This window comes from Cygnus olor, chromosome 3, assembly GCF_009769625.2.
Source record: "Cygnus olor isolate bCygOlo1 chromosome 3, bCygOlo1.pri.v2, whole genome shotgun sequence".
NCBI classification, from domain to species: Eukaryota; Metazoa; Chordata; class Aves; order Anseriformes; family Anatidae; genus Cygnus; species Cygnus olor.
Genome location: NC_049171.1, coordinates 35,257,908 through 35,323,707, shown reverse-complemented (window position 1 = coordinate 35,323,707; position 65,800 = coordinate 35,257,908). Strand labels below are relative to the sequence as shown.

The window sequence follows — 65,800 nt, the reverse complement described above, 5'->3', positions numbered from 1 at the left end:
ACATCAAAGTGAGCTCATGTTTGGAAGAAGAAAGAGGAGCAGAAATAGGTGAAGGAGGAGGAAACACCTTGGGTACAGGTGTAAGATCGGTGAATCATTATTGTAGGTCACTGTAATATTCCTATTCAGGAATATTTTCTAGGCAGTCGCTACCCTGCCATTTTCCCTAGCCTCCCCTCCTATGGTCAAAATATTTTTCCTGCAAGCAACTCAGAGTATTTTGAAACTGTCAATATCAGACTAGTGAATAAGATATTTTTACCCAAATCTGTGTTGCAAGTTCTTTATAGCAAGGGCTGTGCCCTTGCCATAGGTGTGATCTCTAGCATACAAGTTCCAGAGTTTCTGGTTACTATGGCATTATAGATAAACTATTATTATTTGGAATTAATAAAATATTTTTAAACCCTCCTATAACCCTAGTTGTAATATATTGGATTATAGTCCACTCAGGAATCAAATTCTATTCATACATGTACTCAACATTACTGACTACTCACATTTTAGGAATACTGAATGAAACTCTGTAATTTCACTATTGTCGTGCAAGAAAAAAAAAAAAAAACAACTATACATCATGGGGAATCTGAACTAAAGTGGCAATAAGAGTTGCTTTATATGCTATATATGGTCCAGTGTTTGATTCTCTGAGTGATGCAGTCTTGCCGACATTCTGCATGATCATGAGGAATATCCTGGCTGTATTTTTACTACGGCTATTTTTACTTTCAGTACTGTAATTCCCATGACATTAGTGTATTTGTGATTATTATCACACCTGAAGGAATCAGATTTATTCCTTCACTGTAGGAATCTATAAATTCAAAAACGTGAGCAAATGTGGAGTTATTAATATTAAGAGATCTAAATACTGCTGGAGATACTATGAGATAGCATGTATGTCATATACTGGGAGTACATCTCAGGACATTGTAACCTGTATTCTAGGATATTTTTCTCCTACCAGAAAAAAAAAATATATATATATTATATATAGTTAATACAACTATGAATGGATTTCAGTTTTACTTACTATACAAAATCTTCACTGTCATTTCTGACACATTAAATGCAATACACATGGAACAGAATGCAACTTGCATCCTGTCTGGCCACACTTCACAAGCTGATAAGTGAAGCTCTCACACTTGAAACACTGGAAGTAATATTATAATTAACTGTGCAAGATCTTTAATTATATTGGTATATTAAAAAAGCAAATAAACATAGGAATGGAGTAACACTCTCGAAGAGCATTAAGTATTAAAATAGTTGGTCAAAGAACTCTCTGAAAATAGAGTTGATTTTCTCTAATCTTGAAAAGCTCATAAATTTCAAGTTCTTTAGAAAAAAAATAAAATGTCCAAATGTACACTAGTTGATTTCAGAAATTTGTAACTCATTAACATGACACATATTCAAGACTCAGTTTAAAAAGGCAGACAAAGGATGCTATCAGAAAGAAAATACAATACATAAGCAATTTAACGTCCATCAGCCTAGTATTATGAAATACAGATTTCCTCAGATAGGTTTCTTATTTGAAGATCAGAAGTTTGACTGACAAAGGTAGTGGCACTAATGTATAAAATAAAGCTACTGTAGATGTTTGAATTGCCACAAGTTTATGAAAGAAATAGAGATTTAAAAAGTAATTAATTTAAATTATATGGATTAACAACTAGTTGTGACAGAAGTGAAGGGGTAACTGCAAATGGAGAGGCCATTTGGGTGTAAGTTAAGACTATTTCTAAAGCACTGTAGCCAGACTTGACAATCACGTTTCTAAAAAAAAAAAAAAAAGTACTGAAAACATGCAAAAAATTTGGCGAGTGATAAACATCCGGAATATATGCCTGACAATAACAGTTTAACTAAGATTAATTCTTTTTTAATCCAAAAAGTGAAGACATTACAAATGAAAACATATGAATACCTGCATAAAGAGGTTACTGACAGTAAAGTGATCTGTAGCATAACAGGTAGTTAAAAGTTGTCACTAGGCATTCAGACAAGAAAAATATGATGAGTAACAGTGCGAGTAATTATTGACAGAACTCGTAAGTATTTCATTCAAAATATTAAAGAAATGAAGACGGTCGTATGGGCACAGAGATAAAAGATATCACTCTTTCCTTTAGCTTTGCTGCAGAAAGTTAAATGGAAGTTATTTGTTCATTCTTTTTTTTTTTATTTTTTATTTTTATTCAGAAACATTCAGAAGTATGATTTTCTTATGTAGTTAAATAGCCTCTGTGAACTTTGAATACATCCCTGGGCCCTCCACCTAAAGATACCCTTGCTAGAGCATGCTGGTACCATATACCTTATGTACTTCTATTAACTTTTGGCTATATGGTGGCTATTTTCATGGGCAGAGTTAACTGTTCATTTTTTTTTCTCACTCAGTGTCTGATGCATGTTGTTATTTCACATTACAGCAACTTTTTTTTTTTCTTCTTTAACAACCGATCTCTTCAAGGGCTTTTGGAAAATAGAGACAGATTGAGTCATCCATAGCTTCCCTGACATGCTAAAAGATTTCTTAAAACAGCAAAGAAATTTTCTTTCCCCAGAAAGTTGTGCTACCAAGTAGCTACAGCCTTGACATATTCCTTGCTTCTTTTTTTTAAATTTCTTCAGACAGTTTCAGACAGGGCTCTTTGGTGCTGAAATAAGGCTTATTGACCTGTTGTTGTTCAAGGATACCCATAAAACTCATTTCAAAGATGGGTCAAATAGTTACCAATTGCTAGCAGCTGGGAAATTCTAATGCAGAATTACTGTTGATTAGCTTCTTCTGTTGTTACTTTCTATTCTGCTGCTGGTTTCCACCAGACACAGCCTACCTTTGCTTTAATGTTTTACATTCTTACAAGAAGTACAACATTTACAATTGTTCTAGGAGTTACAGCTTCCAATCCCTTTGTTAGCTGTTGACTTAAATGGCATGTACAGACAGTTTGTTATCAATTCCTTCTGAACCATCCAGCATGAACAGTCCCATGCTTGTGACTGTATCAGATGCTGCCATGTGGAAACTCAGAAATTTAAAGTGAAATAAATGAGGTACAGATAAAAGGAATAAAATGAAGCTATCGTGCTGGCAAGGGTACACTTACATTTACTTCAGAGCAGCGTTGTCATACATTACCTAGCACTTCCTTAGGCTATATTCTTAAAAACAAGTTTAAAAATATTAACAATACATACAGAAAGTTGTACAAACGTACACAAGGGATGATGTGAGAAATAGCAACAACCTTAGCTCACCCTTGCTCTGCTCAGATTGGAGCACCGAAGTTTACTAAACTTGATTAAATTAGCATCTGGAGTTAAAGAAGAGAAGATGTAACTTGTGGAGTTGAAGGTGAATCACAGAAGAATTTATATTGGAAGGGATGCCGTAAGACTGTTTAGTCCAAACTTCTGCTCAAAGCTGGGATGACTTTGACACAGATTGCTCAGGCTCTTGTCTGGTTGGGTTCACAATAACTTTTTTCCCAGCTGCAACTTCTGCCCATTGCCTTTAATGTTTTTTTCTGTGCATCTCTGAAGGGACTCCGGCTCTGACTTCTTTGCACTTTCCCAGGAGGTACCTGTAGACAGTGATAAGTTCTTCCCAAAGCTGTCTCTTCTCTGGGATAAGCAAACACAGCTCCTTCTGTCCTTCTACATCACATGCTCCAGTCCCTGGCCATCTTGGTGGTCCTCCTACGGTGGTCACACCAGTATGTCCACGTGTTTCTTGTACGGGGAGCCCAACACTGGACACCGCACTGCAGGTGCTGTGTCACAAGAGTCAAACAGGAGGAAAGAAGAACCTCCCTTGTCCTGCTGGCTTCACTCTTGCTATTGCAGCCCAGGATGTGGCTGACCTTCTTCACTGAAGACTCATGTTCAGCTTGCTGTCCAGAAGGGCCCACAGGTCTGTTTCTGCAGAGGTGCTTTCTGGCCCAGTCCCCACCCTGTGCTGTTGCAAGGCATTATTTCATCCCAGATGCAGGACTGCCTTTTCCCTTGTTGAATTTCATACAGTTTTTGCCAGCCCATTTGTCCAGCATGTCAAGGTGCCTCTAACAGCCCTAACATCCAGTACAATGACTGCTCCCCCCCAGCTGGATATCCTCTGTGAAACTGTGAAGGTTGCACGTTGCTCCACTGTCAAAGCCATTAATGTAGATGTTAAACAGTACTGTCCCAATGTTAATGCCCAAGGAGTACCACTCATAAACAGCCACCGTGACATTTTCAGCCTGTTGCTCCACAGTTTTTTAAAACTTTCTTCGTAATTCACCCAGCCAGTCCATATTGCTGCAATTTAGCTACAAAGATGCTGCCGGAGACCAAAAGCTTGCCAAATTGAAGGCGAATTAAATCCACAGTTCTGCATTCATCCACAAATCCAGTCATTGTACTGTAGAGAGCAATTAGGTTGGTCATACACAATTTGTACTTGGCAAATCTGTGCTGGTTTTTCACAATCACCTTCTCCTTCCTCATGTGCCTGGACCTGGCTTACAGAAGGATTTGCTCCATAATCTTCCCAAGGAATGAAGTAGAGCCAGCTGGCCTGTATTTCCCCAGCTTTTACTCCTTGGCTTTCTGGGTGTGACATGAGGGGTGTAACTAGATGATCTTTAAGGCTCCTTCCAACCCAAACTATTCTATGATTTTGCGATTTGCTTCTGTGGCCACAGGAACTTCCAATCATTGCAAGCGTCTGAAGAGACAAAGAAAAGTCTTGCATTTGTGGCGATAAAGTTATCAATATTTAAGATTTGAGAGGTCCATCTAAAATGTGTATCCTAATTAAAAGAACATTCCTTTCAACTAAAAGCTGGCAGTCCGTGGTTGTTTCCAATCCCCCACTTCTGGGCTAAGATAATGGTGGGTGTGCTGCTCCTACAGGCTCCACCAGGAACCATCTCTCCCTATTGTCACACATTCACTGGTTGGTTCCTTCTCAGAAACGCGGCATTTAACAAGCTACTTAAGGAGTCCAGCCCTCCCAGGGATGGGTACCTGGCTTTGTTAACTTCAGAATGATTGCATTTCCTCACCACTTCCTCTTCTCTGAAACGCCTCTGCAGTCACTTGGCAGAGGATGGAGGAGCAGAAGAGGGAGATGCTGTCTGAAAGGTTCTCTCACCACGATCACAGTTAGATGACATGTCTTAAATTGTGCTTGTGTTATTACACACTTGGAGTCCCTGTATTCTCTGACACAGTGCTGTGTCATGGTGCATGATATCAGCCGTGCATGCTGCTTGGCTTTGTGTTCAGGTTGCTTAAGGGATACCCAGCTCGCTCTTCCTCAAATATTGGTTGTACTCCACCAAACACATGGGAAGCGTGGGAACAGACTGCCAGTAAAGGCTGGGTCACCTGTCTAGCCTCAGTCTTCCTCTGCTTCTTCCAAATGAGCATCCAGACCAGTGGATGTTTCCTGAGCTTTGAGGAGGTTGCCTGTGAATATCAAGCAGCTCTCCTGGGCTCCTGTGTCTTTCAGAGCACCAGCCCCTGGGAACTAACCCACCAGAAATTATTATAGAGTTATTATTCTGCTACTTGCCTCTTTTGCTTCCCATCTCCAGATCCTATGACTTACTTAGGAATAGACCAGGTGAGCCCAATTCTCTCACTATTAGAATCAGCCAGGAAGAAATAACAAATTTATATTATTCAACACGTTTATTTATTTATTTATTTTGACATGTATTAATAAACTGCTCCTCAGAGTATGTTAATACAATTATAACCATTTTATTGTGCTCTTTACTGCAGCATCTTTGGCTTCCCTCACATCTTCAGTTGCCACTTTCTTAATGAAAAGGCAAGTATTTTATTTCTGTTGGTGCTTCTGTCTGCATATGACATAAAATACGTATCCACAAACACTCTACCAAAGTCCACACAGTCATATTCATGTATACAAGCTGAGCATCTGGTACAACTGTTGCTTTGTGAATTCTTGAGGTAGTTGTCCCTCCCTAGAGATCTCCAAAAGCCACCTGGACATGGCCCTGGGCAGCCTGCTCTGGGTGGCCCTGCTTGAGCAGGGGTTGGAGCAGGTGGCCTCCAGCGGGCCCTGCCAACCTCAAATGATCTGTGATTTTGTGGTTCTGTGAATACAAATTCAGAAGTATTCTTCTGTGTCCACGATTGCATCTGTTCTATTTTTGGGCAGTTATCTGGTTGATCTTTGTCATTTGGGCATGCTTTAATATTAGATCCTCTTCCAGTGTCAGGCTTTCCAGGTTTTGTTTTTAAGTATCCTGCTCTGGTACACAGATACAACCTAAAACTTTGAGACAAGACTTAAGGCAAAATAAAGGTTTGTGACTAGACAGAGGGTTGACTGGAGATCACCACAGTCCACAGCAAATAAAGTAAGCATATCATGTGCCTCTGTCCATGTGTAATAGCTGCCTTTTTGTAATCTCAACAGTTTAGGGTGTTACCTTACCTTCTGGAAGTCTATTTAGCTACCGGGTAGAGCCGTGACTCCTACCTCGCGGACAAGTGACTTCATTCCCACCAGGGCTTTACAACCTTCGTAAAATCTTCCTGGATATTAATTGCCTCTTGCAGTGAGAATGGATGGCTCACAGGCTAGCACCAAGCCCAGCACCGCAACACCCTGGGACGGGCACTACAAACCCAAGCAAGGAAGCACGGCACACTTGCACAGCAGCCCTTGCTGGGATTTCCCTGCCTGTCCCCAGGCCAGATAGATGGCTGTGTGGCAACTTGGGCTTGGCGTGGAGAGGGGGCTGTAGAAGATAATTTCAAGCTCTTTTACAAGATAACAGCTGTTTTTTTCTGTTTTCTTTCCAATATACAACAACTGAATATTCTCCTGTTGTTAATATTAGCTTTTTCTGCTTGTTTCATACAAAAATGTTCATTTTATTTTATTTTATTTTATTCTTACAAAAGTGTTCCCAATGTTGTTATGCACACATCCATCTACTACAAACATTTTCTGATGAGAACCCTGCCAACTAAAATGCTTTAATGCAGAGCTGCCACTGCTTGAAAAATGTTCAAGAAAACTCTTGAACTTTTATGGGAAATTTGTGATTTCACTATACAGTGGAGGAAATGTAATGTTTTACATGTGTCTGGCTTGTCTAGAACTACCTCGTGGGTCTTCAGGTTCTTTTGAAATAGGGTACTGGGACTGAAGCCACAGCTGATCATACCTGAATAAGGCACTTGAAAGGCCCGTGAGTTTATATGAGTGACCGAACAACATTGAGCTAACGTCAGGGAGATCCCAACATTTTTTTTTTAATTCCATTCCAAAGAGCTGGCATTGCTTTTCTCGAGGCTTGATTGCACTATACATAAACTGAAGTTAATAATAATCCCCACTTATCTCACTAGGGTGTTATATGACTAAACTATTGTTTATAAAATTTATAACCCTGTGGCGAATACTTCCACATGATCTTCTGGGGATAGGGCACAGCAAGCCTCTAATGAGGACTGGCAGTCGGGCTCTCCATCAAGATCATACGGATCTGCGGAATATCCCAGTGGCAGAGTGAAAGGTTGAATGTGCGCCAGGTTGCACAGGTTCAGAGGCCCAGAGGCTGACACATCCTTTATGTAACTCCTTTACCACAGCTTTGTTCCCCTCGCATCACACAGATAATGGTATGCCCAGCACCCTCGCTGCCACCTATGCTCACATAGTTACAGCAGAGGCCATGAAATAGCGCACAGCTTGAGTAACCAGCACCCCTCCACCTAACGACATCGCTGTAAGCGGCTTCTGCAGGGGACTATGCCCTACATTTCAGGCCATTACTAGCACAGAAGCAAAGATGCAAAATCATCCCTACAAACAGCTACACGCCTTCAGGTGGCTGACACACCCAGTGAAGTGGGTGCAGCAGCAGTGACACACACCTATGGAAAAGGTTGGATTTGGTAGTTAGCAAGGTGCTGCAGATCTGACTATACATGTTGGTGTCGTTTCAACACCGTGCCCTCAAAACATCAGCTGATAGTTTGGCATTGCCACTCTCCGGCATGTACACATATGAATCCCTCATTGCAAAAGCGTGCTTGCCACACCTCACAAATGATAGATGCTGTGACAGATATCACTGCAGATAAAAATCTTAGCTGTGTAAAAGTATGAGAAACCATGTATGAAAAGTATCAGTAGGGTGAATAGGAGATGGTACGCATACAGGTTTTTATCATCCTTGTGCCCGTGGAACACTTACTTTTAAAAGGAAGCTGAAATGCAGATAAAGCTATGAACTTGCACCTGCCAAGTATACAGCAAATCTGATACACTGTGCATTACACATTAGCTTTGGTTAGGGTGAAATCTCCCACAAAGGAAATCATTATAAATAAATCTTTCAGAATGGGAAACACTGGGCTCTTGGCTCCTTTTCGGGACCAGTAGGAACAGCAGCAGCTGGTGTTGAATGCAGCTCAGCACTGCGGGCCGATACTTCTGCTCACTGACCAGACTTGCAGAAAACAGGGTTAGCTCTACAATTTAAAACCTGTAAACATGATGATCTGGAATTGAGCTGTAGCTATGTTTACTTGGGGACACAACCTGATGTAACTTGGGAGGAAGCTGTCTACTGCTTCCCTGGTTTCCTCCTCTCTGTGCAGAAAGGTGGAGAAGAAATGTCCATATGTAAATAAAATCCTCTGGAAACAAAAGTTGTATTTACATCACTAGGAATTCCCTCTGTTGGATCTGGCCCTTCAGTATTTAAGCCATGATATTAAATATATTTAAATTCTGAGTTTAGATAGAGCCCCAGCAAAAATGGTTGAGGTTTAAAACTTGCAGTTGGTACGGACTGGAAATAAAATGCAACACTGCTGCAGGTATATTCAAGTTAGGTCAAACCTAGTGGGAACTTACATTAAAGGTTCATTTTGGCCACAGTCCTCACTGAGGACTGACATCTCTGGATACTTTCTGATACTTCGCTCCAAAATACTTGTTTTGGAAAAATCTGTTTTGATGCAGTAAAATGTATGGGAGGACAGATGGCATCTAGCAAACTGTTCAGAAGACAAAGAGCTGGATCTGTTTCAGGTCCTACTGAAGACTCTCTGTGTCAAAGCTATGTAATCCCTTAGTTACCCCACCTCAAATTACAGATGTAACAATACGTTACGTAATAAAAAAAATTAATTAGTGCTGAAAGACACATTGTTGGTATTAATGCTTTTTAAAAAAAATTGTGGTTGTTTGAAAACAGCCTCTTTTAAGGTTGTATAGCATAAAAGTGCATTAAACCAGCCTCTGCACTGAAGCAGGTAGCAGTTGTACTATTGCATATGCACATACTTAAGCCTGTACTTGTTGATTCAAAGATCAGACAAGCTTTTTTGGCACAACTAGCCATCTTCATAATGCGTATCAGCTAGAAAGCTTTGATGCAAGGACCATACAAATTTGATGGGCTATGTAAAGAAATTTCATATGCTACAAACTAATTTGCTGATTTATTTCAGCATTTTCCCTCTTAAAGCATTTATGAAATCAAAGGAAAAATATAGTTCAGTATCTAAAGTATTTAAAACGCATACATTTTCTAAAATTAAGGTCTTCTGAACAATTTTAATTTGGTCATGCTTAACACATACAATATCTTGTACCTCTTCTTTATTAATAAGTGAATTGGTTGTCTCTTACCACATGGCCTAATACGTAGATCTATCAAAATCGATTCAAATCCTCTAATGGCTTCCCCACCAGGAAAGTTCTTGGTTGTCATAATGCTCTTTGTAGGTGAGCAAAGTTCCTTTACTCCTATATATATCTTTTGATGAGCTGTCCGGAGGAGATCACTAGTGGCAATATACAAAGCTCCAGCTGCTTTCTCCCTAATACACCTCACAAATGTTATTCCGCATACCCTAAATGTCACTTTCCCCTCACAACAGTCTCATTACTAGCCTGAAGCAAACCCCAAGTGTTTTCAGTAATTGCAGAAGCATTGTCTCATTCATCAAATATTATAGTAGAACACACTTTACTGAAATTCATGAGTAAATGCTTTTCACGTGCATTGCTAACTGCACTGATAACCTGGACTTTGTAACAGAATCCCAGAATGGCTGGGGTTGGCAGGGCCCTCTGGAGGCCACCTGCTCCAGCCCCTGCTCAAGCAGGGACACCCAGAGCAGGCTGCCCAGGACTACATCCAGGTGGCTTCTGAACATCTCCAAGGCAGGAGGCACCACAGGCTCTCTGGGCAACCTGTGCCAGTGCTCCATCATCTGCACAGCACAGAAGTGCTTCCTGATGTCCAGAGGGAACCTCTCGTGTTTCAGGCTGTGCCCACTGCCTCTTTCCCTGGCACTGGGCAACGCTGAAAAGATCCTGGCTCCATCCTCTTTACAGCTTCCCTTCAGGTATGTATGTCCCCCCTGAGCCTCCTCTTCTCCAGGCTGAACAGTCCCAGCTCTCAGCCTCTCCTCACAGCAGAGGTGCTCCAGTCCCTTCATCATCTTCGTGGCCCTTTGCTGGACTGCCTCCAGTCTGTCCATGTTTCTTCCATGGTATTCTCTCATACTGGGGAGCCCAGAACTGGACCCAGCACTGCAGGTCTGGCCTTACCAATGATGAGTAGAGAGTAAGTAGCACCTCCTTTGACCTGCAGGAAATACTTTCCCTAATGCAGCCCAGGATGCCATTAGCTTTCTTTGTGGCAAGGGCACATAGCTGGCTCATGTTCAACTTGGTGTCCACCAGGACTCCCAGGTCCTTTTCTGCAGAGCTGCTTTCCAGCTGGGTGGCCCCCAGCATGAACTGCTGTCTGGGGTTGTTCCTCCTCAGATGTTCTTGGTGTTTCTCCCCAGGGAACATTTATACTGCTATTTATTTTGATCATGAAGAATGAGAAAATGGCTTGAAAGTTCTGAGATGAGATACCACATTGTTTTTTTACAAACAGCTCTGGAAGGAAGACAAATTGTTTGTGTCGTGGGGTATAAGCAAACCTCTAATAGGAGCTGGGAGGAGACCTTCCTTGGGGCTAGATATCCCACAACTTCCTGTTACCTTTTGCACCCTTCCTGAAGCACTCTGGCTCACCCGCTGCCAGCACAAGCACCCTGCAGCACTGGACAAGTGGCCAGAGCTTAGCTGGGATTTCCTGCATTCCTCTGGGGTTACCTGCAACAGGCCTGCCTTTTCTGAGAATAAATTTGCCCATCTGAGATGTCAGGATTTAGGAGCATGTGGATTACCTAGGTTAAAAAGTAGAAGATGTCAGATCTTGGTAATTAATGATATTAAAACGTCATCTTTTTCTGACTACCTTTTTGCAGATTTCCTTGGATGCTTTTGGATGTTTTTACTTTGGATGCCTTCCTCCTTCTCCTCTCTTTAAGTAGAAGACTTGGTTCTCAATTTTCTTAGAGCCAGCACATCCTGCTGGGTGCACAAAGACAGGAAACTAGCTGGGATGTGTTTGGAAGCCCGTAGACCTACACCTAATTTAAAAACCATTTCTGTTTGTTTGCAGGTTGAAAGTTAAATTAATAATAGTTTATCATAAATTTAATCACATTTTTAAGACAATGTCAATTCTTCAAGAACAAGAGAAGTTGCTCTTAGACTGCTCATCTCCTCTCTGTTGTCCATACTCTGCAACTCTGCTGCTCTTTTCAAGGCTTTTCAAGGCTTGATTGCTCTGTAAAGTTATGTATGTACAATCACATTACCAATATAAAGGAATTTATTGAGGTCAAAGAAAAGGTATTTAAACTGAAATAGATGAAACACTAAAATGGATCATATAGATATTTCATATACAATAATTATTATTGGTGTTAACTGTGCAAAAAAGTCTTCCATGGAATAAGTATATAATCATTCTAATAAAGAATTAAGCATATCTATGCTATAGTATAAATAATAATTATTATGAATACGTATTAGTATTGCTTATCTCATTTGGCTTATTTATATTGCTGTTTTATTCCTTTTTGTTCCTTGTTAGGCTGTGGATCTTTATTCTGTGTTAGTGGTGCTCTGCTTATTCCACATCTTGCCTGACATCAGGGATGGTAAGGGACCGTGATCTTTTGTCATGTTCAGTCAAGCCTGTCTGGATTTGGCTAAGACAAATGGCTATACACCAATCGGAAGCGTATAGCTTGTTTTTCTGGTTTCCTTTCAATTTAAGAGATAACATTAACAAAAATCAAAATCCTTGCTTTAGATGATGCCAAACACACACATGAAGTTTCTAACTGCACAATGATACGCTGCAGTGGTTTCACCTGAAGGAGGCACAGGAACCACAGCTAACACTGCGCTGTCTGCCTGCAACTCGGGAAGCAGGTTGGTGTTCACTGTGCCCTACTTGGTGACAAATCCACTGCAGGGCTCTCACCAGACCTTCTGCAATGATCAGCGTCATCAGAACAGAATGCAATCGAAGTCAGTACGATTGATGCAGAGTTTTGATTGACTCTTCCCACATGAGAGAACAAGTACCCATCCATCCATTAGCATATGGCAACCTTGCTTTGGCTCCAACTTTCATGCAGCATTGGGATAAACTGGACAACCCTCTCCATCCAGACCTCCAGAGGATGAGGTGGCTCCTCCTTCTTTTCCTGGTGTTGGTGATACCTGCTCCCAAACTGCTGGTACAGCGGCTCTGCTCGCTGTAGAGCAACCAGCAATGGCCAGTGTGCCTCTTGTCTGTAGGGCTGGGATCAGAGCTGCCAAGGCAGTCCAGGAGCCAAGTGGCAAGTGGCTCATCCAGCAGGAGGAGTGCTAGCCATGCTCATGAGGACCAAGTGACAACTAACGCATGGTACCAGTATGCTGGGGGAGGGAGAGGTGCATACATCTCATCTGCTGTATGCCAGAAGGAAAGGTCGCGACATGGGCAGACAGGCTCCCCTCCTGTCCCTCAGTGAGGAAACCATCCCCAAATGTGTATTTCAGCTATCCACACTATGTGGATCATAGGGGAGAAAGAAGCAAGCTAGGAGGAGGAGAAAAGAAGCAAAGGGTGTCAGGAACAGCTGGCACACCCACATCAGGCAGAGGGCTTGTTTGGGTTGATCCTGATGAAGCAGGATTTCACCCACAGCACATGCAGCCTCACCTATTGCTGCCTTTGCCATGGAGGCTCCTTCTCCTGCAGCCTTCAGCGACAGCCTGGGTGGGGAAACCCCTCTGTGCCATGAAATTACCATAAAAACTCTTGAGGTGATGGAGGAGGGCATGCAGGTGCGAGATACACGTTATTGGTGGATGGAGAAGAGTGGGTGCACTGCTGGTCAGGGAAAGACTGCCAGCAGCGGGAGAGGAAGGCAGAGAGGTCTGCTTTTATCAGTGCTGGGAGGGGAGGCAGCGGAAGATGAGGTTCCTTGGGGAAGACAGCCGAAGGGCTGCCGCCTCAGTATAAACGACCTGAGGTGAAGCGAATACGTGAGTGCCTCAGCCCGTCTGTGGGCACCGTGCGACAAGGGAAAGCCACGAGAGAGAAAATAAAAGGAGACTGAATATTTATTCCCCATTATGTTATTTTTTTTTTATTATTTATATGGTAAAATAAAAGGCAAAAGGAGGAATTCGGGCGCTTCTTCTCGACCCGTACACAGCCTGCACCTGCTCCCGTCAGCGGGAGGCCGCCGCTGCCGGCCCCGCGCCTGCGCCCGCGCGCCGCGAGCCCCCCCCGCCCGCCGCCCGCCTCCTCGCCCTCCTCCCTGCCCGCGGGGCGCGGGAGCCGCTGACGGTAGCGAGGCGGAGTCTGGAGGGAAGATACCGAGAGATAGAGATTTAAATCACATCCCCGGCTCTACAAGGGCAGCGGCCGCAGCAGCCCCGGCGCAAAGCCACGGACGCACGCAACCGAGAGAGGTTCTGCCGGCTCCGCTGCTCGCCATGGGTGCCGCCGCCGCCGAGCCCCCCCGCGCCGCCGGCCTGGTGTCCAGCGTGCTGAACGACACGCTCGAGTTCTACCGCTGGACCTGGAGCATCCGAGGTAACGCCACCGGGCGGCCCCGGGCACCGGCCGCCCCCCCGAGCCCCGCCGCCATCACCGTGCCCGGCGCCCCCCGGCCGCGGGGGCAGTGGTGCCGCGCTCAAAATGGCTCCGTTGCCAGGGCGACGCCGGGCGGGCGGGCCGGGGGGGACCCCTCCTCGCTGTGTGGGGGGCACCGGGGGACCCCCGGGGTGCAGGGTGCCGCTTCTCCCCCCTGCACAGCCGTGTTCCCGAAGCGTCACCCGGCTCCCCTCGGTCGCCACAGCCGGTTGGGAGCCGGCTGGTAGGGGCGAGCCGGGCCCTGAGCCCGCTGGCAGCGGCGTGGCGTTTGGCAAATGGTGGAGTTCGGCGAGCTGCGCGAGGAGATGGCTGCTAGCGGCGATGCGGATGGGTTAATGTTAAATATTAAGTGCGCCGGGGCTCGGTCCGATGTCTGCCGATCTCGATACGCTCGGGTTTTGCGCTGACACCCGACACGGAGGATGCTGAAGGAAGAGAAAATGGTCTCGGGATGTGGAGTGGTGTGAGAAGCAGCTGGTGGTGCTGGGACAGCAAATGCGATGGTAATCTGCTGCATTGACCAGTAGCCCTGGAAGTATCGGTGTGTGCCAACAGCTATCCTAGTTGGCCAAATAAAACGAGTGGGGTAGAGCCTCTGCTTTCACAGTCACAGCTGTGAGCAGGCCTGGGCAGCTGACAGAAGAACAATAGCGCATCTCCGGATGTTTCCATCGTTTTCTAGCTGGCTATGCAGTGATGAGGGCTATTTCGTTTAAACCTAGGCATACGTGGAGCACTCTGGAGTGAATGCAGCTATGGACGTGTCTTGTGGCAGTCTGATAACTGAAAACGTGGGGCCTAGATTCAGGCTGGAAGCTCGCTACTGCACCGGCAGTCCTTGCTTTTCCGCCCCCCCTCTGTTCTGCCATCTGTCAGATAAGAAATTAGTCTTATGTTATAGATGGAGAGGCTCACTTTTTTTTCTTTTTTTTTTTTCCATGAAAAGCCTTCCCAGCTATCCTCTGAGTTTTGCTGTATTTTAAAAATTATTAAGCCTACGTGCATCTATCTATCTCCTTCTCAGTGTGCAGCCTGCCGGGCTGTAAGATCAAATGAAAATGCTTGCAGCAGCAGTATGCCGTAATCTGCCAGTGCCTGCTCTCTCTCTTTGCCTCATGTTGCATACAACTGCTTGGAGGTTCCCAGGTAACGCAGGAAAGATGCTGCTCAGCCAGGCAGTAGCAGTTTTTGATGGGTATAGAAATAGATGTCGGTACAAAGTTGACATCCTTATAGATTACTTGCTTTGTCTGAAAAAGATGTCAAGTTTTGTTGTGTTTTCTGAACTTCAAGTGTGTTATTTAAGTTCAGCTACAGACTACATTTGTTGTCAACAAAAACACCCCCCCCCCAAAAAAAAAATCCAAGAAGGAGGGATGAAAAAGGAAATTTATGTAAGGAATGTAAAGATAAGTAACTTACATTTATACTATACACCGAGTGAACTTCTGTTTCGTCTTCCGCTGCTTTGGAGAGCCTTAAGCCAATAGGATGCCATTGTGATGGTATCTATCTAGAATATGCTCAAGTCCTTGCTAATCCTGTGCTAAACTATTGCTCCAAGTTCAGTGGTGTTGCTGTTAATGTAGGGTTCCGCTATGAAGTGCATCAATCACCTTTTGCGTAAGGTGTTGAGAGTTTCAGGTTCCGAATTTCAGTGACTCCCTGCAAGGACAGTTTTGAACAGAGGCTAAGTCACATCATACTCGTGTTACCATTCTTGTTTATGCCCAGCCTTGTGTAGAAACAAGGTCCTCCTGTAGTTCTTTTGGTCAGGTATGGATATATGAAAGGCAATATCCACACAATGTAGTTACAATGTAGCTCCAGATAAGAAAGTGCCATTCTGAGGCAATGCTGCATTACTGTGTAATAAAATCATATTTTAATGCCCAAAGTTTGGCTTCAATACTTGCTCAGGTTGCTGCTTTTCTGCATGTGTCTTCATTCAGAACAAGACATTGTCTCTATTTGTCATCTTTGAGTGAATATATGTTAAAACCATGAATTCGTCACTGTTGTGTGAATTCATGCAATTCACCTTTGTGTCAAGAACAGCAGTGATGTTGCTCAACAGACAACACAAATTATGGCATGCAAGACCATTGCCTAACTTTCAATATCATTAAATAAAAAACTATACCACGCAGCAAAGTTGCTCAACAAATGATGCCATGCAATACCATTACACAATAAATCATACTGAAACACTACTACACAGCAAAATTACACAATAAAATGTGAAGAAATTTTATTCCCACTACTACTCCTACACAAAAACTTCCCATTCATATAAAACAGAAGTTATGTATTCTCCAGTTTTTGCTTCCATTTCTGTTGGATGCCCAGGTTTGTCTTCAGCCCTGTTGTCAATGTGCAGCTGGATTGTCCTGCCAGCAGGTGTTTTCTTCTGTTATCCCAGACTTCCTGTGATGGGACTGCATGCAACTGTGCCAGAGTGTCCCACCCAGTCTTGTGCCACTTTATTTTTATGCATTAAAGGCTTGGTCTTTTCCCCCCTGCTTTATGACATTTAGAAAGCAACCAACCCTTTCTGAGGTCAAAAAGTACCCCAAAAGGCTAGATATTTGATAAGCCTAACTGGATTTTTTTTGAATGATGTCACAACTTTTAATACTAAGCATGCTGTCCAAAGAAGATGCTGTTTGTTTGTTTTTTCTGTGGTCAGGTTTTCAGTCTTGCATTTGGAAACGGTAACGATATTCTTTTTTTCCCCATATATATATTATTAATATATATTTTCAGCCTTAGCAATGCTTAATATGTGTTTTTCCCTGTTAATTTATTTGAAATACTTTTTTTTCCCCTCTCCTCTCCTTCCTTGACTGTCTTTTTAGACCCCCGTCATGAAAGCCTAAAATCCATCGTCACTGTATATTTGCCTGAGAAGGCTGAAGATGGGTTGGGAAGCCATAAACTTCAGAGAGGTCGAAAGGGCAAAAACATGGTTTTGGCAGTTACCAAGAGGCAAAAAGGTGGTTGGGGGAACAATTATTATCAGGAAAGATGATCTAGGAAATTCCATACCATTATAGGTAAGGGCATGGGACCAGCAACGTGTAAAGGATAGGGCAGGGCATCTTCTTCTTTTGGCTCAGCTCGCTGGTTGGGGTTAGACCTGGGCAGGAAGGATTAAGGGTATGATTAGATGAGTGAGCAAATGACTTAGAGGGAGGTTCCAGGCTGAGTCCAAGAGAACTATTAAGGTGAATAACTCAGGACAAAGTCCAGAATGTGGACATCTTCAAAACGTGGGTGAAGAGACCACTGACATTTAGGGAGGGAGAGTAGGAGACTGCCTGAAAGGGGAGATGCGTGAAACCCTTTATCAAGAAGACAGAAGAACTACTGTGAACGGATTGAGCTGAAGAACAGAATTTACAGACTCCGGGCAAGAATGATCGTTCTCGGAGCTCAAAGTTAAAAGGAGGCAGGGCTGGTCCCTGGCCGTGTGGCACTGCTTTGGAACAGCACCTATTTACAGCTGCTGCAGTCAGTAAGATTACGGGCTTTTTCCATCAAGAAGGAGAGGCAGAAGATGCAAACTTTCACTTCAGTGGTTAAATAGTCCTCTAAGTAGTATCTTGTGCAGAAACAATGTCAAGTTGGGTCTGAAGTGCAAGGCAATGAGGATGGGAAATGGGGGAAACTTACAGCTGCTTGCATTAATGATGATCAGGTGGAGCAGCTTCCATGGGAACTCAAATTGCCATAACAGCCTTTGTCAGGAAGATCTTGGGACTACCCCTTTACATTAGGAATGCTAAGGCTTAGTTTCTTTTTTCAGTCCAGGGAACAGAACTGGAAGAAAACACATTTCTTCATCTTCCCTCATTTCTTTTCATTGTGGAGAAACTGAACATGGCCAAAGGATCCTGAATTTTTATACTTGGAGAAAAGTGATTGGTGTGGTTGGCAGACAGTGGGATTATGTTAGCGCAAGCACTGCCTTGTAGCGTTGGAAGATTTGTGCTAAAGCTGGAAGCAAAAGTATCCCAATGAAAATCTTCAGAAGCCGAAGATGGAGAGAGAGAATAAAGGGTGAGATGAAGACTCTTGAAGTCTGTTTGTAAAGCAGAATGCACTCTTAAGTTTTTGGAGTGCTGGCTGAGCATCAGACTCAGTGATTTGGGGCAATACTTGATTTGCAGATATGGTTTTCTTTTCAAGGGAATAAATTTTTTTCATTCAATCTGTGAATGTGTAAAAGGTAAGGATTAGACAGGAAGACCCACACCAGAAACTGGAGAGGCTGGTGTAATTGGGTTTGGCTGTCTTGTGGCAGAAGCAGCACTTGGAGAAATTGATTGCAGAAGTAAAGAATGTTAAGGCTAGAACATGTGAGTATACTGCCAACCAAACCAAGGAATAGGAGCATCCCGATTTGCTTAGCGTATTTCATTAAGCATCCTACTTCCCTGCCTCTCATAGGAGGGACTTTCTTGGTGTAGAAAAAACAGCTATTGGTATCAAAGATAATTTGCTGGGTGTTTGAAGGAAGTTCTATCAACGTTTCATCATCAGAAGATATCAGATTGCAGAACTCAAAAGACAGCTAATGGAAATGTATTTCAGGAAAGTGCATTCCTGAGTGGAAGTCTCTGTTTAGAGATCTTGGATCACCAAGCTTCAAGAGCTGGAGCCTGAGGACATAGCCAGAAGCAAAGCTGACACTGTGAAAGCCACAGCAAAGCTGAGGTGCAGGTGACAGACATCCCTTTCCTAAACGAGGAAGGAAGAGTTGTAGGTAACCTGCAACTCTCAGCTCCAGCAAAGGGGTGAAACAAGAAAAAAGCCTTCAGCACCAGCAAGAGTGATACAAACTTCTGTTTGAACATTCATTAGCATATTCTTGAAGCAAACAGAAAGGCAAGGACAAAATGGAAAAAGGCAGGGATGATCCATATCGTGAAAACTGGGTAGGAGAAGATCCATTTCATGTGTAGATATCATGTCTCGAATCTCTAAAGGAAGTAGATGTTAATGGATACTGTTAAAGGAGTTTCCTTGAAAAAGGTTGGGGAAACTGCTTTCTACATAATTTAAACCAAGCGATTGCATAACTGGAAGCAACCCTGCAGCTGATCCAAATGACTGGTATATTTAAAATTGCAGCACACCTAAGTACTGTTTGGAGTTCTTGGCAGATCACATTACCCAGCTGAAGCTACGTGCCATTAGTGAGGAGGCAAATCAGCAGGTGGTCTAGGAGCCCATACTGCAACAGGAGGGGAAAAACTCTTGAGCAGTTGCAATATCTGTGGCATGAGTACAGCCATTCATCAACGGGTAACTCAACTGGTCGAGCCTGGTAATCAAACTGTTGTTTGCAGGTGGCTGTCTCTAGCTGGAGAAACTCGAGCAGGAGTCAATCGTGGCAGTTGTTCGTGGGTTTATGCTGTGCTCAGGGCTGAAGGGATGTATCAGGGGTATGGGTTAAGCTGTGGCAGTCCAGAAGAGGTTGTACTGAATGCAGATAAACTGTCCTGTGTAACCACAAAAGGCTGGCAAAGGAAACTTAAGGACAACCAGTAGAGGAAGAGGTGGGAAATGTGGTTTGTAAGATTCCTTTTAAGGGCTTGTAGACTAGAGCCATGAGACCATGGGTGAGGCAAGGCCTCCACTTTTTGCCAGTCCAGGCATGTTTTTGGAGGTTTACTAGATTCACATGGAAAGGATTAAGGAAGCACTTAGATGAAGGTGGATGACTGAAAAGGCTGCAAGCAGGCATGAGAAAACTTTGGCAAGCAACTTGCTAGGATGCAAGAATAAGGGGGGAAAGGTTGTGTGTGTGCTGAAGAGCTTTTGGGCTGGGTAAGGGGGTTAAATGTGAGTGGTATGAGAAAAGGGGGCTAAATAACAGTTCATTTAGCTAAAAGGAACTGGCTATAGAAAAAATCAGAGGCGTGATTTTTAAAGGGGTCTTGGTGTGTGCAGAGTGTAGCCTGGAGCGCCGAATTTGGGACAGTGTGCTTGCAAGGGCTCTACAGCAAGCCAGGGCTTTGGGCTGTATTTTAAATCAAAAGTCGAATGCTACCACAGCACTTCATAAGGACTTGCTTCTGCTTTGTGTGTGAGGCTGGCTGACTTCTTTAGGAAGATGTGGGTGAGGGGTACATAGTTTCTGGATCTGTAGGTGTGAACCACAGGTACAACTGGTGCTCGACTTTGTCAAGACTGGAGTTCTTCTGAGCATAGGCCTTCGAGGTCATGTGGCATTTTAAGGATGTAAATGAAGGCAGGTGTGGAAGTTCAGGCCTGCTGAGGGCTTGCGGCAGCCCTGTGGGGTTTTGAGGACTGCAGCCAGGGCAGCAGGTAAAGCAATAAGCGTCTGCAGGGCAAGCCCAGAGGTAGACTGAGTGCACCATGTGCTTCATATTAGCTCCTGTTTAGTGTGCTTGGATTTCAAGATAAATGTGAGGTAGTTTACCTTCCTTTTATGGAAGGCGAGGGGGATTAAGCTGCCTCAATTCGGCTTGCGTTTGTTGCAAGATAACGGTATGCCTGGGGCATTAACTGCTCCTGGTTTTGTCAGATTAACTCACTTGTGGGCCTACCACTCAGCTCCTTTCTCCATGTACTTGCCTTCAGTGGCTGGATCCTTAACTCCTGCCCCGGAGAGTTCTGTGCTTTGTGGCGTTGTCTGCTTGTGCCGTGAGACTCTTACTGGTTCCTCTCCATCCATCCACCTCCCACACGCACTTCTCCATGTCAGCATCCCCTTGTGTTCTGACGACTTGGTTTATTTCCATCTCATGTTCCTTTTCCTCTCACCTCTTTCTGCAGTCACTCAAAAGTCTTTTACTCTCTCTTGTATATATTTCGCTTCAGATGTCGTGATTGACCATGGTATTTTCTTATCTTTTTTTTTTTTTCCACATGACAAAACCATTTGCCTCTGCTAGTTTTAGCAAATATGGGAGATTGCTCTATTACTTTCTAAATGCTCATAGAATAATGCTGGAAGAGGGTGCTTATAGCCTGTTCCTTTCACCTGTCAGTTGAGCCAGTAAGTCTTATTCCTTTACACACAATTTGATGTCCTTCTATTCCTGTATTAGTATTGTAATACCTTCTTTTTAAATGGTTTAAGATACCACTCTAGAGGGGAGAAAAAAAAAGGAAATACAGGTACGAAGTTGAATAGCTGGGCTGCAAACAGGAGGCTGCATAACCGTATTTCCTGGGTTTGCATTCTGCATTTAGTAGTTTACTGGAACAGATGTGTTCAATAGAAATACTTACATGTAGAGTGCCCCAAAGTGCTTTGCTACCAAGTCCAGATTTTCTTTTACTTTGTCTAATCACAGTATGTCATTTATGAGTTTTCGACCAAGAGTGAGAAACTATTTCAGAAACCATTAGGGAAGCTTAGGTTTGGGGGCCGTATGCTGCCATGAAAGGTAACACGACTGTAGAAGCAGAGGCTTAGTTGCGGCGGTTGTTTGGATATGGCGTTATCTAGCAGCCAAGTTGATTTTGTTCCTGGTATTTTTGGTGCAAGATTCAGATGTTTGTGATTGTTCTGGCCATCTTTGGATATGAGAGCACTTCTTTGTTCCGTTTGTGTTTTGAAAAACAACATCTGAAGGCTTTTTTTCCTAGATTTGCCATTCTTGCTGATACCAAAGGCATGTTGAGGAAGCAAATTCTAAATGGTTTGCAGTGTTATTTTTCTTGGAGGCTGATGTACTTTTCTTAGCCTAACAGAAGACCTAATGTACCTTGCTACTGTAAACTTTGCTTCTGCCCCTCAACTTGGAAGATAAGAGCTATTACATTTCAATAACTCCTCTTGTAGGTTTATTCAAAACAAGCTTTTGACCATCCTGCTGTAAAACAAAGTTGGTGAGCAGCATCCTCATGGTGGTGCAAACGGGGAAAAAAAAGCAAGGAGTTTATCAGAGGGATTTATGTGCAGCTCATTTCAAATGTTTTCTGGTATCTTTCTGGTATTATTTTTTAGGTAGATTTAGTTTGCCATTGTTGATTTTTTGTACCTGTCCGGTCACTGCATCTAGGTGTCTCTAAATATTCATCTGCAGTCCCAAATCATTCTGTATTTTGAGAACAATGTCACTGGTTGTTTACACCCGCTGTGTAGTTAAGCACTGGTATCCTTCTGCTGTGTTAGCACCTTAGCAAGGTATTTCAGTGCTGCGCTCCATGTCCTCTGAGTGTGTAACATCTCTCTACAGTGGATAAGGCCTTGCAGAGATTTTAATAAACGGCTATTAATAATCCTTTACATTTCACGAGGATGCTAGCTTCTAGCTGAGGGAATTTGATAAAAATCTGTGTGTGGATAAAACCAATTCTGTGATCGTCCCCTTTGGCATTAAAAGCCCTGAATCGTACTAGAAGGGCCAGTACTCTAATTTGTTGTTGTGACGTTGAACCTGCATGTGTCTTGTGTTTGTATTGCTGCTTAGTATTACTCCTAAAGGTATACTCGTGGTACCAAAAGACACCATTTTCTTGTGAATGAATGACATCTTCAGTCTGAGCTCTTCAGAAATACAGTCCTGGCTAAGACTTCAAGCTTGTGTAGAAGCTTCAATGAAGGAAAACTTCTCCAAGTGTGTTTTACACAGCACATTTATTTCCGTAGGAATATGGAGACATTGTGTGTTTTTTTGTTGTTTTTTTTTCTTTCTCTTTGCATCTGTTCGCTCTGTAACTTGTAACCTTTAAGAAAAGGCATGCAGGTATCTCTCTGTTGGGCACCCATCTGGCTTTTGTGATGTTTGGAAAAGTCAGATTTGATAAACAAAAGAATACACCATGCCTTGAGGTCATAATCTTGCACATCTTGTGTAAGCTTCAGCAAGGTTTGTGTTTCTATTATTCCTTGAAGCAGAGTGTTTGCGCTGTCCCCACAAATAATCGTAATCAGCAGAGGAGGTAAGTCAAAAGTAGTTTGAACAAGGCAGTCTCTTAGAGTTGAAAATCCTGGGAGTTGATAGTAAATTGATATTTCTGAGCTTGATTTCATTACTATCCTTGTCTTGAGACAAGTGTATCCTGTAATTGCTGTGTATAGACTTGAAAGATAATATGATATTAGTGGCTGAATTATGGGAGTCCCAAGAAGGCTGAAATGCTTGTTACAATGCACCTGACCTTTTAACAACAAATTGGGATTAGGCATCCGTGTTACTTTAATGGGAGTTTATGAAATACACGCATATTACACAGCTGTTTAATAGCTGCAGGAGACGTTCTTCATAACTGTGTGGTATTTTGATTTTATGTTAGGTTCCCATGTTGCTGTATATAGCTTTATGTAAGGCTAAATAGTCAATTACAAAGCCACGAAAGTAAAGGCAAAGCCACAGCTGGTTGTAGGCAGTACCTGTCAGTCCTGTCTGTAGCCCTTCTGGTTTGGGGCAGGCACCTCTCGTTTCTGGATGGGCCAGGATTTGTACAGCTTTGTCTGCAAACTTTTTTTTTTTTTTTTTGGGGGGGGGTTGTCTTTGTTTTGTTTCAGAGTAAGTGCTTTCCTTATTTGTTGTGTGTGAGAATTTCATTTAATTATTATTATTCTTACATCTTAACAACTATTAAACTTAACTTAAACTTAACAAGCTGTGAAACAACAAACTAAAACAGTAACACTGCCATAAAATTTTGATGCATCTTGTTCTCAGCCCGAACAAATTAGTCTGTTCTTGGCTGGTTAAAGCTTGAGTATAGACAAAATACTCGACTCAAATATTCCTGTTCTTTCTCAAAGATCAAAGTGAATACAACAATTTCGTACTGTTCTGCGCTAAAAAGCGACTTAAATCAGGTTCTGCTGCCTTGTTGGAACCGTGGTCCGTACAGCATCGTGCACGTGTGATCCGTAGCTTTGCCAGTAGCCATAGTACTGAATTCTTCTGAGAGGGATAGCGGCAGGCACTTGGCTGGTGCAGGCTGTAGTTTCCTCTGTCAAACAGGTGCAAGGCTTAAATGTTTGGAGGCGATCCGGAGATGAGCCACGAAAATGATTAAAGGAGTGCAAGATACACCTTCAAGTGAACAAAAAAAGTGAGTGACAGCTGCTTATAAGTACCCACATGAGGGGGAGAGGGGGGGAATGATAAAAGATGAGTCATCAGCCTACCAGAGAAAAGTGTGATTAATTGGCTGCTCAACGTTTAATTCCAATGTCTTTGGACTTAGGGAGCAAATTTATGCAGTGGGTGTAATTAACATTTTACAGTATAAGTGTCCTGCTGGATTTGCTGCTTCTGGAAATACTGGGTAGTCAAGTGAGAAACTCTTCTGAGAAAGATAACTTGGCTAAAACACAAGTGAGTTAAGGGAGGGTTATTGGCCTCTGTTCTGTAGGTTAGACTAGGTTGCTGTGTTAAGTACAGGTATCTCTGATGCTGCTAGCCTCCTTAGAAATACTGTAGTGGCCCCAAAATTGCCGTGACATCACCAAGTACGATGGGTGAGATAAGGGATAAAAGGTTGCGAACTAAGCACGGACTGGACACTCCTTGTGTCCCAGTCCTTCTGCTTTCCTGCACTGTCCCTCCTCAGAGCCCATACAGACTCTTTGCTGATTCAGACAGGCTACAGGAGTACTGTTCGGGCACTGGCTTCAAGTCCTTTTATTTGGATTTCCCATAAAGAGGGTTGAGACTAGAGTGCAATGCGTGCAATGAATAATCAGTATTAAAACAGACAAGTTAATTCAAGCCCTGGAGAACTTTTAAAAGAATAATTCATTTCAAGCTACACAGATGCTCTATTAAAGTTGTAATAAATTAAGATATGACTTTTAGTTCTGTTGGTATTAGATTCACTTCTCATTTTGACTCTGCAGGGGTACTTCTCTGAGAGCCTGCAGCCCCAGGTTGTGCAGCCCGGGTAGCTAGCTGTGTGCCATTTTAAAGCTTACATCTACAGCTTCGGCTGTTCCATGTATCGTATCACAGAATTGTTAAGATTGGAAAAGACCTGCAAGATTGTATTTGTATGCTCTGAGGCTTTGGTTTGTGGCAGACTGAGGTGTGTGGGTTTGGTTTTGTTGTTTTTTTTTCTTCCTCCTCCTTTTGGAATCTCTGCAGCCAGTAACAGTGAATGTACTGCTAAGTGATTCAGACACCTTACTCCATTTAATTTAAAAGCTTAGGGTCGGACCATGTAGATGCTCATTTGAGTTTCAACTGAACTAGTCTTGCCGTGCTGTAGAGCCGCAGTGAGTTCCATTCGCTTGTAATTATTTTTGGGACTGAGCCAGGATGTGTAGCACATTGCAAAAAGAAAAATAAACTGTATAGAAATATTAACTGCTAAGCCAGAAAGAAAAAAATGGGGGAGAACACTAAATACTGTAAAGAATACAAAAGCTTTGTAAATGTTCTGTTACAAGATGCACGGAGTTGTTCCTTGCATGTTTTCTTACATATGCATGTCTTCGTTTTGTAATACCTCAACTGTAGTGCTCCTGGAGCTAACAAGATAAGTGAAATAGTTAGATGAATAAAATGGTGTAGTTTGTAGACAATAATTAGATCTACTGGTTTGCCTTCCTTATGCTGCAGATCTTAATTTCACTTCTTTTAGGAATCTCTCTTAAAGTTGTTATTGGACTTCGGGAGGGCTTCTTGTTTAAAAATAACAGCGTGATCTGCAGAGAACGCTCACTGCTAAGAACCACTTTTAAACGTCAACCGTCACTTCTGCAGTGGTCCTTAGAAATGTAATTGACAGATGGGTGTGCTGGATTGGCACTCTAAGTGTCTTTGCGCTGAAGAATAGTTATCAATAGCTATTAATAACTTGAAAGGCTCTCCAGATAAATTAGTGAGTAGCGACCTTATAGCTAATGAGTATGTGTGTTGTTTAAGCTAAAAACTTGCATGGATTATTATTTTTGTAAATCAAATGTGAATGCATGGAATTTCAAAGTTGTGTATTTCAATTAATTCTTTGAAAGCTAATATTAACATACAGAGAGAGTCATCATTGCACCAGTTCAGGATTTTGTACCGATGAATGTCTGATGCATTTTTTTTGCTATATTTTTAAAACTTGTACTGCTTGATAAAAGGAAAAAAAAATTGTAGGCTCTGTAATAAACAGAATGTACCATCTGAAACTTCCTGTTCTATTGGCAAGGAAATGCTGAATCATGTATAACAGAGCATTTGCATATAAAAACACTTAGTGAGTTTCAAAGACTTTTTTAATGATTTTTCATTCTAGAGCGTATCAGTGCAGTCTTACATATTGAAGAGCATCATCTTTGTGTCTTCCATATTTTATAGAGCTTCATTGTATTCTCTGTAGAACGTTACCAAGGATATCAGTCCTTTTTACTGGTTCTACTCTTGCCCTTGCACCGGAGGACGAAACTGGAGCACTTCCTGTAATATTCCCCATTAATTGCCCCCACATATAAAAAAATAAATCCTGCAAGATTAGGTGCCTCAGGGCAATTTCAATTTATATGTTCTTCTGCTTCTTGTCTCAGCTTTGCAGAGTGAGACTCTAAAATGTAGATAGGCAAAAATGACAGGCAGATCTTGTGTATGCAGAGGTTTCATGTTCTTGCCTTACATAACGTGTTCCTGCTGGGACTCTGTCACTAAAAGACACCTTAAATTACTTTGAATTCACTTTACAATTGGGTGGCTGCTTTATATGTTTGGTCCAAAACTAGTACCACCTTACAAGAAAGCACTGTACTACAGGCTGTGCCATGACAACAATCATTTTTGTGATCGAATTAGAATCTGGGTCTTAGGATTTGAAAGACAAACGCATTAATCCCCTGAAAGATTCAGTCACTCTGTCAATTCTAATCAGGTGAAGGCATTGGTTGTTTTGCTTCAAAGCAGTTGGAGGGATTCTTTTAATTCAGGGAGATGGCCTTTTTATTCGTGCTTTTTTTTTTTTTTTTTAGATAATAATGCACTGATGGTATATAAAATAATGCAGGATTTAATACACTTATGTCTCCTTAAGCTATCGCAGTTCTCGTGTCATTTGCAGAAATCATTTGTGGCCATCAGCACCAGTGAATAATAGTACACAAAAATTCCACTGTTTTTGTGAAAACAAGTGTTGTTTTTTTAGTTATTCTTTTCAGTGGCTTGGAAGGCTTGTCACTTAAATGGTTGCCTTAATTTGTCTTGGTTTGAAAGAGTTTATCTCGCTTACCTGAAAAGAAAATTGGAACAAGGGTGCACGTGTAACCGTGTGTTTTCTGCGTGGAACAGCAGGCTACCCAGTAACTGAAATTCACTCATTTTTGTAATACCCTCTGTGCAAAGGAATGATGTACCGAGCTGATCTAAAACTTAGCAAGCTACTTTGTATTGTCCAGGCAGGATCTTACAATAAAGGATTTTTTTGGAGTTGTTTTCCCAAATCTAGCAGACCTCTGGGATGAATACTTCCACGTTTTCTGATTTCACAGTATCAGTGAAGGTAATCAGATACAAGGGTTGCCCTAAATGCCATAAAATAAATGTGATGCTTCTGTTTCGATTGATCAGGTTACACTCCAGAACCGAATTCCGAGGGAATGCTCAAGCCTACGTAGTCATACAGGTGTTTTATGTTCAAAGTGTTATAGTTATCCTTATTAGTTATTATAGTCACCAAAATGCCAGTCATGTGGATTCTCTGGGCAGTGAGGTGTGCAGTCTGCATCAGTAAGCTGTGCTTTTCATGCAGATACATGGAGAAGGCTAGTGTCCTGATTGGTAGTGGGTCATGGACCAGAAAACCCTGTGAGAGGGAAGGGAACAGGCTGAAACTATGATACAGGTACAGAAGTGCAGTGTCAGCTGTTTCTGATGTTGAAGAGATAATTAAATATTTCTTCTGCATTCTCCAGGAAAATAGGTGAAATAACTGTTGACAGTTCTGATGAAGCACCAGAAGAAGATCCACTTGCAAGAGAGCTTTCATTTAAAAAAAAAAAAAAAAAAAAGAAAAAGTTTTCCCTTCTCTGTCCTTTCACCTATAAGTGAAATCTTTGTCTCCTGACACACAAAGACATCTGAAATAGGTCACGCTTTCCTGTTTCAGCGGTGGGTGGTAGTGTTCATCTCCTGGGTAGAATTTAAATCTCCTTCCAGTTTCCTGTCTCTAGTATTGTTGCTTAGCAGCCAGGATCCCACGAAGCACTGGGCTAGAAAACAGAAGCCAGGTTCATGGATGTGTCCCTGCCTTTTTATATTGCTTATGCAGTGCAAAGAGGCCAGGAAGCAACCGGGCCTCTTGCTTTCCTTGCCCTTAACACTTTGTGCACTGCAGTGTCTGAAATGAGATGCAGGTTTGATTAAAGCATGTCATACCTTGGCTTTTCCCAGAGCTGCCTCTTAATTAAGAAGTGACGCCTTTGTTCTTGCTTGGCAGAGATGAATCTCTGCCCACTATTTTACACCGAGTGGAAGACAAGGATCTCTTCCTTTGGGTTTTGTCTTTTAAGTGGTGTTACCTGTTATTTTAAGTTCAGATTTGTTGAGCGATTGGACAAGCAAGTGGAAACTAAAGCATAAGGGAGCGGGCTGTGTACTAATTGCAGTGCAGCAGTGTGATTTCAATTTCTGTAAGTAGTATTCCATGAGGTCTGGAAAATGGGACAGCTCTTCTGTGTCTCAATACTCGGTGCTATACTGTACAGCAGTTCTCATGTTCTATGCACAGTACGTTATATTGTAATGGAAGTATCTGTCTCAGGGACTTGTTGAAGAGTAAAAGGCGACTTTGCTCATTTCCTTCAGTTCTGTTTCACTGCCTGCGTTTCCACAGCCAGGTTTCCACACATGAAGAGGACACTGCCTCTCTCTTGTTTTTTTCGCTTCTGCTGTTAAGTTATAATGGAAGCAGCTAGACTGTTTTTTTTTTTTCTTTTCCACTTCTTTTTAGGCCTGATGGCATCTTGTTTGCAGGTTAAGTATTGTAAAATCAAGAGGAAGCAGGATGAGTCAGTGTCATGCATGCTGTCTTTCTGTAGAACACAGTATGTGAGATTTATTAGAAATACGGGAGGTCTCACGAAATCTGCACCTAAAATAAGGTTCTAATTCACAATCTTAACAGCAACCAGGGCAATGAGAAAAAGGTAGGGAAGGAGGAATGGCAGTGCTGTTCTGTGCTTACCTCATGCCCCTGCTCCCCGTGGGGTCCCTCCCACGGGATGCCGTCCTGCCCAAACTGAGCCTGCGGGGGCTGCCCACAGGCAGCAGCTCTTCAAGAACTGCTCCCACATGGCTCCGTACCACGGGGTCCATCCCCCAGGAGCAAAGTGCTCCAGCACGGGTCCCCCACGGGCGGCAGCTCCCCCCAGACCCCCTGCTCCTGCGTGGGCTCCTCTCCACGGGCTGCAGCTCCGGCCCGGGGCCTGCTCCTGCGGGGGCTCTCCATGGGCCGCAGCCTCCTCCAGGCCACATCCACCTGCTCCACCGGGGGCTCCTCCACGGGGGGCTGCAGCGTGGAGATCTGCTCCATGTGGGACCCGTGGGCTGCAGGGGGACAGCCTGCTCCACCAGGGGCCTCTCCACAGGCCGCAGGGGAACTGCTGCTGCCTGCCTGGAGCACCTTCTGTCCTCCTGCTGCACTGACCCGGGGTCTGCAGGCTTGCTGGTTACGGAATAGTTGCTTTAATCTCTAGTTATAGCAATAGGTAAAGCCTTCATACCATGGGCAGAATGAAACACTGAGTAAGAAGACATCACTACAGTCTTTTCCATCCTTCCACTGTAGCAGAGCCATCTTCTAATTCTATACGTTGCTGGTTCATCAGGCTCGGAGTGCTTTCTGGTTATAGATGCAGGACCTAATAGAGCAAATTCTGGGCTCTAGAGTACATGTAACTCTAGATCCAATGAGTGACTTGAGAAGACTGTTTTTTAAAAAAAAAAAAAAGACCTGTGTCTCAAGTATAGTAGCGTAGGATACTCTAACTGGAAGCATCCCTCTGAACTGTTTTATCTTGTAGTTCTTCAGTAACATCGCTACTGTTTTGTCTGAAACACATCAGACTGACATGCATCAAATAGCAAAGGTATTTGGCATCATACAGCCTGTATAAAACTATTGAAGACTTTTTAATGCCTAATTTTAAATTAACAAAAGCTTTTAATTTTATCAGTATTTAGCCAAATCTGTTTCTTCCGTTTGCAGTGGTGTTGAATATTTGGTTATGTTGCTGCTGCAGTCTCTGACCATTGCAAGCAAAATGGTTTTTGGGGGTATGACTGGGTTGGGCTGGGTTTGGGCTCACTTGATTCAGTTTTTTTATTGTTTTGGATTGTAGAACTGGACAGTAGAACTTGCTTGACATAGTGAATCTCTCTGTGAGGTAATGCGATTTTTTTTCTTTTAAATTATGTCTCTAACCTTCTTAGAAAGAATGAGCGTGTTGTGTTTTTGTTATGTAGCTGATATGAATAGCTGATGCAGCTTTTCTAGGAGAAAAGAATATTTAACAAATGCAATGCCTAAAATGATGATGAAATTTATTTTGTTCAGACTTTTGACTCCTTCTGTTTGCTTCACCCTCCCCAGACAAGCGTGTTGATGATTGGCCCTTGATGCAGTCTCCATTTCCAACACTGACTATAAGCACTATTTATCTCCTCACTGTTTGGCTGGGCCCCAAATGGATGAAGACAAGAGAGCCCTTCCAGTTACGTTTCCTGTTGGTTGTTTACAACTTTGGAATGGTTCTACTCAACTTCTTCATTTTCAAAGAGGTGTGTATGCACTCTCACAGGAGGGAATTCCTATTACAGTCTGAGTGTCTGTAGATTGCAGGAGGAAAATAATCTTATGTGTTTATGGTGTCTGTTGAAGAAGATTTGGCCCAGATTTTTGAAACTTTATTTGCCTCTGACATGAATATTTCTGTAGTTAGGTATAATGTGTTTGTGAATAAATGTACTGGATGGGTGTATGTAAAGAACTTGTGCACTGTCTAGTCCAGGAGAGTATTTTTTAGTTTTATATTAGTGTAAGTAATAGAGAGACTAACTGAAATCCATAGGGATTTGACATTTATAACTGTTTTTTGTCTGTTCTTTTTAATAATCTTAAAAGGTGTCAGACTTTTATTAGAAGTCCCGATCTCTGTTAGTTTCTTGAATGTGTTGATCACTTTTAAAAACCCAGATGTATATTGTATTGAAGAAAAGCATCTTGTTTGTAAGTTAGATTTTTAGAATAAAAGTAAAATGAATTGTATCTCTATTTAAAAATAAAAGTATTGAGTTTTCTAGCATTTTGTTTGCAGAGTTCTGAATATGTTACTTCTAATAAAGTTCAGTGTTGCTGCATTTCTTCTTTGTTAGATTGTCTGTACAGAAGAAGTGGTTAGTAACAACGCAGTGGAAACTTCTCTTTAGCAGAAGCTAAGTGGGATTACTTAACAGTTTGGAAATCATTATTCCAGGATAGTTGTTCAGAATGTAGCTGATTGTAAGGAGTAGTTTATGTTACTGTGACTTTGCTCACGTGGGTTGAAGGTCTTCTTCCTTGAAGGCCTCAGGTCATGAATTTGCAAGATCCGTTTCCAGGAGTAAGCAAACAGATAACGCAGTTTAAATTACAGCATGGCAAAACTCTTTTCTGGGTGGTCCTGTATTTTGCCAGGAAAGTGGCAATCTTCTGTATATTGACCCTTCCCAGAGCTGTAATAAAATCATTAACTGGTTTCACGCTCTTTTTAAGACATGGTTCAGTAAAACTCATCCTAGCCACCACACCTTAATCATCATTTTCTCTAAGTTGTCTCCTTGCGCTAATCAACTAAGTAATAAAATGCTACAGATAAAACAATTTAATGCCTACACCCAAGGATAATTGTGGAAATGGATAAAATCTTGGCAGATTGAAAACGAAACTCTGAAATGAGTTCTGTGCTGGTTTTGCCATCTCTGTCTTTTTCACTTTCTTTTAAATTTAAATCAGTATGCATTATCCATAAGCTGAATTACACCAGGCTTGGGGTCAGTTTGTGTTCATACCTCTGTTGCATGTCAGATAATACATGCATTTGCATAGCATTTCCAAACTACTGAGTTCTCATTTAAAAAAAAAAAAAATGAATGTGGGTTTGAATGTGTTTCCTGCTGATAGTCTGAAAGCTCCTAATTTTAGGTACAGACAGGTTCTAATTTCCTGGTATCCTATCCAATGGATTTTGAACCAGACTATTGGTATGACACTTGTAATAGAAAGTGACTTGTCTCCTTCTCTTATCGAGACTGATGAAACTGTTCAATTGTTGTCTTTAAGCCAGGGAAATTCTACTTCAGTCTGTATGAGGTTTACAGTACCCGTGTGCCACTGTTGTAATTCCCATGAGTAACATGGTTGGTATGAGTAAAATGATACGCTGTTTGGTTTTTGTGCATGGCTAGAATTTCCAGGTATTGCTGAGAACAGAATTTGGACTTGAAATGCTTTTGATAAGATCCATAGGTCTTGTTTTAAATTTAAATGATATTTAAATATTCATCCTGATTGCAAACTGCATTGGTCATCTTCGATAACATGCGTTAAAATTTAAAAAACAACAACAAAAAACTGCACAAAGCACTGCCAGGTTGTTTAATCCAAGACTCTCACATATTGGACTCAACTTCAGATTAGGAACAAATTTATCTCAGTACATGCAGAAGTCCCAGATGCATATAGCTTCTGTTTTACCAGAAAATCTTGTATTTCTTCATTTTGAAGGAGTAACTTCAGCCTGAAATCAATTAATTGTCTTTGCCAAGCAAAATCCTTGGGTGAAATTACCCAGTAGACTGAAGTAGAAACTTATTAGTTTCTGTGTTAGTTTCAAGTTCAGTCTAAATGAGATGGAAGTCAGGTTAGGGATAAGAATAGTCAGTGGCTGCCCATATTTATTTCGGAAATGTTGTGTCACCCTTCTTTACTTTTACAGTTCCCAATTTTCGAGTTATGCCTGCTCCGCTGCTATCTTTTTGATCCTTAACAGGGTGGGTTACCTAGCTTTAAACAATCTTGGATCATAACATTTATGAACATGAAGATTAAAAGTATTATTTGAACCTTGTACAGCTGTAGGCATGCATTCTTTTTTCCAATGGGAGCTTGCTTAAATGTCAAGTTTGTCTTCTCCTGTTCAGGTTTTTGCACCACGTCCTGTTTGGAGCGTCCCTACAGGAGCACGTGGTGTGCTTTAGGCCATTCCTGTTGGCACAAACTCTCTTCGTGCAGTGTCTCTCAGTATGTTTTATGGGTGCTCAGCATTGTTTGTTCAGCTTTTCTGATTTTATTTTTTTCCTTTCTGGATTTTGATAGATACATTGTTCTGAGAACAGTAGATCCAAATTATCTAATCCCTGTCTATTGGAGAGAGTTCTTTCTACTCTAATCCATCGTGGCTTTTGCATCTCTATCATTCATACTGAAAGCAATTAAGTATTTTCTTCCTCTGAATCTAGAGCCCTCTAAGGGAAGATTCATGTTTGAATAGCTTAAGGTCATGTTGGAAATCTTACTAATTTGTACAGGGCTCTAATTATCTGGTCAAAGGTATGCAAGGAAAAATGGGTACTCTTTTAACTATACAAGAAAACAGGCACTGTGTTAACAGGTTGATAAAACTAAATATTGGCTTTCTTCAATAGTATTCTCAGGACTAATAAGGACACTTAAGTATTTCTGTTCAGGTAAGTTCGAAGTAGCAAGAAACCTGCTGATAACTGCTTTGAACATGGTTTATATAGTACCTTTCCCCTCATGTGTGACTTTAATATTTTCAGCTGTTTTTGTCATCAAGAGCTCGAGGATACAGCTATGTCTGCCAGACTGTGGATTATTCAGATAATGTATATGAAGTTAGGGTGAGTATTTTTTTTGTATTTGTGTGTGGGTGGATGTAATATGTAACACTACATAACGTTTAAAGTCTTGTCTGAAAACGGTATTCCCAAAGCTGTGCTGTCTGCCATGGCAGTATCCCGTTATATTCTCTCAGACCGCTTCAGGCTTGACTGCTTTGCACATAGCAGAGTTAATCACAATGCATCAGCGTATCTGCATTAACTTTCATTTGACTGCTACAAATGAGGATAGTCTTGAAGATACCATCCTTGACTTCATCCATGGTTGTATGTTACAGGATAAACTTTATACACATACTTAGGTTGCAAGCCTATGCTGCAGTTTATGATACAGGGTAACCACAGTAAAGGTATAGTTCTAGATCAAAGCAAGCAAGATTTGTCAGCAGGTACTGAAGTTGCACTTCACTCATACTGGTAAGGCAACTTCTTGTATCCTTTACCCGTTTGGCTTCATGAACTCTTGCTGACTTCTGGCAAATGTATTATCAGTATACTTCATTGCAGAAGCTTGGATTTCAAATGTGTGTTTTTTGGAAAGCATTCAAGTTAAAATCAAAGTGCAGATGCTTGTTAACTTTTGTAATGCTGTTGACTAGCTCATGTTTTAAACCTTATCTTCCGGCAGAGCTGACACTTGAGAATCTTGCAGCTGTCCTTGCAAGTTTCATCCTCGACAGATTAGGACACGTTCCTGAAAATGCAACGAAAGCATGTTATGGTCTAAATACATCAAATGTTTATGACGCGTTTTGAAAAATACTTCTCAACAAGGGGGCTGTTCACAGGTACTCAAAAGCCTGTGCAAGTGTCAGGGCTGGTAGTGAGAAGAGCAGGTTTGATTTTTACAACTTCTGTATGATGGCTGATATTGCAGAACAGCTCTGTAGATTTTTTTTTTTATTGACCCAGCGGTAGTCACCTGTCTTTCTTCTTTGCCAATACTGTACACCTACTGTATCATTCACTAGAATACTTCTGTTAATGATTTTTTTAAAAAACAAAAATTATTAAAGTATAACAAATGCTTGATAGGTTGTGGAGTTTTTGTATTTATTTTTTTTCTGGAAAAGATAGGTTGCTTTATCAATATATGTTCTTTGTGCTTCCCGGTTTTTTAAGATTTTGGAAACTTACGGGTCTGAATAATCTTTATTTCTAAAGTTCTGACTTGTAACACTCAATTTGCAACTGATAGAGTTGGGAAAGCAGGGAAAATTGAGTTCTCTCAAGTGTTGCAGTAATTGTTTAGTACGTTGTCAGTCAAGACCCATGTCTTGATCATTATTATCTGGTAGCTCTGAGTAAATTCTCACTTTAGGAAAATAGGAGTACTACAAGTGTACTTTGAGGAGTCTAGGATAAGTTTTTGGCCTGCTTTACAGTGTATCATGCTTTGCATTTAGATGGTATGGTCGTGTTGCTTGTCATACGTTGTCAGCAAACAAAAAATCAAGATACCTTTTGCAATGCTTTTTTCTTAATATAAACCTGCAAAAGTAATTTTAAAATATCAAAGTGTGGGCAACTTCCTGCAGTTTCAAGTTTACAATTGATAAACCTTGTATCACATCCCTGAATACTCTTTCAATAGATACAGATACTAAATGTCTAGTATTTATTGGCACCAGGGTTTCTCAGAAGGGGAATGCTGCAATAACGGACTTAGTTACAGATGCAGTCACTTTATTTGGTAGAAACTGAGTAAATGAGTCTTGTATTAGTCAGATAAAGGAAATTGTAAACAGTACTGAGCCCAGAAAACATTGTAGAGAACGATCTGGAGAGCAGCAGCTTCGTATATGACTTCATTGCAGGTGTTGGAAAGCTGGAGCAAATACTGAAAATTGCAAAAACTAATTGTATATGGTGATCTGAATGGAAATTTAGAAGTTCTGGCAAAACTTCCATTTATATCTTTTCCTGTTATGCAGAAACTGCCACTACAAAGTTGTTATGTAGCAGCCACATTTGACCAAAGGTCCTGCTCAAAATGAGGGGCAAGAAACCATCCTCCTTTCCTGAAGGCAGTACGAAGACCTGGTAAACAGTCCCAAAGCAAAGGCTTGGCTATCCTGGGTGGCAGCAAGTCTTTCCTCTCCAACCCAGATCTTGTCTTAGGGCCTTAGCCAAATGATTTCAAGAGAGCAGTATAAGACTGGGCACGTGGTGGCCCTTCCCTTGTATAGTGCAACACCAGCAATCTGCAGCTCACAGATCTCTTGAGTCGGAGACGGTCTCCTTGTTGTACTGGTTCTAAAGGGCACATCACTCCATGAATTCGCCTGTATGTTTTCTTTGTCAAGCTTCTGGTATTCACTGACAGTTAATAAATACAGTGTGAAGAAGTTCGTCCCCTTACTTAGTGTTTTAAACCTACCTACACCTGTTAATCCCGTCAAGGTTTCCCTTACAATAGGCAATGGACAACTGGAGCAAGCAAGTGATAAAAATTAGATTCTGCAATTGCAAAAAGACCTTACTCCTTTCAAATGTGTTTACCTTCTGGGTGTAGTAGGTAGCCTTACTGGCTGCTGACAGGAAGTTGGGGAGTTCGTTCTGTAGTTGGTTATTTAAAAAAAAATAATTGTTCATACTAGAGAAGAAAGAAAAATGGGGAAAAATCCCCAACAAGGGATTTTGAAGGAACTGGAGCTGCATCTTGGAGGAAGTTTTAAGTTTATAGTTAGAGAGCCAAAATAATATAGGTGCAGAGGTGAGGTTTAAATCCGTGCTCCGGAGTGCTCCTTTGGAAGCTCCAGTATTTAGGGTGAACGCTTTCCCACCTTTGTCTAAATTAAGATGTGTTATCATCCATAAATAGTCACTTTCACATCTGCTTATGTTTGTGTGTTCTGGTTTCCCGGAACAAGGTTCATCTATTTTATTAGCATTTCTGGAGAGCTGAGAATTAGGAGTTGGGGTGAACTCCTTCCTAGCTTTAAGTGTACCAGTTGTAATTGATAAGCTGAGCTGTGGTTGTAATTATGCTCTGCTTTTACTCGCATTGTTTGTATGTATGTCTATAGCTTGAATGGTTTCCTCAGATGAAATGATATCAACTTACTATGAAAATAACAAATTTCTGTGAAAAGGGAACTTGAATTAATAAAATAAATCTTATTGTCCTATAAACAAAATTCTGTAAGTGAAGCAGGAGGAGAGTGAGTTCTCTTAAGAAGCAAACAAAACCCCCAACTCTTCATGTTATTGTTAACTGCTAAAAAGCACCTGTCCCTTCAAACTCCTTAATGGATAACCATCTCCAACCTCAAGTGAGGAAGGAGGGTGCAGGAACAGAGCCCTGTGTTAAAACAGCCTTCTCTTTAAAAAGCCTGCAGCAGGCAGAGGTCATGGGATTGGACCTCTTGTTGACCCCCTTAATCCTAGGCTGTAATGTAATCTTTCTGTGCCATCTGGTGTTTTAACAGACTTAGGCTGATGGACATGAAAACTGCCAGAAATTGTATGGTCATGACTAGAACTATTCATTTGAGGAATTCACCTGTTTTAATGCATATTTTCTTTTAAGCTGCATCTTTCTTTCATGCTGTGTCCAACGAAAGACCACATGTTAGGTCGTAACTTCTGATGCTTTAATGGAGAAGTTTGTGTATTGTTCTGCTTTCTTTTTACCCCCATCGCTGATTGCATAAATGGCTTGGGGCAAAGGAGGTAATATCTGCTTCAATTTTTTTCTGCATCTGTAAGTTAATGATCCTAATGCCTGCATAAGTCATTGGGAGCTCTGAGATAGTTCAGTACCTGAAGTCCGTCAGTCGTGAGAATAAATGATAGTAAAACTTCATGATAGGAAGGAGGAAGGCAAAAGAGCTTTTAGGCAAAAGATCTATATAAACACAAATTGGCAAGTATAATCCTGAAAGAGGAAAAAAAAAAAAAAAAAGAAAATGGAGGCTATTTTTATTCTGAAGTGACGGGAAGCATTTTGATCAAAAGTTCAGTTGATCTTGATCCCTGGGCTCTAATTGTTTTTTTCTGCAAGGCAGGTAGAACTCAAAAGAGGAGGAATAAAGTGCATTAAATGACTTCCCAGAAGTGTATAGTGAACCTGTAGCATCCTGGGCATAAAATCTAAGTGTTCTGTTGGATTTTTCTCCACTTACGTTTTGCTCTGCCATACCGTAAATTTGCAAGTACAGCTTATTATTCCACTGTTCCTTTAACAAAATACACAGCAGCTTGGTTAGAGCTTTTCTGGCAGTTTGCTTGTAACTGACCTATTGATTCTTTGCAAGTTTCTCGGCAGGCAGGGCCTCCAAAGAACCTGAGTGTTGTAGCTGGCTTGTCATTTTATGGACACAGTCCAAAGTGTCTACTGCCAACTGATGAGATGAAGAGATGCTTATCTTAATTTATTTAAAAGATGCAGCTTTAGCAAAGATCTGTGAAAGATGCTGAACTGCTATGCTAATCCATGGGTGTGAGACGAAGCCTTGGTGTGGGTGTTACACCCAGGGCTCCCTCTCCCAGGAGCAGAACTGCACTGGATATTGGGTAACTTGTGTACTGACAGCTCCTGCAGCTTGGGCTGCGTGGCTGGGAACTCCGAGGTCTGTGGGGGTCCCTTCTCTTTCGTCAAGCACCTCTCCAACTTTGGCAGATATTCAATATCTTTTTTTTTTATGTAAAACTGACAACATTTGTGTCTTCTCCCTGAGACCTGAAGTAGGCTATGTTATGTCTGTCGAGGGAGAAGGGTACTGAGTAATGGGTATACAGAAGTCTGCGGTTTGGCATCGGTAAGTTGTGCAGTCCCTTTGGGAAACCGCAGAGTCTGCAATGCAGAGCTGCGGCACTCTTCTGCTCCTGTGCTGCTGTTGTGTTTTTTTTGTTGTTGTTGTTTTTTTCTTCTACTGTAATCGCTTTTTAAAACTTCCACCACTCCAATTATGGCTGTGACAAGCTTACTCTGAGGAGAGACATGTTCCTTTCTAGCTATTTTGGAGATATGGAGGAAAACTCCATGCAGGGCTGTAGCATTGCTCTGTACTGCTTGGTCTCCTGATCCCCCTTTCTCTCACTCACCCATACTCATAAATCTCACAGTACGTGTATATTTGGGAAGGGAAGCTGCTGCTGCTCTTAATTTTTCTCTTCTGTCTTCCCCGGGGACCATGGGGGTGGCAGAGTTACTTCACATAATGTTAAGGTAAGAAAGTCTGATTTGCCTTCAGATGAGTCTGAAAAAGACGAAGAGAACAACTTACAAATAGGAATGTGTTGTGACATTGCCTGCTTTCCTTGCTGGTGGTGCTGTTTTCATTCCCCCTGCCTTTTATTGTTATTTATTCTACATGTGAGTCACCATCTGGGATATGTCCTGGTCCCACCCTGCATAACAAGCCAGTTGACTTACAATGCCAGCAACTACATTCATTGCTGTGCTTTGGGATCTGGAAGGGAATCCCCACTAACAACCTATCCCGGTAGCACAGTATTAGCAAATTACTGCACAGAGCTTCTGGGCTTAACCTGGTACAGCAATATTCTGGTTTCAGCAGGAAGCCTTGTTAACATTGCATCTTGGGCAAGATCTACTGTAATTGGTGGATTAGGGAAAAAATGCTTGGGTGTGTAGCACTGCTTTGTTGGATAGGTGGGTTATATCTGCAGCTTGTGTGGCTCCCTTGATCTCACTTCTTCTGTTCCCTGAATGGAGCATAGCCACTGGGGTAGTGCTGGTTTCCAGAGAGGGTGACTGGGTAGACTGGAAGAAGCTGCAGAGAATATTCGTGGAATCACAGAATGGTTTGGGTTGGAAGCGACGTTACAGACCATTCAGTCCCAACCCCCCTGCCATGGGCAAGGACACCTCCCACCAAACCAGGTTGCCCAAAGCCCCATCCAGCCTGGCCTTGAACACCTCCAGGGATGGGGCATCCACAGCTTCTCTAGGCAACCTATGCCAGTGCCTCACCACCCTCAGAGTAAAAAATTTCCTCCTTATATCTAATCTAAACCTACCCTCTTTTAGCTTAAATCAGTTACCTGTTGTCCTGTTACTACACTCCCTGATTGAGTCCTTCCCTATCTTTCCTGCAGGCATCCATTAAGTACCAAAAGGCCGCAATGAGGTCTCCCTGGAGCCTTCTCTTCTCCAGGCTGAATATTGCCCTAACAGATGTGAAATCTTTACCTTACCTAGCTTATAGTCTGATTTGTTATCTTCCTACCAATATGCCTATGATAGTGAAAGAATTTTATGTAAAGTTTCAGCCTTTGCATTTTCATTTTACGGCAACGTTTCTGCCTCATTGTTCTGACCACATCAAAGTGTTGCTTCATTAGTATGGGAAGCCCTGTGGTAGTCTGCTGCCGCAAAGCTGAGATACAGAATGAAGACACACATTCCTTATGTTTAATGAGTAAACTGTTCAGAGATAATAAAGCTTTTAGTTCTGTTAACTCTCTTTTATAGCAGTGATTTGTGAGGAATATACTCAGAATACTACTTCTACTACATTCAGAGTAGATGAATGAAGTATTATTTTAGTTGTTACTCTAATACCATCAGATGTTTGACTCCACCTCAACATTTACCAGGAGCTGAGGAAGGAAGAGATGTTCTTCTATTGCAGCAGCTAGATGGAGATAATTTTATTCCATTCAGATTGGAATCACTAAAACCTTTTTTTCTTCTTTAATTACAGATAGCTGCTGCTTTATGGTGGTATTATGTCTCCAAAGGAATTGAATACTTGGATACAGTATTCTTCATCCTGAGGAAGAAATTTAACCAAATTAGTTTCCTTCATGTCTATCACCATTTCACCATGTTCACTTTGTGGTGGATTGGTATTAAGTGGGTTGCAGGTGGACAAGGTGAGTTCCCTTCCTCCCATACCCTTTTGAGTGAACGTAAGGGACAATTATTATAATTGTTTAGGATCAATGGAAAAAAATTTTGTTAGACTTAACATTATTATACAGAAGGTTGTTTAAATAGCACTGAAGCAGCGCAGTGGCTTTAAAGTGTATAATCTTCCTTTGTGAGAAATGTGGGGGAGGAAAAGAGAGATACCAGGACCCATAGTCTAATGAATTGCAAAACTTTTTTTTTCCTCATGGGCATCAATTGCAAGCCTGAAGTTTTGTCTTCAAAATTATCCTTGTTCTGTATGAAACAGATGAATGTGTCTTGCTTAACTTTAACTTTTGCAGATACAGAGAACTGCAAAATCTAATTATGGGCAACAATCTGTGTGCGAATGTAATGAAGTTAACGGAGACATTATTTTGGCATTATATCTGAGTTTGGGGTTTGCTTTCTTTTTTATGTAAAGAGGCATATATAAATTCTGAAACCTTCCTTTGAAGATGAGCCAATAAATCTGTCAATTAACTTTTAAAACTTATTAATGACACCAGTCTATAATTCAATTTCAGTCTATTTTTTCCTGTTTCATTTCTAAGACCAGCATCAAAGAACTTTATTCCATTGTTCTTGCTACATCCCCCCTTTCCTGCATTGTATCTTTTGCCCTGTTTATCTCAAAAAACAAACAAACCAAACAAAAACAAAACAAACAAACTGTTCTGTTTGTAACATGTTTTGTAGGCTTACAGCACTGAAAGTAACATACTGTAAACACCAAACTTTTTTTGTCAAACCACACTGATACTTAATGTATGTGGGTTTTATGCTTTCAGTTACTACAGATATCTTGTACTAGTAGGTAGCATATTGGTTACATAGGCAAATCTATTATAAATTAACTAACAGAGTCTATGCAGTTTACCACATGGGAATCTTGAGTTGTATGATTTCAGCAGCTAATGTCTGCCTTCTCCTAATATTATATACATCACTACCCTTTTGAGCCTCTCTGTAGTAAAAGGAAAGCCTTAACATGGTATAGTTTATTCCTGTTCAATGGTTGCTAATCTTGACAGAGAGCAAAGAGATCTTAATGCGAAGGAAAGCAAATGCCTTTGTTTCCAGCATCGATCATTCTGGTAGAAGTGCTATACATTGGTTTAAGAATGCTGGATATTATAAGTCATAAATAAAGAAACTGAAGATGAGCTATTTAGACAAACTTGTTTTGCAATGCTCTTAAACATCTTACAACCATAAGTGAAGTATTGCTTTGTATTATTTTTTGGCCTCTTTAATCAGACTGCCATGTGAGTTTCTTGATTTCTTGCTGAGTTGTGAACCTTACACATCTAATTACAGCTTAACAGATTTAAGTTCAGAACCTGAAACTGCTTTATACTTTATATACTTTACACTGTCAAATACTCCCTTAGCAAAGCCATCATACTTATACTACAATAACTAATGTGTAATCCGTGTGACTTATGTCTGTTCAACAAAATCTATGAAAAACTTTTGCATAAGAAGTTCCATGAAAGTAGTGACACACTAATTGCACGAACAGCTGTTTGTGTCAGTACATGTCAGCTATCAGGTCTGTGCTCTACAATTGAATATTTCAACGATGGAAGCCGGACGTGCCCTGTGTTTTATAATGTTTGCTATCACACAAATACTAGAACAGATATTTTTTCTTTTTGTAAAATTACATGAAAATCTTCCTTCTGTTTCTGGACAGCTTTTTTTGGAGCTCAGATGAATGCATTTATTCATGTCATTATGTACATGTATTATGGATTAGCTGCCTGTGGCCCTAAATTTCAGAAATACCTGTGGTGGAAACGATACTTGACCATATTGCAATTGGTAAGTGAAATTTCTCCATTTATTTCAGAAATTGTCTCTAAGTTGATTTCTTTCTGCAGAGCTTTGGAACAGATGTCCTTTTCAAAAGTTCTTAGTTGTCTGATACTCACAGCTCAAGTTAAAATTAGTATATTCTTAAGTGAAATTAAGCAGTTAAAATAATTGCCTAATTATACAACCATTGTTGTGGGAAAAGTTCTTAAATTCTTATTACTGCACAGCGGCATTTGTAAGTTTTAAAAGATTTTTATTTTCACAAAACAGACACTATTATTTAGTGACATAATAATAAAAATTATTATTGCATTGGAAAAGTGCTAAAGATGACTTCAGCTCAACCTTAGGCTGGCATTGACTCCATTCCTCCACACCCACATATGGAAGCAGGAAGTAATACTACATCTGGCAATCCTATTCTAAATCCCATGAAACTGCCATCGTAGTTTTAAGGACAAGCTTGAGATCTGCTTTGTTGTACAGCAGTAACCTGATATAGGAAAATCTAGTCGCAATTGAAAGCGTCTCTATTTATTTTTTAGTTTTCAAATCTACTTTAGGGCTAGTAAAACAGAACTGGAGGTAGAAGTATGGAAGTATTTATTTCATTTCTCAGAAACTGCACAGCATGGATAAGAATTCTGTGAGTTTACTGACACTGCTTTATGGGTTGTTTCAACTGAATTAAAAAAAACTGTTCAAAAGACAGAGAAAATCCAGATCTCTTCATGCCTTCTCATTTTTCTCATTCCGAAAACTCGTGCCAGATAGTGCAATGAAGTTGATGCTTCTGGTCATGTGTTGGGGATGCATGATAGGACAGCCAAATACAGTTTCCCCCCACCTCCCTCTTCATCAGTTTTCATACCTTCACACCTTGGTATATATCAGTGCAGTCAGACCCACAAAATACATCCAACCCTTTTTGATTGTGTATTTTCTGTCTTTCAGGTGCAGTTCCATGTGACTATTGGCCACACAGCCTTGTCTATTTATATTGATTGTCCTTTCCCTAAATGGATGCACTGGGGTGTAATTTTCTATGCTGTCACCTTCATTTTCCTGTTTGGTAACTTCTACTATCGGACATATAAGCTGCCCAAGGAACCTGTAAAGAATGGCAAAATAGCAAATGGTGCTGTTGCAAATGGAGTAAGCAAAGCGGAAAATAATCCAGTGGTGGAAAATGGAAAAAAGCAGAAAAAGGGAAAAGCAAAAGGAGAGTAACTCGATCCAGGCCTTAACCGTTGTTGGCAGTGAGGAACCTACAGTTTGGTTTATAAAAGGAAGAAAAAAACACTATATGTACCAATTAACCTTAGGTTACTGAAGAGCTAGAACACAGATGTTTTCATTATTTATGAAGATTGTTTTAAGAACAAAACTTAAAGTTGAATTTCTATTGTAATTATGTAATTATCACACACATGGTCTCTGTGTAAACTTGTAGACTGCTGGTGTTGGTGAAAGTAAGGAAGAATTGCAGTTAATTCCATGTTTAGCAGTCCAAAAGTCAAAACAATCACTGACACAACCAGTTTTGTTGGCACCCACGTTTCTTTGGGAGAGGGAGGGAGAGGAAGTAGCATTTGGATACTTGTTTTCTTTCCAGAAAATTATTAAATTTCAAATTATGATGTATTATCTAATCAGAATGTGCAACTTTTCTTGTCTTCCTTGGAAAGTATCTTCAGACACATCATGTTTATGTGCTGTCAGAACAGTGTTTGACTTTTTCAGACATTACTTGATTTAATTTAGTGTCTGTTACAGTTTTTTGGTTGTTTTTTTTTTCCCTTGTGTGGAAATATACCTACCTCTTCATCAGCTGAAAGGAATATTGAGCATTAAATAACTGATTTCTGAAATATGGAGTCCTCTAATATACATATCTGTTAATAAGAATTTAGCAGAAAAATTAATTTCCTGTGGGAGTGAAAGGGACTTTTTTCAGGTATTTTTTGGTCAAATCATCAATATTCTAATTTAATGTAAACTTAAATAAACTTAAATTTTGGAGTGGTATTTCTAGTACAGCTAAGTGAAGATGACATTAGATTTTATAAATATGAAACAATACATTGTGTGAAGCAAGCAATTAAAGTAGGCCTGTTGCTTGTTGTCTGTGACCTGCATTAAACCTGTAGTGCTGATGCTGAAAATTGTCAGATGACATTTGGTGGGGAGAAAACAAAGTGTAGGTCTGTTTAGAAGTGCAGTGTGTATGGCTAGTCATACTAACAGGACAGTCACTTTACTGGGGGAGAGAATTTAGTAATACAGTACAAAAGACAGCAAACAAAATGCTGAAAATGCTGCTACTACTTGATGCACATCAATACTCTATTTGTTTAGACACTTGCAGACAAAGTATCGCTAATAGGCCACCATTTTAATGTGAATATCAGAGATGAGCTGCTGAAACTCTAGTTCCAAAATATTCTTGGCTCTTCTCAACCTAATTGACAAAGTGATTCTGCTAATCATTTTTCAGTCATAACTGCTACACAAAGTAGAAGCCTCTTTTAGACAGCTTTTCATCTTACTTGGTACATTAATGGGCTAACTCCTTTTGTGAAGAAAATATAAAAAGAGTTTTATGAAAGGGAAATGTGATCTAACTAAGAAGTTTTGAGTTGCTGAGGATGCAATGAGTAAAAGACAGGTTGAATTAGAAACCATGTCCTGAGCTCTGGGTCCTTGCTCATCACTGTAACAGCTGCATTGTTGCTGTGGAAATGCATTCTTCCCAGCTCTGGTCAGAAACATTCATTGCTCGATGCAAGTGATATCATTACTGCAGGAAGAATGTACGTGGAGTTCTAGGTATAGAGATTAAAGTGTGTGGCACATCTAAGATCTTGCATCTCAAATATCCATTCACCTGTTGTGAACTGTTTTGCACATTATAAACATCTTTTGTGTCTTGGGTTTGTCTCTTGTCACTGTAATGAAAGCTATCTAAACCTAAAAATGCAGGTCATAGGGAAAAAGGTTGGTTATGATCTGTTCTACTGGGATATAATTCCTAATGTTGGAGCTGATTCAACTACAAGACTGGTTCATCGGTAATATCCATGAACATGGATTTTATGGCAGAATGTAAGATTGTTAGAGAACGTCTCTGCTGAACTGTAATGCATGTGACCATTAATTTTCCTATCCGTTGTGTCTTGTGATTCTTCCAGCCTTTGTAATGAATCTTTTTTGCATTTGTATAACTCTGTTTATTTAATGTGGCATGGGGAAGAGGGAACATGGTCTATCCTTCTTTTTTGGACAGATGCCACTGCATTTAACCAAGCCAAAATGTTGGCTGGCTGTGTTACTCTGGAATGGCTAAAGGAGCAAATAACTACAAAGCAAGTTAGACAGCAGATTTACAGCACACCCGCTACTCCAAGGTAATGTCTGGTGTGGAGATTCTTACCCTTCTGTAAATTCAGGGTAGCTTACCCCACTGTGATCAAAGGGTAGCTTCTTTCTATTTGCCGTGGGATGTGGGCAGCTAACTTGTAAATCTGTATCATTCCTTGTTTTGTGTTTAAATTGGTCATTTGCTCTGTCTTTATTTCTGTAAACCAGATTGGATAAACTCATAATCTTAATGTGATCCAGCTCCAAGAGAGCATACCGAGAAGTATTCTAGTACGTGTTCAACTACATCCTTTGCTACACTTTGTAAAGTAAGAATTATATCTTGCATGTTGGCAAATATTTAAAATAATTGGAAGTCAAATCTTCTCTCCCCCTTAGCGTGCATGGAAGCTGCTTAAAGTTGATAAAACTTGAACTTTATTGGCAGAACTTGAGTAGAATCCTATCCCCAAATTCTGGATCACTTGGTACCTTTTAAAAATTTAAAAAAGAAACATTAAACAATGCATTGTGAGAATGCATGCATAGGTACACATCATGTTGTCTGGACATGTGGATAAACCCAGTTTGAGATTAGCAGTTTAATGGGGGGAAAAAGAAATCACGTGTTCAGTTGCTGCAACGCTGCTCTTTTGAGTCGATCTTCTGCTATATGGCTTTCCTAGGTCTATTTATAATATATTGGATTGTTCATGACTTGAGTCCCATTCTAATCTTGAATATAATGGCCTTACTAAATGTGCATTTTTATAGGCATGGTCAAGAGTGCAATACTTCTGTTTATGACTATGCAGCTTTTTCTTTTTCAAAATTTGAGGTATTGATGCATATGTGAGATGTTGCCAGATTCATTAAAGTCATCATTTAGTCCAAAGCTCTTCAGACATTTGCCACAAAAGTAAGAGTGTATGTGTAAAAATGTTTTTGCTGTACACAGAATTGAAATTTAAATTATATAAAACAAAACTATTTTTCAGTGATTTTTTTTCTAAATGCTTCAAAATTATTTAAAAGTTAAATCCAATCCATTGGGAACTTTTGGGGTTTTCCTGTTGAAAAATAGTTATTTGCTAACAGTTCTGAAGCTCTTGGACCAATCATACAATCATTTGATGCCATATAAGTGATACCATTTCATTTTGCCTCACCTCTAGCAGTGGCAGTTGTTGGAGTCTTTCAGCACTTTTCTCAGCGTAAAATAAATAAATAGAAATTCTGTATGTATACACATACATGCCCACATACATTGTATGTGTGTTTGTGTGTATATATATACACGCACATATGGGTTCTTAACAGGCTCTTTCAGTGTGTGAGGTAAATGATGTTTCCTTGATGTGAAGTTGGCCGGAGCTAATAGTTCCTACAGCTCGAACAGCAGAATGAAGCCATTTTCATTGATCCATAGATTCAGTATCAGTCTTGCACACATTAATAGTATTTGTCAGTCATTTTAGGCATAGGATGATGGACAAGCCACAGCTATTTCTACCACTGTAATAAATATTTTGAGGTGTCAGGTGTAGATCCTGAGGGGAGGAAGCTCAACTCAGAGGAGCTGAGGAATGATGCTGTGGTCGAGTAGGAATCATTTTGGGGAAACAGTGTGACTAATCTTCTCCAGGTAAGTCTTTGAAGTCATTGCAATCGTATACTTTAAGAGAACACTTATTTAAAAATAAATAAGTTTCTCTGTAGGTTCAAAAGCATGGTCTATTGGATTATATGATCATTACCTACTTCCAGTTCCAGAACAGGACAAAAAGATGAAGGCAAAATAAAAATACTGCACATTTTTTTCAGGTTGACTGTGTTTCTTTAGAGTAAGCATTTGACATTCAGATGCTGGGGAGACAGGTAAGAAAGGAACAAATAGCTATTGTGTTGAAAGACCTCATTCCTAAACCAGCTTCTGAGCACACTTTTGCTGTCTTTTTAAAAAATAATAATAAAATTTTGAGTAAAATTGTTCATAGTGCATAAAATTGAGCCTTGCATCATGTTAGCATGGGTTTGGTCATAATGTGTGAAGTATTTAAAATCAGATCTGTTTCAGCTGAAATTGAAGAGAGCGGGGTGATTATGAAGTATCTGGATGGTGTATTCATCTTAGCAGCACAGATTATGAAAATTTGGTACTTGGAGCAAGTTGCTGCTGGGACATCTTTTTGTGTTGTGCTCTGACAAGGTGGCCTCTTTGCTAATGTAGGCAGTCAGAGCTCCATGGCAGTCAGTGGGGTGGTTGGTTCCAATTTACATGAGCAGAGGATGTTTAACCCTAAAGAACAGAAAAAAATCTTGCTTTCTGCCAATATCCTGTGAGGATGAGGGAAATGTATGGGTCAGGATGCTTTTTTTGCATAAGGTGTTAATGCTTTTGTAAACAACAAAAATAAACATTACTTTTTTTCATGCTGTTTTGAGTTTGGTTTTATGCATCCCATGGAATGTCCCATCTTTGAATTACTTGCTCATTTTACAATGTCGCTCAGGTTGTGTTGGAGTAATCTGTCACATAGCCCAAAACTTTCAGACATTTTTCTGGTACGTCCTCCTAGTTTCAGGTTTGGGGGACTTTGTAATTTTGGGTATTGCCCCCAAATCAGCATAGTGGCTTTGAAGTACCCTTGCAGGACAAACTGAATATAGGACGTCTGATTAGCCTACAAGTCTCCTGGAATATACTCTGGCTGTAGAGTGCATATATCTGCATCAGCTTTGGTCTATATGCCATCTCCAGTTTGGGAGAAACGAAGTTATGGCTGGAAAGGACCTCGACTGCTCTCCCAGCACAACGCATCGCTGGGGCTCCTTTGGATACACAGGAGAGGAGGGAGGGAAGGGTCAGCAAAGTGCAAAGCAGAAGTAATGCCTGAATATAGTGGTTCTGGCTGTGAAACCTCAGCCAGTCTTCCATCTCCTCTTTTAAGAAGGTGGTGGTAAGTGAAGCTGCAGCCTGCATTTAAGGCTACTGATCTATTGGTCTCGGAAGTATTGACTCTTAGGGACACAACAAAGCCATGTCATTTAGCTTTTGCTGGACACCGCATTGTGTTAATGCCATGTCTCTTCTCATCCCAGGAAACCTCAAGTGCTTTTGACTGGAGGTGGAATTCACAATTACGTGTTGCTGTGTACGATGTTCCTTCATAGCCAGTCCATAAACTATCATCTCTGTAATCAAGCTTATAGAGAGTTGCACCCACGTTGCGCTCCTAGCACCCAAGTGCAAACAGACACTGCATGTCAGTAGAGGAGCAAGTCTGCCATCATAGCAAGATGTGGTGTGGTCAATTATTCTTTACATCATTTGCAACTGTTGCTTCAATTCTGTGCTGGCATCCTCCCAGCAAATGTACAAAACGTACAGAGCAGGACTTGCTCATCAGATGATTAATGTGCTGGCGGTAGGCACTCTGCCCAGGCATCTTTTCCATGATACTTGTTCCGTACCAGTAATTGAAAATAAGCATGTGTGATTAAGTCAGATTCATCGGGTGATTCAATAGGATAGACTGGACCTTTCGTTTTTCATGTTAGGCTTTCTTTACTGTGTCATTTGCTTCTTCAAGGAAATTTGGGTTTAGGGGAAGGGCTTGCTTGCTTGCTTGCTCAGCTCCAGTCATCGGTGCCATCACAACAGACGCTGGGTGAGCACATGCTGGAGATTTAGATGCCAGTGAGGTATTTACTCCGAGGCAGGACTTTCTCTCTATGGACTAATGCCTTTCCACATCTTTTTAGGCTTAAGATTTCAAGTAGCCTAGTGAACACACATACACACACACTCCTCTGGTACTTGCATGGTGCGACATCCCATTTTACTTGATGACCAAGTTGCTTATTGATGGGCAAGATAATGGCTGTTTTGACTGCTGCAGTACCTGTTGTGCAGAGCCTGGTCAGTGTGTGCTGACCTGGTGGTTTTAAAACACTGCCACCAATTACTGACAGATAGAGAGGATATTTGAGGTAAGAAGCTGTTTACCTTTCAATACAAGCTGGTATGGATTCACTGCTGCCTGCCAAATCCCTATCAGATAGGTTAAAGTCTGCTAAATGAGAAGAAATCTTTGGTTCTTTAAGTGATTCAAAGATGAATGCTGCCTGTCCTTACCTTTAGATCGAGAACTGCTGTCTGTGATGGTATCCTTGTACATTTGTTTCATCAGCAAACTGCTTTTATGCTGGTATTCTTTGGAGTGTATTTGTAAGAGAAAACCGGACAAATACAAGAACTAACTTGGGACAAAGGCTAGGGGATGTGGAATGGTGGCTCCTCTGATCTTTGACCTTGCCTCTAGGTACTGCAGGAGTATGGTGACTACTGTCTAGCTCTTACTGCTACGTATTTATTATTTATGGATGCTGTAACAGTATGCAAGTAGTGGACTTGTTCATAAGTACATTCTGAAGTACTTTAGAAAAAATATGCTTTCTCTCCTAAATTACAATAAAAAATAAAAATAAGGGACTCTGCAATCTTTAACCACAAATGCTTGTGTTGGAAGTCATGACAAATGATAAATATTACTCTGGATTCTCTGATCAATAGTATTTTCAGAACTTCTGAAGACCTTAAAACAACACAAAGCTCTGAGAAGTTGAAAATTGCAGTGTAACTGCTGAAGAACAGTTTTGCAGAGCTGCTGTTATGGCTTGCTTGCTTTTCTATAAATGTCTTGAGTTACTCCAAAGTGGGATGTGCTTCACAGAAAGATTGTGCGATAGTTGCAAGTGAGTAAAATGTTACAATAGGTTCCAGGGTGTTGTTAGTAAAATGTTACAATAGGTTCCAGGATTCAAGTCCACGGCCTCACTTCATGCACTGTCTCCATCACTTGGGTGAGGGGAGCAGCACCTGGGTCTATCCAGCCCACTAGGAAGCCTGGTTTCTGCACATTTGGCAGAAGGGACAGCAGGAATCTTTGGGCCAAAGAGGAAATTCTGGCAGTTCTGCATTCTCTCAAGATACCAACTTTGACAGGGGGTGTTTGAATGTTTGAATATTTTCCACTGGCACCTTAAGAGAGTTTGAAGAAAATGAGGTTCTGGATTCAGTACTTGTAAAGCGTTTTTTTTTTTTTTTTTTTTTTTAGTTCTAGGTTGCTTACATAAACCAAGAGTGTTGGAAATATTCCAGTTAAACAAACAAAAAAAAATCCTCTCGTTGGATTTCTTCAGAAAGCGAGGCTTTATGTAGTTGCTTTTTAGTTTTAGTTGGTTTTAGTTGCTGTACTGAAAGCTTCCCTTTTCCTCCCTTAGCTGTCTTGAACAACTGTGCATGCCTCTGTGCTGCTGCTACATGATTCTCTCACTGAATGAAGAATGCTGCATGTATTCAGGAAATAATTTCCTGCTGTGAGATGTCACTGGAGCATTTGAATTGATTTATCTTACAGTCTGACATGCCTAATAGCAGCCTAATAACTCTCAGTAGGCTCAGCAGTGGCAGTACTTCACATATAATGCTCTCAAAGCATCACTGCAAAACTGGATGTTCTGGTTACAGTAAGATGTAGAAGTTGTTTTCAGTATGCTGAAAGGATTAGCTCTCCTTAACTTTTTCCTCCAGCTTAATAATAAAAATACAAGGAGAAATTCCAGTTTTGTATTTTATGATACATACAATGTGTACTGTGCACTCCTAACCAGAGCTTGTGGCTGTGAGAGATGGAGAATTTACTGTTATAAAATAACTTTGTTAGGTTTTATACTGAGCTATTCTCTTCTGTGACCAGAGTTTAATAATAAATATTTTTTTTAAAAAAAAAAGGATTTTTTATATAAATCTGGCTTTTGTTTTTTATTTCAAATTCAGGTAAGAAGTACAAATATTTTCTTGCACAAGCAACAGTTCTTTTCTAGGCACATTTTCCCTTAGTTCAGTGAGAATTTTCACTAGCTAAGGATACTCCCTGGTGTTACAGAGTCCTTAACAGTTCACTTACTGTGTAGACCTCACTTTGCACTTAGAAATTCAGAGAAGAATAGAAAAATCAGAGCTGAAAGCTTTTATTTTTTCTATACAGATATATATATATATATTTAAAGACTTTGCAATAATGGTGTAATCACTTCAGTAAGACCCCAGGACACCTGATGGCAGTGTATTCTGAACTTGTGCAGTGTTGGCTGTGGCACATTCCTTACTGAGCAAAAACCTGCTTTGTGCTGCAATGACTGCAAAGATTTTTTTTATTCCTTGCTTTCTACCATTTTATTAAATATGGTTTTGATAAGGGCTCAGATAGGAGATTGTATGTGCATGACTTGTAGCTCAGACTCTCTTCAGCAGCTATGGCTGTGCCAGACCTACAGAATACAACTGCAGTACAGCAAGAAGAAGCAGTTGTCATAAATCATCTGTCTCACAGGTCTCCAGCTCTTCTGGATCTGGAAGGCCTCATCTAAAGCCCACTGAGTGCTGGAGAGGTGCTGATGTATGAAAACCCTTGCACTGTCAGTAACTGAACCATTTGGACAACAGTTAGAATGCTAAATGATGCAAGCCTGTATTTTTTTATATTTAGACTCACATTACCTTGCAACAGCAGGGTTAGATCATTTTTAGCACCTACTTCAGACAATTTCTCATCCTCTCAACACCTTGAGTCCTTGGCTTTTTGAGCGTGTAGTCTGTCCATCAGCTACCAGGGAGCAGCACTGGCATCTCTACTTTCATTGCAAATATCAACATGTAATTGCTCAATATGCATTAAATAAAAGGAATTTGTTTACTTACTTGTAAGGTGTTCTGTCCGGTATTTTAGCAGCTGTCTGGGGCCTGTGTAGGTATTTTAATCTGCTGAAAATATTGCTTCTATTTTCTTCACATTGTATCTTGATGCATGCTATCCATGGAGGGCAGGAACTTGTGCTGAGTTGTGAACAGATGCACAAAGCAAGGATGCTGAAAATAATGTATTGGTTTGGCCTGATAGATGACTTAGGGCTCTGATCTCAATTTAAATTTCGGTGTAGTAATTCTGGCAGTATAGCACCTTGAGGCAATGGGATTCTTATTTTGTTTGTTAGTTTGTTAGGAGGCACAACAGGCACAGTGTTGCACAGTGCCTTCCCTGCTGAGAAAAGCTCCATTTGTAAGCAGAGTGCTCGACACAAAAGTTACCTGGCAAAATTTATGCCCTGATAAGCAGTGCATTCTGGATCTGAATTCAGGATAAAACACAGCTCTTTCCTGTGGCCAGAGTTCTTGATTTAAAAAGTAATAATCACGAAAAGCAAAATATCATTACACTCAACACAACTGTGTCATCTCTTTCTTCAGTATTGAGGAACAAGGTAAGTCCATGAACTGTGCTCACTGAGCTTGGTACTTACTGTTTTCTTTGTGCCCTCTGCTACTTTAGTAGCAGAAGTGGCCAAATTAAGAAATCTCTTCACTATTGCTCACTAACACTCTTTATTCTAAAAAAAACAGTGTCTTGGGTTTTAAAGCCCCAGATGGCACTTGTTTCTCTTTATTGTTTAGATAAAATACCCAGCAGAGTTGTCATTGTGTCCAGCAGAAGGTAAAAAAATTAAACATCATAAAAGTCTTTGATCTTGACCCATTTATAAAATGATGACATTCTCACCACTGGTCTCATCCTTAGGTCTAGCTACTTTTGGTCTTATTGGAATGACTGAACAACAATTTAAATAAGTAAATAAATAAAAAATAAGAGGTGCTGAATTTCCATTATGGGTGATTTCATAGGGAAAGAGAAAATCCCAACAGCTAGAGACTCAGCTGACTTGCAAAATATTTTCTAGGTGGCAGGTTTTGTACAGTCTGTGAACTATTAACAGATTACACCATGTGGGGACAGACACGTCTTAGTGGAGGTACACCCAGCTTGATGATGAATATCACTGCAGTGTTTTCTTAGGAAAATTTGGAGCCTTTCCCAACTGCTGGTGTTTTCTAAGGAAGAGCTAAATAATGCTCTGGCATCAACAGACAGGGCGTTTCTGCAGCTCCACCTCCTTGGCTTTAAAAATTTAACTGATGGGCAACCTTAGAGTGACTTTTCTAGTGCCCACCTATCACGAAAAGCTTCTCTACATCAGTTGAATACCTCTTTCAAGTGTTTGGTTTAGTTTGTTGTTTTGTTTTGTTTTTCTTTGTTTTTACCTTAAGAGAAAGAAGACTGAAAGACAAGCCCTATAGTTTATCTGGGGTGGCTATCGTGCTGTGTAGCAGCAGGAGCTGTGCGTGTTTTCCAGTACCTACAGGCAAGGATGAGCGGACTGAACAAGTTCTGAGCAGACACCCTCTCTGCAGCGCAGTGTCATGTCTTAACAATAGCGTTATCCCTCCTGGCAGCTCTATAAAGTGAGGAGATTTATTAAACAATAAAAAGTGGGGTAGATAATTTGTGTTAGCTCTTCATTAAATTTTATTATAATTTAAAAAAAAACACCAACCATTTACAAAGTGGTTGAAATACTCGGTGTGCAACCAGAAATAAGACTTGCAAGGACTTGGGTAGCGATGACTCTGCCTTTTGATCTTGTTCCTTCTGCAGCCACAGAGAACAAACCCAGCACAGCATACCTGTGAAGCTCCATGGCTTGCACCATTAAGGCTTTTGCAGTTTCTGCTCTTCAACAAGAGACCTAATCACTTTCTGCAGCATGAAACAGGAATGTAACTGATTGGAAACCCCAAAGCCCACCATCTTGTTCATTATTAATAAAATCTTACAGGAAAAAGAAGAAAAAAAAATCTTTTAATTTGGGATGTAATTAGGTTGCATCATAAAAGTTTCTTGGTAAGCTTTTTCTAACAGCTGAAGAGCAGTCATGTGGAAATATCCAGAACTGCATGAAATAGAGCTAAAATGATTTTGCCCAAAAAGCTTTTAATTTACACTGCAGTTGGGTTGACCTTAAAATGAGAAGTGTTTACTTTCTTTATGTGTATCTATATATACACACCCAGACACTCACATTATTGAAACTATTACATTGCACTTTTCGTTTTGCCAATCCTTTTGTTTTGAAACATACCACACTTTAGGGTGCATATATACAGACTATTTTATGTATTTCTGATGTTAAAATGAACTTAATCTGCTGTTGTGTTGTTCCCGCATTGTTCTGTAGCTCCTGCGTTGTACAGAAACCAAAATCTTCCTGGTCTTACCGAGGAACATTTCCAGATACATCACTTTAGTTATTGGTGTGTAGGCTGTGAAGCCTTTGTTGGCCACACAAGGATGACTCCTTGTTAGCTTTGACCATCTCTAAGCCGTGCGAGGGAAATGTTTATACTGACGTGTGACTTCAAGGCACGTCAAGTCCAGCACTGGCCATCAGCTGTTTTTACAGGCGGGTTGCTTACTTGATTCCCAGATCCCAGCCTCATCTTCCACTCGCTCCCATTGCTTATGGAAGGGCTTGGCCAACCTGCAGGAAGACCTGCCAAAGCATCACCGAGCGACAAGGAAACACAAACAGATCTGGTCTTGGTGTCGCACAGGTTCCCTCTGGAGAGCATCATGCAACCCAGGCCGGCCCCTCACCTGCTGACAGATGAGCCTTATCTCCTCCACCATCCTTCCCATGTTCTAATTTTGCGTTGCTCCGCTGGTGACTCAGTCTATTAAATGGGCGTCGTATTTTATTACAAACCTGAGCTGATTAATTACATGCTGTTAGGTAAAAAAATGCAGGGCAGATGTGGAGGGGGGAGTGACGTAATGGAAGTACAAACAGAAAAGTTGTCACTTCTGGAAAGAGAGGAAAAGGAATGAAAGAGCCACGACGTGAACTTAACCAGCAGAGCAGCTTCGCTGAGTGCATCGGTGGCTTGAGGCGTCTGTGCTAACTTAAAAAAAAAAAAAAAAAAGGTAATGCTTTTTGGAGAAGAGCCTGAAGGTTCTCCAAAGGGTGAGCGACTGATTTGGCAGCAGGGAAGCAGCGTGGGAAAGCAGAGGGCACGGAAGATGGGTGCTTCTGCAGCTCCCTGCATGGCCACGAAATGGGTGCCTACACCTGGAGGTCCTCCATGGCCAGAGTGGTAAATCTGCAGCCTGCCTTGGGAGCAGCGCTAAATCTTTGCATCCTAACTGGAAAACAGCAAAAGCGCCCAGGAAACTGACAGCTTGCCGAGGGCTGGGCGCCTCACCTCTCGCCCGTGGGGAGGGAGGATGTGACTCCAGCCCTCCGCAGGGAGCAGGCACCAGGAAAAGCCAGCCCGAGTGTGATGAGTAACGCCGGGGAGGAGGGCGACGTCCCGCTGCCAGCCCGGCTGCTCGGGACATGGGGTGGCAACGCCTTTCTTTCGAAAGAAGTCTCCACAGACTCCCCCCACCCTCACCAAAATAGCCCTTTTATAAACCCTTTTAAAGCTGTGGATCCAAGGCAAAGAGCGAGCGATATGCTATTAAGAAGTCCGGCATGTCAGTAGATGAGAACGTGAGTCACTCGAGCAGCCTTTTGCAAAAGAAGGTGGCATATCTCATGAAAACGACCTTGGGTGGTAGCTCACTCTCTTTGAAGTTCTGGCTAAGCCAATTTTATTTTTTTAATTTATTTATTTATTTTTGCTATAGTTGTTTGTGCTTGAGATCATGCAGAAATGAACATTTCTGCCTGTTCCATAAAGCAGACGGCCTGTCCATCACTGCAGCCGGCACATCCCTGTTAGCTGATGCCATGGGAAACTCGATGAAGCCTGTTGAGTAAGCAAAGGGGAAAAAAGTCCTCTAATCCACCAGAACCAGGGACTTGCTTGCTCTCTGGAGAGGCCACGCAAGAATCCTATAGTGTAGATAAGTACTCCTAGAGGGTGTATGAAAAGCCATGGCAATGTGTGAACTGGCTCACTAGGAAACCACTTTCAGCATTTGCTGACGGTTAGGAAAAGTCTTCCTGCAGTCCCACGCTGCCTTGTAGGTGTCTCTGAGCCCTGGCCAAAAACCATCCAGAAATGATCCAGATTTTGAACACATTATTAGTAAACTGAGGTGACTCATCACTTTTAAAATAGCAGTATTATCACTTCTTACTTCACCGGGGAGCTCAAGATCCTTTTTATCAAAGGGGCTAAGAGGGAAAGTCGTCAGGCTACTCCTTGGGCAGTAGCACTGCAGCGTGGCATTAATGGAGAAGCTTCTAAGCAGCTAGAAAATCCTCGGATTAGGGAATATAAGACTAAAACTGGTCACACACTTTCTGGAGACTTTTACTTTGGGAAATTAAATCTGTTCCTTGCAAGAATAACTTTTATCACATATCCTCTCTCGCACCCATCTTTCAGCATTTTCTTTTTAAGTCCCTGTGTTTTCTAAGGTGAAACTTGCCCGTGCGCCCTGCCTTGGGAGCAAGAGCAGCACCCTGACTCGGGACAGGGGAGAGCAAGCCGTGGCACCACCCACCTGGGCTTTTGGAACAAAGGAAAAAAAAAAAAAAACACATCATTTTTTGCAATAATATAATTATGTCTTGTATCTCATCCTGTAGCCCATTCTAGCCTCTTTTTCATACTTCCACCTACCTTCCCACTTAATATACCCAATTTTTGCACAGGGTCAGAGACGACTTGGCTCGGGAGGTCTTTCTGGAGCCTTCTGCTCAGATCGGGGCCAATTCCAAACGAAAGCAAAACTCCTCAGATAACCCCTGCCCGTTTCTGAAGATGTGTCCTCACCTAATGCTCACCCCTGTGAAGCCTGGGCAAAGCAGGGACAGGGTTGGGGAGGCAGGAGGTGTGCCAGCTCCTGTTAGACAGGGCAGGCTGTGGAGGAGCAGAGGTAGGAGGTTACACAGAGGATCTGGGGCTCAACTGGCCCTTCTTGTACCTATAATGTATATTCAGTGTTGAATCATGATGGACAGTGAGCGGCTGGCAGGAAATATTGGTGATTCCCAGTGAAAGCAAAACCACTGTGTGATTCAGGAACTGAAGCTTCAGAGGTGACCAACAATTGGCATAAGAATAACGTCAGAGGTCCAGCCTCAGAAACCACAGCCAAAACCTCCCTAAGAAAAGACATCATTAAAAAGGGAGGTGAACCAGTGATATATGACCAGGAGGGATCCAGAAACCTCTTAAACTGTCAGAGGCACTGTATCATTACAAAGTATCCAGCAGGCCACCAAGTCCTGTACTCCAGGAGAGAAATGAGAATTTGCAAAAGGGCAAAATCTGATGGACTTCCCCGAAAATCAGTGGGCAGCAGCCACAGGAACACCCTATGAAGGAGATGGAGGAGAATAGGTAAAGAAAGGTAAATGTTTAAATGTTTCTGTAGTATATTTAGAAAGAAGCAGGATGGTATATTCAATTCAAGCAAAATGAGAGAAAAATCATGTAAGTGACGTAAGAGAAATTTTTAGTGAAGATATTAAAAATATTTATCACATAAGCATGTTTAATTCTTGCTACATACTCAGGAGATGTGGAAGGTCTTCCTAGGAGATAATTGGCCCACTTATCTTCATTGAGAATACATCCAGGTGTACAAGGAAAATTCCTAAAGCCTTACAGAGTATTAATATCAGGCCACTGTTAAAAGGGCATAAAGATGAGCCTGGTGATTGTGAGACGTGTAGTCTGACATCAACCCGAGGCAAAATGATGAGACTGCTGATAGGGGGATTCGGCTCGTAAATGGCAGGAACAGAAACGGATGCTGCTCGATGGGATGGAGAGGAGCAAGGCATGGGATTCTTGACTGCAGGTCTGCACTCGGTGTAGACAGATATTTGTTCTTCCACAAATCTGCTGGCTCAGCACCGTGCAACACTTCAGCAAAAACATTATCGGTGAGGCGTGTCAGAGATGGCTGCCTTAACGGGCCAGCAGCTGGTAGAGCTGAAGAAGTGGCTGTGTCAGGAGGGGTATCACTGGTGCAAGGCTCCTCCTTGGGTGGCTGCTAGTCCCTGCTGGTCACTGTTTCCTTCTGTGGCCTGGGAGAAAATCAGGAATCGCTGCTGACCCCGATGTCTGGGTGCTGGCAGTGCCACAGGGGCTACCCTGTGCTGCACACAGCTAGGCCCATCCACCAGGCTAGCGGTACCTCAGTGGCATCGTAATTAAGGAAGGGCAGAAAGCACTGGATGTGCAGAGGAGGATAGGAAGGGTGAGTAATAACGGAGGGAGAACCAAGGTCAGAGAAGGAGGAGGCCGCTGGAAGGAAGAGGCATGCTGGGTGCTGCAGATACCCACTGCAGACTGTGTGTGTGCCCAGGGTTTTCCTGAAGGACGGCATCCCATGGGAGGGACCCCACGTGGAGCAGGGGCAGAGAGTGACCGTGAAGGAGCGGCGGAGACGAAGCTTCAGGGACTGACCGCAGCCCCCATTCCCTGTTCCCCTGCACTGCTCTGGGGGAAGATGAAGAGCACTTGGGAGTGAAGCTGAGTCTGGAAAACGGGGGAAGGAAAGTTGACTTTTTAATGTTTTAATGTCACTTTCTAAATCTATTTTAGGTGGTAAGAAATTATTTTTCCCCAGGTCAAGTCGGTTTTGCCTCTGATGGTAACTGGTAAGTTACCTTATCGCCCTGTCTTTCTCTTGACACAAGTGTTTTTTCATCCCATTTTCACCCCGTCTTGCTGAGGAGGGGAAGCGAGGGAGTGGCTGGGAGGGAGCTGGGCTGTTTGTGAAGGCTCCCACGTACAGTTTGTGGGTGGCAAAGAGCTTGAATGCATTAGCTAATAAGGAAAAGAGGTGATTAATAACACTAATTTATAAGGAGTGAGGAGGATGTGTCCCTGCTCCTCCCAGGCGCCATGATTTCCAGCCTGTCCTTGACAACTGTAAGTCAAGGGCCCAGTGCCAGCCCAAGCTACTCCAAAACCTGAAGATGGTTGCTAGTGGCAGACTGACCTTGCCCTACAGGTATTTTCCCCTTGTGTGTTACCATATCTACCAGTTCAAAAAACAAGAAGTTTCTCTCTAAGTATTGATTTTTAATCTTGTTTGCCCTTCATATTTGATTTCACTAAAGAGAAGGAGCTCTTGTCTTTGCAACTTTTAGTATGTGCTGTACTTACTGTAATCCATCCCCTGTGTATCTTAACTATAAATACAAGGTTTTCCAGAGAGCTGCTGCTAACTCTCGAGAGACCAATAAAGGGCTGAGATATATTTTCCAGAAATATCCACTAGAGGGTACTCAATGACCTTCCAGTGAAGGGAGGTTTGTATTCCAGCGACTGCAGGAGGAGAGCCGAAAGAAAATGTCACTGACAGTTGCATTAACAATAGCAGGGAACAGCACGGTACCCGCAGGCAGGATCTGAGGTGACAGAAGTGTTGGACTATCTCAAATCCAGCACGAACATCTCTGTACCACCTCTCCAAGCTGACAGATGGAAACGGGACAATTTATATTCCCGGTGGGTTTTGGTGGCCCCTTCCCCAGAGCAGGAGCTGGCGTCCAGTCCCACTGCAGGTCAGGGCTGGCCGGGGTTGGGGCCCCAAGTCACTCGTGACAAACAGTACACCACTGTTTTTTTTCCCCTTTTTTTCCCACTTTCACTGTCTGACCTTCAAGAGGAGAAGCTTTGGGGGTGACCTCGGTGCCAGCTGTTTTGACACAGCTAAGGTTTTCTAAAAACATGCATTTTTCATACTGCTGGCCGTTGAGACGGTTGATATTGGAGTATAAGCAACCCTCTCATAAAACAACAGTGATCACTGTTCCATGGGCAATCTATTTTTATTGTGCTAATCATTCGTGATTATTTTAAATGGGCGGCTGATGAATGTCCTTTGTAGGCAGCCTAGAAAATGAGGTGATTTTAACATGCAGCTAAGTCACATACATCCACAGAGGCTTTATAAACCTGAAGAATTCCCTAGTCATGAATTTCTGTTCATATTATTATTCCAGGCTTTTATTTCCCCATTAAATGCTACAAAGGGCATGTAAAATGCTAGGAATGGTCTCGAAAAAGCTGTCCCTGAAAGGATATGCCATTCATCTTTTGCCTTCTACTTTCAAAAAATCAATAATAAGCATCTTATTTCAGGGTTGAAAGAGAAGATTTTTACTATCCAGCAGGACATCTGAGTTATTGACCTTGAACGCTAATCAGTATGTTTGAATGGTCTCACCAGGTTTAGAGCTGAAGCTACAAAAAACCTAATTAAATCAGCAGGGGGCACAATTTCTTCAAAATATCACAGGATTATCGGAGCCGTGTGCTGGGTTTTCTTTCTGTTACACAGCTCAGGGCTGCTCACCAATACTGTTTTTAAAGATCTAATGGCATTTTTCTCACTTAACCTGTTCTGTCCAATGCCTTAAGTCAGATCTCACGTTAGGGTCTGTTGTGGGGTTCCGAACAGCCTTTGGGGGCAGTGGTTTGCCACCTGGGCTGACAGGCCCTCCCTGAGTTGGCCCACCATGGGGAAACCTCAGGTGTTATCAGTGCTGTTCATGGTCCCGCAACGGGACCAGTAGGCCAGGCTTGCAGGGCGAGGATGTCACTGTAGCCATCCTGGCGTCCTTTTTTCTTGTTTTCCTGGATGTCCCCATTTCCCTGGAGTGGCTGGAGCCTTGTTGTCCTAGCCATTAACCCACAGTGTGCAGAAGAAGTGTGTGATCACATCCACCCAAGACAGAGAACAGTGGGCACCATGACCAAGGGTCCTAGTGGATGGCAGGAAGCTTACTGGCACCCCAAAATCCTTTTTAGCAAGAAGTAAAGAGGAAGGCAAAAGTGAGATAAACACAGACTGGCATGCAACATCTAGGAAAAGAGGTGTCACATTTGGAGACTGCAAGAAGAAAATCTGAGGGTTATTGCAGCAACACAGGAACCACCACACCACAGAGTGCCCTAGGAAAGACCAGTGGAAGGCCCACCTACCTCAGAGCCCTGGAGACAGTTCCTCTGTAGGGAAGGTGTATCAAAGAGGGCATGCTGATGTGTGGTGCTTTTACTCAGCTGAGCAGCAGAGCTCCACCACAACTGCTTTCACACTCCCCCTCCTCAATGGGAAAGGGGATGAAAATACAATGGAAAGGGCTCAAGGGTTGAGATAAGGGCAGGGAGGTCACTCAATAATTATTGTGATGGGCAAAACAGACTCAGCATAGGGAGATTAGAGAAATTTATTACCTATTACTAACAAACTAGAGCAGTGAGAAACAAAACAAAAACAAACAAACAAAACTAAAAACACCTTTCCCCCATCCACCCTCTTCCACCTCCTCCCCCCGAGCGGCACAGAGGAACAGGAATGGGGGCTGCAGTCAGTCCCTGATGCTTTGTCTCCACCACTCCTTCACGGAGTGTCTTTTTAAATATTTTGGGTCACTACCCTCCCATTTGGGTCTAGCTTTGGCTTTCTATCTTGTACCAGATCTCAAACCTTGAAAAGCTCTTTTTTTCTTTTTTTTTTTCTTTTTTTTTTTTTTTTTTCCCTGAAAGCTTGTCTTTAAGTGGTAGGCACTCAAGCAATCCAGCAACACCTGCTGTCCTGGGAGGCACTGGCACTCATACATCATCTGCCTAAAACAGACCCTGCCTGAAGCTTATTCCTGCTCACAGGTAGGAGTTAACTCCTTGGTGAACCTAACAGCTTAATGTGGAACTGCTAAATAGAATAAAAAAGCAGATAGGATTACAAGGATTTCCCCTGAAATTTCTCTAGGTCCCTCTCTCCTTTTAATCTCCAGCACCTTACTCAGGCTTTCAGCATAACACACACTGTTGGCTCTGGTAGCCTTTGCAGGCCACCAGGTATCTAGGCACAGCCAAACAGCCATTTCCAGTACACGGGCTATATTGTTGTTGGAGTCTCCTGCGAGGAGTACTCCAGTGGGGAGAACACATCAGAGGACTGGAGATAATGGTGGCAAAAATAACTGACACTGATTATGAGCACGGACAAGGGAACACTGTAAGTACTTGCTGCTAGAAGATGTGGTATGGATCTTAAGGAGAGTTTTCAAACCCAAAAATGCTGACAGTGAAGATCCTCCAGTAGCTTCTCTGGGAAGGCTTTTTATTTTTTCCATGTTTAGCTTGTTCCAAGTAATGTCCAGTTACAAATGTCCTCCTCAAATATTCCTGCAGACTGGGTTCAAAAATACAGGATAAAGAACAGATTTGGTTAAGTGTAACTGCATGTGAAAAGAATTTATTCCCTTTCAGTTTGGGATAATGCAGTTTTCCCACTTCTCTAATGCACCAGCTGGGTGAATTCACCATTCCTTCACCAGTTATACCATCTCCTTTTCATGTTTTTCATCTATAGAACAGGCAGAACAAACGCAGCCGATGTGCTGAATGTGGCCCTTGGGATGGTGCTCTGAGGTGGGGAGCAGTCAGGTCTGAGTGTCCACAGTGCTATGGAGACAAGACAAAAGATGGGGATTCTTTTTATTATTATTATTATTTTAATATGTTTAGTGTGTTACCTTATGTACCTGATCCAAAAGCTCAAGTTATTTTCATTCTGAATTCTTATTAAAGCTCCACCTCAGGTTCTTGGAAAGTTCAAGACTCCCCTCTGTCATTGATCATTAGAGAAGGGGATTTTCTCCTTGGCATCAATGATAGATCATAGATGTGGGGGCTAGATCGACTACGTTTGCTTTGTCTTGCTATAAAAGGTCCCAGTTAAACCATAACTGAGCAAGTAAATCAAAGTTCAGAGCGCAGCATAACTGCAAACACGTGGTTCATCATGGTTTATAAAACAGCATGTTGGTTATTTTAATAATTCCACAGTGTCTTTTTGTTTCAACCAAATCCCCTGCCCTCACTTCAGAACACTTATCTAGGCCTCTAATTAGGTGCCTTTGATCCAGCCACTAGTAACCTTTCATGTGCACCTGCCCCCTCCCAGCTTTTAGGTACTTCAGAAAAAAAACTGGGAACGGGTCTGCTTGGGCTTCACTACACAAGCACGAGTGACAATACGATATGCCTGCTTCTGCTGAGATGAAACCAGGAGGATACCTGCATTCTAAAACAGACTTCCCAGAAGATGAAGTGCTTTAGCTTTGCTGGTTCCCCAGTGAATATGCAGGTGTGGATTAAAGGCCACCCACCTTCTTCTGCTCTCCAGAATAAATTATGCACCCTGAAGTGGGTGCGTGTTACTATGGCTGCCAGTTGCTGGAAAACCTTGGCTGATGCATTTAAAAAGAACTATTAAATGCTGAAAATAAAATAAAATAAAATAGATAAATGATTATTTTCCAGATGAGAAATATTTTACAGCCATATTTAATGAAAAGGCAAAGGTGATAGGATCCAGGCTGCAAATTTCTCTTTGTCGGATCCAACCTCCCCCACCATGCACATGCAAATCTCCTACTGCACACGCATATGCTGAGGGCTTCCTTGGTTTGGACATATAGGTCTCCGTGTCTCTGAATTTATGCATCTCAACCGGTGGCTATGAAACAAGGACTATGTAGTTGCTCTTGGTAGATTTTGGCCATTTTCTTGCACCCAGGGCATTGCAGTTTTTCTCTGAGCTGGTTTCTACCAAAAGATGAAAGCAGAGCCTTGCTGTCCCCGGCAATGGCAGCTCTGTGTTGGTGCCTCCCCCAACAGACTGCCAGGGGGAGGACGTACCTCTGCAATAGGATTGGCAGGTCCATTTGGGACTTGCAGCCCACCACGACACAGGACAACTGTCTACAGCCTAGTTCAGTTGTTCTTTCGAGGATAAACAAAAGGCCACAGCTGTGCTTGCAAACCTGCCTGGTACCTGGCTTTGACACACACACACACACACACACACACACACACACACATATTTATACACATAGATACATATCATATAACCCAGCTACCCTCTGGAAGAGGAATGCTGTATCCAAGCTGTTTTCTGGGATCAGCAGGGATTAGCCAGGCCCTTTCCCAAGCAGTGTCTGTGCTACCTGGCCCAGGCTCCAACAAGCCTGTTGAGCTGGATCAAACTCCAGACTTCACTTGGCAGGGCTCACATATCTCTCTTCCATCTTGAAATTAATTTGGGTCATCTTGCTTACATCTACTGTATGTCCATCCTTAATATTCAGGTAAAAGATGCCATGAGCCTTTTTCGCATTGCTTGTAGGCATCACCCCAGTCCATGATGGACGTGTCTGAGCCAACCATTCAGCACCTCAAGACAAGAGCTCTGAGAGGCGTGGGTGCTGCCAGCACCTCTACTGCAGGATGGTGGCTTCCCTGAGTGCCCCGTGCACTCAGAGCAGGTCTAACAGCAGCCCTTCTCCACTTGTGTCCTGGTGCAAAGCTGCTGCTGGAGCTGGAAATGAGCAGGAGAGGCAGCAGGGCAAGGAGGGGAGCCGGAAGGGCCATGTCTCTCAGGGGCTCCCCTTTTGGTTTTGGTGAGCCGCAGGTGAACCCCATTCCCTCAGATACATTTTGTCCCATTGTTAAAAACTGAAGCCTGCTCAAATGGCACTCAACTTATCATAAGCACCCTTTGGGCTGAATTTCTGAAGCAAAACAAGTGATATTACAGCAGGGATGGGTTTCTTGGTTTACTAGATTATGTCATCATATTGATGTATGAACAGCCGGGAATGCATCTGTCTTGATTTACTCATTATGAGTGGGCAATACTCTCTTTGTTTTCCAACTTCTCAGCAATGCAGGCCGTTAATTAAAATGTATGGCTCTCTCAAGTGCTATTTTAATTGTATTTCAATTCCAACTTAAAAGGCCAACAAATAACAAAGCTGGGTATTACGTACACTTCAAAATGCTGAGACTCATAGGGGGAACAGACAGCTCCTGCAATCAGTTTGTTCTCCCACACTGCCCAGTTCCTGAGAGTGCCATTTGCTTGATTAATGAGTTTTTT

The 65,800-nt window shown here is 41.7% G+C and overlaps 1 protein-coding gene across 2 annotated transcripts; it reads left to right on the top strand.

Annotated features, from left to right (window-relative positions):
* Positions 1-13,713: 13,713 nt before the first annotated feature.
* On the top strand, positions 13,714-46,590 carry ELOVL4 (ELOVL fatty acid elongase 4). Of its 2 annotated transcripts, none has more exons than XM_040554006.1 (6): positions 13,714-14,006; positions 30,609-30,796; positions 33,836-33,916; positions 40,591-40,762; positions 42,499-42,626; positions 43,575-46,590. In XM_040554006.1, exons 1-6 carry the CDS (start codon positions 13,907-13,909, stop codon positions 43,848-43,850), a joined length of 945 nt encoding a protein of 314 aa, XP_040409940.1. In that variant the 5' UTR covers positions 13,714-13,906; the 3' UTR covers positions 43,851-46,590. The 2 variants fall into 2 exon arrangements, with proteins under 2 accessions (XP_040409940.1, XP_040409941.1); XM_040554007.1 differs by lacking the exon at positions 13,714-14,006 and adding an exon at positions 14,300-14,397.
* The last annotated feature ends 19,210 nt before the right edge of the window (positions 46,591-65,800 follow it).

Bases quoted from the DNA above. Each gene is read 5' to 3' on its own strand.
- ELOVL4 (XM_040554006.1), top strand. From the start codon at position 13,907: ATGGGTGCCGCCGCCGCCGAGCCCCCCCGCGCCGCCGGCCTGGTGTCC. The intron at 33,917-40,590 runs GTGAGTATTTTT...CTTTAATTACAG, and splicing joins ATAATGTATATGAAGTTAGG to ATAGCTGCTGCTTTATGGTG. The intron at 40,763-42,498 runs GTGAGTTCCCTT...GTTTCTGGACAG, and splicing joins GTGGGTTGCAGGTGGACAAG to CTTTTTTTGGAGCTCAGATG.